At 36.1% G+C, this 68,043-nt stretch overlaps 1 protein-coding gene across 1 annotated transcript; it reads left to right on the top strand.

Moving 5' to 3' along the window:
- Positions 1–35,352: 35,352 nt before the first annotated feature.
- On the top strand, positions 35,353–42,683 carry LOC139852612 (kinesin-like protein KIN-12A). Its single transcript, XM_071841920.1, has 16 exons — positions 35,353–35,682; positions 35,788–35,925; positions 36,036–36,119; positions 36,243–36,368; positions 36,479–36,538; positions 36,620–36,766; positions 37,655–37,750; positions 37,879–38,021; positions 38,189–38,338; positions 38,427–38,556; positions 38,982–39,207; positions 39,320–39,840; positions 39,916–40,014; positions 40,372–40,524; positions 41,028–41,789; positions 42,387–42,683. The coding sequence occupies exons 1-16, from the start codon at positions 35,353–35,355 to the stop codon at positions 42,600–42,602; spliced, it is 3,381 nt and encodes a 1,126-aa protein (XP_071698021.1). The 3' UTR covers positions 42,603–42,683.
- The last annotated feature ends 25,360 nt before the right edge of the window (positions 42,684–68,043 follow it).

Consider the following 68,043-nt stretch of genomic DNA (forward strand, 5'->3'; position numbering starts at 1 on the left):
TCCAATTTAATGGACCATTCCTTCGGATTTGATCCTACGGTTTTCTCTAGAATACGTTTTAAAGCTCGGTTGGTATTTTCAACTTGTCCACTTGTTAGTGGATGATATGCGGTGGAGATTTTATGAGTTACTCCATATCTTTTAAGAACTTTCTCAAGTTGATTATTACAGAAATGAGTACCCCGATCACTTATTAAAGCTTTCGGTGTTCCAAACCTTGCAAAAAGACGTTTTAAAAAGTTGACTACAACTCGTGCATCGTTAGTTGGGAGAGCTTGTGCTTCCGCCCATTTAGATACATAATCAATGGCTACGAGTATATATAGATTATTATGAGATTTTGGAAATGGACCCATAAAGTCAATACCCCAAATGTCAAATACTTCACATACTTGGATGACATTTTGTGGCATTTCATCACGTTGACTTATTTTTCCGGCCCTTTGACATGCATCACAGGATTTGCAAAGAAGGTGTGCGTCTTTGTAAATTGTAGGCCAATAGAATCCAGCTTCATAAACTTTTCTTGCTGTTAGTTGAGGCCCATAATGCCCTCCTGTTGGTCCTGTGTGACAATGGTTTAAAATTTTACTAGCTTCATCTCCAAATACACATCGGCGTATTATTCCATCGGGACAACTTTTAAACAGATGTGGATCTTCCCAGAAATAGTGTTTTATATCACTGAAGAATTTCTTTCGTCTTTGGTACGATAATCCTTTTTCAAGGGATCCACATACTAAGTAGTTTGCATAGTCTGCAAACCATGGGATTTCTTTATAATCTATCTTCAATAGATATTCATCAGGAAAGTTGTCTTGTATGGCCGATTCATTTAGAACTTCTAACTCAGGATTTTCAAGACGAGAAAGATGATCAGCGGCGAGATTTTCTGCTCCTCTTTTATCTCGGATTTCAATATCAAACTCTTGTAAGAGTAAGATCCAACGGATTAATCTTGGTTTAGCATCTTGTTTTGAAAATAGGTATCTAAGAGCAGAATGGTCGGTATAGACCACCGTTTTTGCTAGAACGAGATATGATCGAAATTTGTCAAAAGCAAAGACAATAGCAAGGAGTTCTTTTTCAGTAGTTGTATAGTTCGTTTGTGCTCCTTGTAATGTCTTACTAGCATAATATATAGGTTGAAATCGTTTTTCAATCCTTTGTCCTAAAACGGCTCCCATTGCAAAATCGCTTGCATCGCACATTAGTTCAAATGGTAGATTCCAATTTGGTGTTATCATGATCGGTGCATTAGTGAGTTTCTCTTTAAGAATATTAAAAGATTTGATACACTCATCTGAAAAGATGAATGAAGCATCCTTTTCTAGGAGTTTATTCATAGGAGTGGCAATTTTTGAAAAATCTTTTATGAAACGTCGGTAAAAACCGGCATGCCCTAGAAAACTCCTAACTCCTCTAACATTGGTGGGATGTGGAAGTTTAGCAATTACATCTACTTTAGCTCTATCCATTTCAATTCCTTCTTTTGAAATTTTATGTCCAAGAACGATGCCTTCTTTAACCATGAAATGGCATTTCTCCCAATTAAGTACTAGATTTGATTGTTCGCATCTAATAAGCATTCGTTCCAGATTAACTAGACATGATTTAAATGTATCACCGAAGACTGAAAAGTCATCCATGAAAACTTCCATGCATTCTTCTATCATGTCATGAAAAATCGCCATCATACACCTTTGAAAGGTTGCAGGGGCGTTACAAAGTCCAAATGGCATGCGTTTGTAAGCAAAAGTACCATAAGGGCACGTGAATGTGGTTTTCTCTTGATCTTCGGGTGCTATTGGAATTTGAAAATATCCGGAAAATCCATCTAGAAAACAATAGTAACTATTTCCGGCTAATCTTTCCAACATTTGATCTATGAAAGGTAAGGGAAAGTGATCTTTTCTGGTGGCGTCATTTAATTTTCTATAATCAATACATACACGCCATCCTGTTACAGTCCTAGTAGGAATAAGCTCATTTTTCTCATTTGTAATGACAGTCATGCCACCCTTCTTAGGCACGCATTGAACTGGGCTTACCCATGGACTATCAGAAATTGGATATATTAAACCTGCATCTAGCAGTTTAATAATCTCTTTCTTAACTACATCTTGCATATTAGGATTTAGTCTTCGTTGGCGTTGCACATACGTTTTATGACCTTCTTCCATAAGGATTTTATGTGTGCAATACGAAGGACTTATTCCTTTAATATCATGAATCTTCCATGCAATGGCTGGTTTATGAGCTTTCAACACAGAAATGAGTTGTGATTTCTCATTTTCAGTAAGAGAAGATGATATTATTACAGGTAATTCAGATTCACCATGTAAATAAGCGTATTCCAAATGGTTTGGAAGTGGCTTTAACTCTAATTTCGGAGGTTCTTCTATCGATGATTTATATCGATATCTGTCTTCTTCTTTTAGCATTTGAATTTCTTCTGTTGTTGGTTCATATCCATTAGCTATAAGTGTAGCTAACATTTCAGCTTCATCAATTGGTTCATTACCTTCTCCTAAAGAACATTCTCCTGTTCCTTGTAATTCTGGAAATTCTTCTAATAATTCTGCATGTGCATCTATAGTTTGAATATAATAACATGTATCATCTGCAGATTGTGGTTGTTGCATTGCTCTATCAACTGAAAAGGTAACACTCTCATCCTCTATACTTAGGGTCAGTTTCTTACCGAACACGTCTATCATTGCTTTAGCCGTGTTTAAGAATGGTCTTCCTAATATGAGAGGAACTTGAGAATCTTCTTCCATGTCCAAAACAACAAAATCTACTGGAAATACTAAAGTACCAACTTTAACTAGCATGTTCTCCATTATCCCTCTAGGATATTTTATTGATCGGTCGGCTAGTTGTATACTTATTCTTGTTGGTTTCAATTCTCCAAGGTCTAGTTTAGCGTATAGTGAATACGGCATTAGATTTATACTAGCACCTAAGTCTGCCAATGCTTCTATTGAACTAAGACTACCCAGAAAACATGGAATTGTGAAACTTCCTGGATCAGATAGTTTTTCTGGTATCTTATTCAACAGCACTGCTGAACAATTTGCATTCATAGTAACAGCCGAGAGTTCTTCCATTTTCTTTCTATTTGAGATTAGATCTTTCAAGAATTTAGCATATCTTGGCATTCCTGAAATCACATCAATGAAAGGAAGATTTACATTTATCTGTTTAAACATATCCAAGAATTTGGATTGCTCGGCTTCAAGTTTTTCTTTCTTCATTTTACTCGGGTAAGGAAGTGGTGGTTGGTATGGTTTAACATAAGGTTTATCCTTAACTGTGTTATCTTCATTAACCTTTTCAACTACCGGTTCTTTTTCCTTATCTTGATCAGGTTGTGGTTCTTGTGGAGTAGGAATAGTTTCATCAGAAGTTACAGGTATTTCAGGTGATTTAAGTGTTGTACCACTTCTTGTGGTGATAGCTTTAGCTGTTTCATTTCGGGGGTTAGCGTTTGTATCACTAGGTAGACTTCCCGGTTTTCTTTCACCTATTAACCTTGCTAGGTTACTTACTTCTTGTTCCAGATTTTGAATAGAAGCTTGTTGATTTCTAAATGCTTGAGCATTTTGTTCATTGGTTTGTTTCTGAGATGTGAAAAACTGCGTTTGAGTTTCAACTAGCTTCGTCATCATATCTTCTAAATTCGGCTTTTTATCATCGGTTTGTTGTGGTGGTTTGTTTTGAAAATTAGGTCTTTGCTGATTGTAAGTATTATTGGATACTTGTTGATTGCTAGGACCTTGTTGGTTGTTGTATGGAATATTTCGGTTATAATTCTGGTTTTGATTGTAAATCGGTCTTGGCGGTTGATAATTATTCTGATAATTATTTCCAGGCCTTTGGTTTATGTATGAAATATTGATGTCAAAGCAGAGGGGTATAAAATACTATTAAATTTTAGCAGAAAATACTATTAAATACGATACAATTTTACACAAGATATTTATTTATTTATAGAATGGATATACTTAAACCTTGCTACAACACTTATAGGCAGTGTACCTAATCGTACAGTAGTGTAGTTTTTAGTAAGTCCGGTTCGTTCCACAGGGAAATCTTTAAACAAAGCTCAACGCTATATTAGTTTACTTTTATAAAAATACAAATATATATATAAGTGATATTATTATTATTATAAAGGGGGGTTTTTACCGTTTAATGACCGGTTTGTCGATTTTAAAACTTTAGTCGCAGTTAAAACCTAATGTAAAATATAAAATAAATATAAGACTTTAAATTAAAGCGTAAAGTAAATAACGATAATGAAATTGCGAATAATAAAAATGCGATAAAATTAAATTGCGATAATTAAAAGTACGATAATTAAAAGTGCGATTAAATAACAATAAAAGTGCGATAATTAGAAGTGCAATTAAATATAAAATAAAGGAAATAAAATATGAAATAAAAGAATTATGCTTATTTAAACTTCCGTAATCATGATGTTTGACGTGTTGATTTTAGTTTTATGCCCTTGGGTTAATTGTCCTTTGTCCTGGATTATTCAATATATCCGTCTGGTTTTTGTCCATAACAGTCCATCAGTCATAAATATAAATTGCAAGTGTCCTTGACAAATTATTATTATACCCGAAGTTAAATATTCCAACTAATTGGGGATTCGAATTTGTAACAAGGTTTTAATACTTTGTTTAATGAATACACCAGGTTATCGACTGCGTGTAAACCAAGGTTTTACTACTTTGTTAACAATTACACCAATTACCCTTGAATGTAATTTCACCCCTGTTTTAATTATTCTAGTGGCTATTAATCCATTCCCGTGTCTGGTTAAATGAACGATTATTCGTACATATAAATACCCCGCCCATCGTGTCCGATCGAGTGTATATGGTAATTTATAGGGACGCCCAATTGTAAATCTTTATATTAACATTAACAAACTTTCATTTAGTTAAACAAATATAAAGCCCATTAATAGCCCATAGTCTAGTTTCCACAAGTGTCGTTCTTTTGTCCAAACCCCAATTATGGTACAAAGCTCAATTACCCAATTTTAGTAATTAGCCCAACATCATGATTACTTCGTTTTAAATAAGCATAATAATAACTTAGCTACGAGACATTAATGTAAAAAGGTTGAACATAACTTACAATGATTAAAAATAGCGTAGCGTTACACGGACAGAATTTCGACTTACACCCTTACAACATTCGCTAACATACCCTTATTATTAGAATTATAATTAAAATTAAAATATAAATTATAAATATAAATATATTTACGTATGAAGAGGAAGAGAAAAAGATGATTAAAACTCGGCACAAAACTGGCTTTATATAGGACTTGACCAGCAATCTCACTCCATGCGACTCGCATGGATTTGTGCCTTTGGCCATGCGAGTCGCATGGCCACCCTGGATCCAGCCAAATTGCTTTGTTTTCTTCTTGCCGACGTAATATAATAATAATAATATATATAATATATAATTATATATAATTATATATATATTATATTATATTTTTGTGCATAGTAGACTAGATATTTTTGGTCCGTTGCGTCGGGCGTTTCTTCTTGGCTCAGGTCCCGGTTCCGGATTTTCGGACGTCCTCGCGTATTATTTTATATCGTGTACTTTGCGTCTTGTAACTTGTACTCTTGTCATTTTGAGACGTTCCTCATCAATATTTTGAACCTTTTTAATTGTATCTTGTACTTTTTAGCTCTTTGGACCTTTTTGTCTTCAATTTGTCGAATCTGCTTTTTATCTTCTCTTTTTAAAATTTAAACGAATATCGCTTGTAAATCGAACAATACCAACTTAAAATCTTGTCTTTCTTGAGGAATAATGCTATGAAATATATGTTCGTTTTTAGCATTATCAAATATTCCCACACTTGAGCGTTGCTTGTCCTCAAGCAATATTGTCTTGAAATACTAGAATCACTTCTTTATTCTTCATACTTTGTACATCAGTGATTTCTATACGGCGGTATAAACAATGGTAGTAACGATATGGTTTACAGTCCCACATGACTATAAAAATTTAGATCCATTAAGGAAATTGGATCTTTATGAAAACATTTGATCTTTCGAAATCTAGTTTTTACCCTAGATAAGTTTTCCGGAATAACCCTTTACCGGTGTTTGCAAAATATTTTTGTGGGTTTGGTGGGTTTCAGATTTGAAAATTTTAGCTCAAAACTTGCGGTTTTGTGTCACCCACTTGCTAACCTTGTGTTTGGAAAGCAACACGTCCAGTTTACTTGTTCCGTATATTACCTTTCGGTAAACTACCGTCCGGTTGTAAAGGAAAGCGTTGAACAAGCAACTGTTAAGGCAATGTCCCGTGTCATGCTTTTGATTATGGTCTATAACGTGTCGGACGCAATTACTATCCTTGGTAGGAGCAATAGTAAAGCTCACCCTTATAATTTTTCGGTCTGGCACAAGGTCCTGTATTTGACCATGCTATGCAACCACCGTTCTTACGGTTGACACCCGATTTAGTTCAGGTGACCTAATGAATTCCAGGTGAATTCCTAGGATTTTACGTTCAATGGTAATGAACGCATTGAAAATAGGGTTTTTAGAAAACAAATCGGTTTGTAATTTTGATCAAAATATTTTCTCGTTCAAGCTCGAGTTTAGATATCATTGAATTCCATGAGTTTGTAATTCTTAATCTTTAAGGTCAATCTCTAGGATTGAGTAATATCAGTCTTAAAAGCTGATTTTTAATCTTTAAGGAGATTATCCTTTCTGGGGATCTGATTCATTAGTCTTATCCAGCTAATTTGCATGGTGCCCCCCCATTGTACGAGATAAATCCTTCTCATGGTTAGGATAAATCTGACCACTTGGCGACCCTGTTTAATGCTGAGGTCCGTGGATTTCCAGCTGATTTTAGTGATGACTTTTCTAGATTTTTCGTCAACCTACAGCTGGTCTGGACGACAACTTCATGACCTAAATCAAGAAGCGCGTGTCTTTTTCGGAAGACTTTACTTCCTTTTAATGATGGAATTGATTCATCGTGTAGATCCATCTCTTCTTTTCTTTCATCGGGTAAAACAGTTTAGTTTAGTCCAAAGCAAAAGTATTTTCAGTTATTTGTTACAGATATATGTGACATATGTTTAAGATAACTTGGTAAATTTTCCCACACTTGGCTTTTTATTTTTCTTTTTATCGTCCTCTATTCCATTTTAAATGAATTTTAACATTTTAGTTTGTTTCTCAATTTATGTCCTTTCCGAGGTAACAATAATTTCGGTGTTAAAACCTAGTTTTATCGTTCATAAATATGTATAAACATGATTTTGAATTCATTTAATTGAAAATTTTGAAAAATTTTACTAGAATTGGGTAGTCAGTATATAAGACTAGGGCTGTTCTTTTTTATTAGAGAGCACTAGATTCTAATACAACTACTGCTTTACTAGTATTTTTAATGGTAACCAAGTGTTTAATATAAAAATTTTAAAATCCGAAAGAATTTAACCCCTTCCCACACTTAAGATCTTGCAATGCCCTCATTTGCAAGAAATCAGTAACAATTTAAATTATTGAGGGCGATTTGTGTGAAAATGATTAAATTTTTACCAAAGTTTCCAAATATATTGGCTTTTGTTTGCTGAATGATAAATGGTGCACATCATTTGTTCATTCCGTCTTGTTGTTATTTCACATACATTTTGCATCATTGTCGTCAAAATTACTTACTTTTGCTGAACTTAATGCCAGTCTTTGAAAATGCGTTGTTTTACCCTGTTTTGTGCATAAAATAGAATACATACAATACAAATATAATCATACATGCAATTTGAAATGGAACTTTGGCATCCCACTTTCAAACTATAAGAAAAATATTAGTACACAATAATTATAAAATATCAAACATTACATAAACGTAATAAAATGTTAAGTGTTTAAAATAAAAATAAAAATTACCAACTTATCTCTACTGATCAGGAGGTGGGTTATGAGGAAAATTAGGATATGGATCCCAATTCATGTTCGCGTCCGGGTTCCATGGCTGATTATAGGTGAACTGGTATGCTGCGTCATAATCATATGAATCATAGGGTGGTCTCATTTCTGGCTGATGTGCGGGATAGTATGCGGGTCGGGTCGGATAATACATCTCGCCAGGCTGCAACTGGCTTATAATTTGGCGCTGATGATAATCCCATCGGCCATGCTCTCGTTGCCGGGAATGCTCGTAGTCATTCCGGCGTTGCCATGCCTCGTACTGCATATGCCTATCATAGTTCGTCATGTATTCATCCTCCATACGAACGCCTAATTCAAGAGCAGTCTCCCGAACAACTCCTATAATGTTGTTCGCCTCCTCCATCTCGTCATCCGCACCTCTTTCTACCTGTCGCTGAGGTCCCTCATATCGATATACCCGACCACGTCTCATCAATAATACCCTTGCACCGTGATAAAGGTTTGAACTTATAGTTTCACCTCCGTCCTCTATTTCGTTCATTGGACCCCCTTGGTGCTTATCTACACCTAAATACTCTCCAATGAGAGTAATGAAAATACCACCACCTATAATACTCCCCGATTTCATCCCCGAAACTACATTAGCGAGATAATAACCAACACAATAGGGAATGTTAACGAAACTCCTCGGGTCTCTAATACACTTGAGGTAGAACAAATCGTTTACGGTCAATTTCTCCTTATTCCTACCCCTTTGTGTAATTGTGTTTGCTAAGAATCTATGAATCACCCGGAGTTCAGCTCTGTCTATATCTAAGTATGTATGATTTCCACTGGCGTGAAATTCATTAAAGTGGGACATACGCCTCCAGACAGCGTTAATATCAAATTCCCTATCTACCCTTTCTCCTTGGGCAATCAGGCTATTACAGTCGGGGCTCAAAAGTTCAGCAGGGGTGTAAATCTGTAAGGCCCTAGCTAAATCTATCATGGACATTCTGTACATGCGTCCACCTAACAGAAATCTAATAAAGCTTCTATCATCTATCCTCCTAACATCACTGTTTAACTTAATAGTACTAAGTAATTCTATACACCATTCCCTATATATGGTTCTACGAATGGAAAATAGGCGCATCCAATCGTTAAACTGAGAATTACCATACCTTTGCACCAATAATTCCCGAATCGGTTCGGCAAGGTCAACTGTTTCCAAAGGTACCCAGTCAATTGCCCTTGGCATTTCAACAACCTTAAAGTAGAGAATGTGCATGTTCTTTTGATAATCTGGATACTCTATCCAACATCGATCAAATCTCAGATTTGGGTGTAACTGATCTTCATTAATGTCTAAACTCAGAATCCTTTGATGTGGAGCGAATTGACGAAACTGATTCATGAATAATTGATCTTGATCGTGATATGGAATATGTTGCTCCTCCTGTTCTTCTTCTTCTTGTTGCATATGTTGTTCTTGTTCATGAAACATTTCCGGTTCGGGCTCTGGTTGCCTGGATGATGATGCTCCTGAACCTCCAGTATCGGCTCTCTGTAAAACACATTAAACACAAAAATTGTGCATCCAAATATGCATTAGTGTTAGCAAAATAATAACTTGAAACAATTATGATGACATGTTCAATTCATAACACATTTTATACACATTTTCTTAACAATAACAATTCTACACTTTTACATACGAAAATGTGTACAATGTTTTATCACATTTAAACTCTTAAACATGTCAACAATAATCATTATAGCAATTAAACACTTGTTACATGGCATTCAAATCAAACTAGTGCTCATTTTCATATTTTTGTCAAGTCTACACTTTGTCAAATAAGCATATACGAAAAATGTACATCAAGTTCATAAGCATTTATCTCAAATAATATGCCAAAATAATCACTACTAGCAATGAAACAAGTTTCAAATGGCCTTTATATCAAATTATCCAAGTTCATGAATTTTTAGACTTAAAAAGTCCACTTTAATTCTCAAAAACATGTTTAGGCTCAAAGTTTGGATCAATTAACTACCTAAACATGTTACACTACTTAATTTAGCAACAATTCATGACAAAAATCGGCCATAACCTGTTTATATCAAAAAACCCCAAATTGCTCAAGAACACAAACCCTAGATTCTTAAAAATTTGAAGTTTTTAGCTTCAATTCATGCTAAATAGCTTCTATCTAGGATATACATGCATAATATAACAACAATTTAGCTCTAATTACACCTAAATTTAACAAAATCAAAATATAAAATTTCTAGCTCAAGAACACAAAAATTCAAATTTAAAGAGATTAGGGGTGAAATCTTTACCTTTCTCCTGAAGGGGTTGAGACTACTGAACCTAGGCATGATTATTGTGAAATTTTTGCAAGAAATTTGGTGAAAATTGGTGAAAAATTGAGAGAGTTTGGGAGATTTTCGTGTATATGTGTGTGTATTGTGAGAAAGAGCAGCTCGGCTGGAATTTTGTATCTGACCAGTTTTTATTATCCATGCGAGTCGCATGGTTTCCTGCCCATCCCCATGTGACTCGCATGGGGTTAATTTCCAGATTTTTTTTTTTTTTTTTTTTTTTTTTTTTTTTTTTTTTACAAAATCTTATACTTTTAAAACATAAATAAATAAAATTTTAAAAATTTTGTTTCTTTTTAGGACGAGGTCGTTTCGGGACGATTCCCTAGTCCGTCCCTCGACAAAATTTTAAAATTTTGTCATTTTCAAGCGATTGTTTTAAAAGCTTAGATTTTTGGATTTTCTAATGTTTTTGGCATACTTTAAATCAATAAGATTAAAAATAATGATAATAAAAGTTCTCGTCCCTCCCTCGGGTAAAGCAATTTCGGTTCAAAGACCTAGTCTTCAACTTACGACGAATTTTTAAAAATCATATTCTTAACTTAATGAGATAAAGTAAATTTTTGTTTTTAAATTCACACAACTTAAATATAAAATTCAAAATTAATATTAAAAATTCACACCAAACTTAAAATTTGAAATGCATAAAATTGAAATTTTATATTTTAAAAATTAAAAATTCACACCAAACTTAATTTAAAAATTCATATTATAAATTCACACCAAACTTATATTAATTTTTCAAATATTTACAATTTTAAAAATATTGTTTATATAAAGTTTACAATATTAATTTAAGGTTTAAATATTAATTTTAAAAACATGGTAAAAATAAAATTAAAAATCTTTTTGTTTTTTTATCCCACTTTAATCAATCAAATATTATCAAAAATATGCGCCCCTCTTTTCGGTAAAGTAATTTCGGTTCCAAGGCCTAATTTAACTCATGACGAATTTTTGAAATATTTTGGGTTGATTGTTTAAAGATATTTATACCTTAAGAATAAACGTTAAATTTCGCAGTGATGTAATAAATTTTTGAATGATATCAATAATTTCGGTCGCCAAACCTAATTTTATTCAATACCAATTTAATACTTTTTAGCGAACAAATTAGCGTTTATTATCAAAAGGTTAAAAATAAAAATAAAAACTAAAAACTGTACAGACATACCTGTGAAATAGATTTCTTAGTTATATGATCTATTATATTCATAAGATAGTCGGTTTAATTGGTTTTCCATGGCTGCATAGGCGTAACCTCGAGCATTCATTGTCTTTTCTTCTAAACATATGAACGGTCCGTCTCTGCATAAAGTAACAAATTCGGTATTTGAATAGGTTTGATTATTTGAACATTTACCTCCATGTGACCATTTCCCGCATTTGTGACATCTTTCTAGGTGTCGTGCTCTTCTTTTCGCTGCGGATTTTGATTTTCCTTTACCAAATTGTAACTTATTATCTTCGCATCTGGATCCTTTTCTAACTCCGTCCATTCTTTCTCTGATTACTGATACTAATTCACTCGGTAGTATGTCATTATTACGTTTAGTGATCAAAGCGTGTAGCATTAGACCATGGTTTAGTTCACAGGCAGTCTTCATTTCGTAAAAACCTAAAAAAAATAAAAATTCAGAATGGGGGGAGAAGACTAGTTCTTTAGGGTCTGCTAGGGAAAGACCATACGTGTTCCATTTTCGAGAACTACACGAAAACAGACAATCTAACTCTAACAGAAATACATATTATCCTTTAAAGACTTGATTCTCCCCACACTTAGTTAGCTGTGGTGTCGAAATTGTGAGTAACTTCGTTGTCGACTTCCATCGGACCATGTATGTAATGTTTAACTCTGTGACCATTAACTTTAAATTCAATCCCATTTGAATTTATTAATTCTATCATTCCGTATGGGAAAACTCTTTTGACTATGAATGGTCCAGACCATCTTGATTTCAATTTTCCAGGAAATAGCTTGAATCGTGAATTGAAAAGAAGAACTCTGTCTCCTTCTTTAAATTCTTTTGAACTTCTGATTCTTTTATCATGCCATTTCTTCGTTCTTTCTTTATAGATTAACGAATTTTCGTATGCTTCATGTCTTAATTCTTCTAATTCGTTTAGTTGACTTAATCGTAGACGTCCGGCTTCATGTAAATCAAGATTACATGTCTTCAAAGCCCAAAATGCTTTGTGTTCAATTTCTACTGGAAGATGACATGCTTTTCCATAAACAAGTCTAAAAGGTGTGGTTCCAATTGGAGTTTTGTAGGCTGTTCTAAAAGCCCAGAGTGCATCCTCCAATTTAATGGACCATTCCTTCGGATTTGATCCTACGGTTTTCTCTAGAATACGTTTTAAAGCTCGGTTGGTATTTTCAACTTGTCCACTTGTTTGTGGATGATATGCGGTGGAGATTTTATGAGTTACTCCATATCTTTTAAGAACTTTCTCAAGTTGATTGTTACAGAAATGAGTACCCCGATCACTTATTAAAGCTTTCGGTGTTCCAAACCTTGCAAAAAGACGTTTTAAAAAGTTGACTACAACTCGTGCATCGTTAGTTGGGAGAGCTTGTGCTTCCGCCCATTTAGATACATAATCAATGGCTACGAGTATATATAGATTATTATGAGATTTTGGAAATGGACCCATAAAGTCAATACCCCAAATGTCAAATACTTCACATACTTGGATGACATTTTGTGGCATTTCATCGCGTTGACTTATTTTTCCGGCCCTTTGACATGCATCACAGGATTTGCAAAGAAGGTGTGAGTCTTTGTAAATTGTAGGCCAATAGAATCCAGCTTCATAAACTTTTCTTGCTGTTAGTTGAGGCCCATAATGCCCTCCTGTTGGTCCTGTGTGACAATGGTTTAAAATTTTACTAGCTTCATCTCCAAATACACATCGGCGTATTATTCCATCGGGACAACTTTTAAACAGATGTGGATCTTCCCAGAAATAGTGTTTTATATCACTGAAGAATTTCTTTCGTCTTTGGTACGATAATCCTTTTTCAAGGAATCCACAAACTAAGTAGTTTGCATAGTCTGCAAACCATGGGATTTCTTTATAATCTATCTTCAATAGATATTCATCAGGAAAGTTGTCTTGTATGGCCGATTCATTTAGAACTTCTAATTCGGGATTTTCAAGACGAGAAAGATGATCAGCGGCGAGATTTTCTGCTCCTCTTTTATCTCGGATTTCAATATCAAACTCTTGTAAGAGTAAGATCCAACGGATTAATCTTGGTTTAGCATCTTTTTTTTGAAAATAGGTATCTAAGAGCAGAATGGTCGGTATAGACCACCGTTTTTGCTAGAACGAGATATGATCGAAATTTGTCAAGAGCAAAGACAATAGCAAGGAGTTCTTTTTCAGTAGTTGTATAGTTCGTTTGTGCTCCTTGTAACGTCTTACTAGCATAATATATAGGTTGAAATCGTTTTTCAATCCTTTGTCCTAAAACGGCTCCCATTGCAAAATCACTTGCATCGCACATTAGTTCAAATGGTAGATTCCAATTTGGTGTTATCATGATTGGTGCATTAGTGAGTTTTTCTTTAAGAATATTAAAAGATTTGATACATTCATCTGAAAAGATGAATGGCGCATCCTTTTCTAGGAGTTTATTCATAGGAGTGGCAATTTTAGAAAAATCTTTTATGAAACGTCGGTAAAAACCGGCATGCCCTAGAAAACTCCTAACTCCTCTAACATTGGTGGGATGTGGAAGTTTAGCAATTACATCTACTTTAGCTCTATCCACTTCAATTCCTTCTTTTGAAATTTTATGTCCAAGAACGATGCCTTCTTTAACCATGAAATGGCATTTCTCCCAATTAAGTACTAGATTTGATTTTTCGCATCTAATTAGCATTCGTTCCAGATTAACTAGACATGATTTAAATGTATCACCGAAGACTGAAAAGTCATCCATGAATACTTCCATGCATTCTTCTATCATGTCGTGAAAAATCGCCATCATACACCTTTGAAAGGTTGCAGGGGCGTTACAAAGTCCAAATGGCATTCTTTTGTAAGCAAAAGTACCATAAGGGCACGTGAATGTGGTTTTCTCTTGATCTTCGGGTGCTATTGGAATTTGAAAATATCCGGAAAATCCATCTAGAAAACAATAGTAACTATTTCTGGCTAATCTTTCCAACATTTGATCTATGAAAGGTAAGGGAAAGTGATCTTTTCTGGTGGCGTCATTTAATTTTCTATAATCAATACATACACGCCATCCTGTTACAGTCCTAGTAGGAATAAGCTCATTTTTCTCATTTGTAATGACAGTCATGCCACCCTTCTTAGGCACGCATTGAACTGGGCTTACCCATGGACTATCAGAAATTGGATATATCAAACCTGCATCTAGCAGTTTAATAATCTCTTTCTTAACTACATCTTGCATATTAGGATTTAGTCTTCGTTGGCGTTGCACATACGTTTTATGACCTTCTTCCATAAGGATTTTATGTGTGCAATACGAAGGACTTATTCCTTTAATATCATGAATCTTCCATGCAATGGCTGGTTTATGAGCTTTCAACACAGAAATGAGTTGTGATTTCTCATTTTCAGTAAGAGAAGACGATATTATTACAGGTAATTCAGATTCACCATGTAAATAAGCGTATTCCAAATGGTTTGGAAGTGGCTTTAACTCTAATTTCGGAGGTTCTTCTATCGATGATTTATATCGATATCTGTCTTCTTCTTTTAGCATTTGAATTTCTTCTGTTGTTGGTTCATATCCATTAGCTATAAGTGTAGCTAACATTTCAGCTTCATCAATTGGTTCATTACCTTCTCCTAAAGAACATTCTCCTGTTCCTTGTAATTCTGGAAATTCTTCTAATAATTCTGCATGTGCATCTATAGTTTGAATATAATAACATGTATCATCTGCAGATTGTGGTTGTTGCATTGCTCTATCAACTGAAAAGGTAACACTCTCATCCTCTATACTTAGGGTCAGTTTCTTACCGAACACGTCTATCATTGCTTTAGCCGTGTTTAAGAATGGTCTTCCTAATATGAGAGGAACTTGAGAATCTTCTTCCATGTCCAAAACAACAAAATCTACTGGGAATACTAAAGTACCAACTTTAACTAGCATGTTCTCCATTATCCCTCTAGGATATTTTATTGATCTATCGGCTAGTTGTATGCTTATTCTGGTTGGTTTCAATTCTCCAAGGTCTAGTTTAGCGTATAGTGAATACGGCATTAGATTTATACTAGCACCTAAATCTGCTAATGCTTCTATTGAACTAAGACTACCCAGAAAACATGGAATTGTGAAACTTCCTGGATCAGATAGTTTTTCTGGTATCTTATTCAACAGCACTGCTGAACAATTTGCATTCATAGTGACAGCCGAGAGTTCTTCCATTTTCTTTCTATTCGTGATTAGATCTTTCAAGAATTTAGCATATCTTGGCATTCCTGAAATCACATCAATGAAAGGAAGATTTACATTTATCTGTTTAAACATATCTGTAACAACCCAAACCATAACCGACCAAACACGACGAAATTTCAAACAAAAAAAAAATTTCTGGTGCAGGCCATCTGCGCGGCGCGCCAGATGGCCGCGCGGCGCGCCAAATCACCTGGACAGCCCGCTGTCCCCGGAAGTCTATTTAACGAAAATGTTTGACTAGTTCCCGACATTTTTAGCCAAAACGCTTTTAACCATACATTCATATATGTAAAACTAGCACATAACTAAGGTTTGAGCGAGTTTTACAAAGTGGGGCCCACACGTGCCCAAAACGCCACTAAGTTTAAAATACAATGTTTAATACAAATTAGAGTTTCGACCACGAAAAGTTTAATTGCCAAACGATACAACGAGCATGGTGTTTGGGGTTAAACTACCCAAATCTCGGTCAAACTCCAAAATCATCACATCCCAAAAGCGTCACTAAACAAGACGGGATCTCTAATCCAACCGGATGCCCTTACCCTTGTCCACACCGGAACCTATAAAAATAGTGAACAACGAGAGGGTAAGCAAAGCTTAGTGAGTAAAACATATATATACATGCATATACAACTTACCCACACGCATCCACGATATCAAATAACACATAACAAATCTCGATAAGCAAGCTAGTATCACCAAACGTATCACTAGCAATAATCATAGCATAAATACTCATAACAATAATCAAATGCTAGTATGAACAACAATAAATCATGGTTAACCAATCTCTTCGCTAGGGAACGACTTCGCGAAACAAGTCATCGATGTTCATAACATTCGTTAGCTTCCAAAAACGGCTATGGCATGCTAACCCCCCGAGGTGTTCCAAAAACGGCTATGGCATCACCCCTCAAGTGTTCCAAAAACGGCTATGGCATCACTTGCTCAATGTGAGTAGAACACGGCTATTACTCACGCTTTCGTACACCAACACGGCTATGTGTACGGGTAACTCAAATAACAACGTGGGAGTAAAACACGGCTATTACTCGCCACTAAATGCACAAACACGGCTATGTGCCTTAGTACAAAACATGGACTAATACGGCTAAGTCCCACAACCTTGGTCACAAAACGGCTATGTGACACCATCAACACGGTACATAAATCATATACATACATATATAGATATTCCACTCACCTCAAAATCTCTTGTCGAAAGATAACCGAGCTCGAACACTTCAATGTAACGCACCTATTACATTTATCACAATATCAAAATCATAACTCAAGTTGGTCAACACTCTAAAGCTCACTCCTAGAGCCAATTTGACCTATGGTGCAAATCCGACCCATTTGCACCCTTAACCCTAAAATCGGGTTAACTCATCACAAAACCCTATCATTAACCAAAGTAGGTTCTTTACACATTTTAACATTAGTTTTAGGCTTCAACTACACATATAAATTAGCTTAAGTTCAATTTGACCCATTTGGCACTTTCAAAGTCAACCTACCCATTTTTGGGTCAACCACTAACCCTTTTACACCCATTTACATAAATCATGGTGTTCTAACCCTCTTACTAGCTAATTAGGGTTCTCTAACATCAATTAACACTTCCAAAACCCTAGGTAACTCAATATTGAGTCTATATGACCCAAATTACCCAAGAATACCCAAAATTAACCAAAAGTGGGTTTTATGTCCACCTTTGACTCAAACCCTAGCCCTAAATCGAATTAAACAAAGGAATTAAGATTAGAGCATACCACAACTACCAAAACGAAGATAATGACGAGATGAACAACTTTAGAACTTGGGCTTTAGCAAGAAACCCTCTTCTTCCTCTTCAAAGTGAGCTTTCCCTCTCTAAAACTCACTCTCTCACTAAAATAAATTGGGAGGTGATAAGGTTGGTGAACAAGGGAGTAAATGAGCTCCCAAACTACTGAACCAAGCATTAAACTCGGCCTTGATGTGAATTTACCAAAATACCCCCAAAATATCTAATTTACAAAGAGAAAGGGATCTGTCACAGACAGTTGGCGCGGCGCGCCACAAGGCCGCGCGGCGCGCAACCCTGCCAGTTCAGCTCCTTTTGTATTTTAAATACACGCAACAGAACCCCGTTTCCAGTACCGTACATTACACTTATATACACTATAAATAATCGGGTCTTACAACTCTTCCCCACTTATTCGGATTGCGACCTCGCAATCCATGCCGCATGACAAGCGGGAAGATAAACCAACACAAACTCTTCAGGTTCCCAAGTGAACTCGGAACCCTTATTCCGCCGCCATTGAACTTTAAAAGTCCTAACCTCCTTATGCCTCAACCTCTTGACCTTTTCATCAAGTATTGCAATTGGCTCTTCAACATACTCCAACTTATTGTTTAGCTCAATTTCCTCTAAAGGCATCCATGAAGAATCATCCGCAAGGCACTTACGGAGGTGAGAAACATGAAACGTGTTATGGATCCCCGCAAGCTCTTCGGGCAATTCCAATCGATATGCAACTTCACCAACACGAGCTAAGATTTTAAACGGCCCAATAAACCGAGGACCTAACTTTCCCCGTTTTCGAAATCGAATAATACCCTTCCATGGCGAAACCTTAAGCATTACCATGTCGCCCTCTTGGAATTCGATCGTTCGTCTACGTTTATCGGCATACGACTTTTGTCTATCTTGAGCCTTTTTCAAATGTTCGCGAATAATATCAATCTTGTTATTCGTCTCTAAAACCAAATCGGTACTTCCGATTTCTCTTTGACCCACTTCTCCCCAACAAATGGGAGTTCGACACCTTCGGCCATAAAGCATCTCGTAAGGTGGCATCCCGATACTAGTATGAAAACTATTATTGTATGAGAATTCCACCAAGGGTAAATGCTCATCCCAACTACCACCAAAATCAATGATGCACGCCCGTAGCATATCTTCCAAAGTTTGATTCGTACGCTCGGTTTGACCGTCCGTTTGAGGATGATACGCCGTGCTCAACTTTAATTGTGTACCCATATCTTCATGAAACTTTTCCCAAAATCGAGATGTAAAACGGGTATCTCGATCCGAAATAATAGATATAGGAACGCCATGTCGCGAGACCACTTCCTTGATAAACAACTTAGCCAAGGCCTCCGACGATATTGCTTCTTTAATGGGAAGAAACAAAGCGCTTTTCGTCAACCGATCCACTATAACCCAAATCGAATCATATTGAGTCCTCGCCGTCTTAGGCAACTTAGTGATGAAATCCATGGTAATGTGCTCCCATTTCCACTTCGGGATTTCTAACGGTTGCAACTTACCATACGGCTTTTGATGCTCGGATTTAACTTGCAAACAAGTAACACATCGTTCGACGTATTTTACAACATCGCGTTTCATGCCCGGCCACCAATAATCTTTCTTCAAGTCATGATACATTTTCGTCGCGCCCGGATGAATGGAATATTTCGACTTATGTGCTTCATCGAGTAGCACCCGTCGGTAATCACCCGTCTTAGGCACCCACACCCTTCCTTGAAAGGACAACAAACCCCGCGGACCCATAGTAATAAACTCCGATTGGCCCACAATTCGTTCCGTGTGCTTATCGTGAACATAAGCCTCTATTTGGTCTTCAACCATCTTTTCAAGAAAGTCGTTAGTGATAATCAAACGTAACGATGTTATACGTATCGCCGGATGTTGAGTCTTTCGACTTAACGCATCCGCGACCACATTCGCCTTACCCGGATGGTAAAGTATCTCACAATCATAATCTTTCACCACATCCATCCATCTACGTTGACGATAATTCAAATCCCTTTGAGTAAAAAGGTGTTTCAAATTCTTATGATCCGAATATATCGTACACTTGACACCATACAAGTAGTGGCGCCAAATTTTCAACGCATGCACAACCGCCGCCATTTCAAGATCATGAGTCGGGTACCTCGTTTCGTGTTCCTTTAATTGTCGAGAGGCATAAGCAATGACTTTACCCCTTTGCATAAGAACGCACCCGAGCCCATTTAAGGAAGCATCACAATAAACCACCATGTCTTCGACGCCTTCCGGTAACACTAACACCGGAGCTTGACACAACTTCTCTTTCAATAATTGAAAAGCAATTTCTTGCTCGTTTTCCCAATTGAACTTAGCACTCTTCCTCGTCAACTTTGTTAATGGAGAAGCAATCTTAGAAAAGTCTTGGATAAACCGACGATAATAACCGGCCAATCCGAGAAAACTCCGGATTTCCGTAGGCGTAGTCGGTCGTCCCCAACTCTTCACCGTCTCAATCTTCCCCGGATCCACTTGGATACCGCCTTCGTTCACAATGTGGCCAAGAAATTGGACCTCTCTTAGCCAAAATTCACATTTAGAGAATTTTGCATACAACTTCTCCTTTCTTAACGTCTTCAAAACTTCGCGCAAGTGACGTTCATGTTCGTGCATACTTTTCGAGTAGACTAGTATGTCGTCAATGAACACAATAACCGACTTGTCCAACATAGGTTGGCACACCCGGTTCATAAGATCCATGAATGCCGCCGGTGCATTCGTAAGACCAAAAGGCATAACCACAAACTCATAATGCCCATAACGCGTTCGGAAAGCCGTTTTCTCAATGTCTTCCTCACGGACCCGCATTTGATGATAGCCGGACCGTAGATCGATCTTGGAGAAATACGTCGCGCCTTGAAGTTGATCAAACAAATCGTCAATCCTAGGTAACGGATAACGATTCTTGATCGTCACTTTATTTAGCTCACGGTAATCGATGCACATGCGCATACTACCGTCTTTCTTTTTCACGAATAAGACCGGAGCGCCCCACGGCGAAGCACTCGGTCGGATAAAACCCTTCTCTAGCAACTCTTGAATTTGATTCAATAGCTCTTGCATTTCCGTTGGTGCTAAACGATAAGGAGTTTTAGCAATGAGAGTAGCCCCCGGAACCAACTCAATGCGAAACTCGACTTGTCTTTCCGCCGGAACACCCGGTAACTCATCCGGAAAAACGTCTTCAAACTCATTAACTACCGGAATTTCACGAATAAGTGGTGGCTCATTACGAGTATCAACAACATAAGCAAGGAAAGCCATGCCACCGGTAACAACGGAACGACGTGCCCGTGCAAAAGTGCATATCGGCACCGGTCTTCTTCTCTTATCGCCATGAATAATCATTTCTCCCCCACTTGGGGTCTTCACACGAATACACTTATCATGGCATGCAATATTGGCTCTATAACGATCGAGCCAATCCATACCAACAACGATATCAAAGTCGCCCAAGGTCATTGGAATAAGATCAATTTTAAAAGTTTCGGCACCAAAAACAACATCACAATTCTTACACACATCAACCACTAGCACCGTCTTGCCGTCCGCTATTTCGACTTCTACCGGACGACTTAACTTAGCTAGCGGACTATCAAGTTTAGGCACAAATTTAGGAGACACAAACGACAAATTTGCACCGCTATCAAAAAGAATCCTTGCCGGATTAGAATTAACCATGAAAGTACCTGAAACAACTTCGTTGGATTGTTTGGCTTCATCGTTCGTCATCAAGTAGTTTCGCCCTCTAGCCGACCCCGCCGCCTTCTCAATCTTCTTAACATGATCATTATTCAACTCGGGGCATTCCGGCCTCTTGTGCCCCACTTTACCGCAATTAAAACACGTAACCGTCTTGGCCGTGCATTCACGGGCGTAATGACCCGACTTCCCACAATTAAAACAAGTGGGCACAAAAGTACCCGTGCCACCTTTCTTCACACTATTAACGCTCTCGGTGCCTTTCTTAGACTTCTTGTTTGAAAAATTCGAATAGCTCGAACCTTCAAACTTCCTTTTCGAGAAAACAAAATCACTCTTCCTAGGCACCTCCGGCTCAAAACCCCGAGCCAACTCAAACAATTCATCGAAAGTCTTAGCCATACCCCGGCTAATCTTGCTCTTGTAGTCGGCATTCAAAGTACGATAAAAATCTTTCATAAGCTTATGATCATCACCCCCATACTCCGGGCAAAAACGAGTCTTTGCCAAGAATGTAGACTTGAGGGTAACTAAATCCATGGAACCTTGTTGCAAATGATGCAACTCGTCCCGAATTCGATCAAGATCGGATGAAGTTCGGTATTCCTTGAAAAACTCTTTCTTGAACTCCTCCCACGTCAAGCCCATGCATTGCTCCTCGCCATACAAATTGATTTTATCATCCCACCACAACTTGCCTTCTTCACGTAACATGCTAGACCCAAACCTCGCCTTCTTCTCGGGAGGACACTCCGCGGTATGGAAGGCCCCCTCGATGTCCGAAATCCAACAAGTACTTTTCAACGGATCCCTCACCCCATTAAACGTCGGAGGTTGAGTATCCTTAAAATTTTTGTAGTGGAAGTCTCTCTTTCCATCACCCCCTTCACCTCGAGGATAAACGTTTCTAGCATCAAGGGCCTCTTCAATAGTGGCCTTCAATCGTTCATTTATCATTTCGGTCACTTGCCCATCGACCGACTCTTGGAAGACCCTTCGGACATCCGCAAGAAAATCCGATTTCAACTTCTTAAAGACGGCCTCGACCTTGGTCGAGAACTCGGCGTCTTCACTTGTACTCCCGTTTTCATGATCAGGACCGTTTCTCGTCTTCATTCTATAAAACGAATTAGGTTAAACCATGAAACGAAAGGACAATTATACCCAATTACATACGTATACACCACACTACCCCATCTTGCTCAACAATCGTCGTACATTGCTTGTTTGACCCGATTTGCACCCGTAGTAATGGTAGCTAGTCATTACCACGCAAGCACGTCGCGCTAACTCGCTAGTACAACGTCCATCTCGCTTGATGATTGCTAAACACAACACAAACAAATAGCGCATGATTAGTTCACATAAACCTATGCACTAATCATACCGATCCGACCCAAAGTCCTACAAGTCCCGCATAAACACGCACACAAAGTCTAAGTCTAGGCGCCTATCTCAAGTCACCTAAATCCCTTAGACCATGCTCTGATACCACTTGTAACAACCCAAACCATAACCGACCAAACACGACGAAATTTCAAACAAAAAAAAAATTTCTGGTGCAGGCCATCTGCGCGGCGCGCCAGATGGCCGCGCGGCGCGCCAAATCACCTGGACAGCCCGCTGTCCCCGGAAGTCTATTTAACGAAAATGTTTGACTAGTTCCCGACATTTTTAGCCAAAACGCTTTTAACCATACATTCATATATGTAAAACTAGCACATAACTAAGGTTTGAGCGAGTTTTACAAAGTGGGGCCCACACGTGCCCAAAACGCCACTAAGTTTAAAATACAATGTTTAATACAAATTAGAGTTTCGACCACGAAAAGTTTAATTGCCAAACGATACAACGAGCATGGTGTTTGGGGTTAAACTACCCAAATCTCGGTCAAACTCCAAAATCATCACATCCCAAAAGCGTCACTAAACAAGACGGGATCTCTAATCCAACCGGATGCCCTTACCCTTGTCCACACCGGAACCTATAAAAATAGTGAACAACGAGAGGGTAAGCAAAGCTTAGTGAGTAAAACATATATATACATGCATATACAACTTACCCACACGCATCCACGATATCAAATAACACATAACAAATCTCGATAAGCAAGCTAGTATCACCAAACGTATCACTAGCAATAATCATAGCATAAATACTCATAACAATAATCAAATGCTAGTATGAACAACAATAAATCATGGTTAACCAATCTCTTCGCTAGGGAACGACTTCGCGAAACAAGTCATCGATGTTCATAACATTCGTTAGCTTCCAAAAACGGCTATGGCATGCTAACCCCCCGAGGTGTTCCAAAAACGGCTATGGCATCACCCCTCAAGTGTTCCAAAAACGGCTATGGCATCACTTGCTCAATGTGAGTAGAACACGGCTATTACTCACGCTTTCGTACACCAACACGGCTATGTGTACGGGTAACTCAAATAACAACGTGGGAGTAAAACACGGCTATTACTCGCCACTAAATGCACAAACACGGCTATGTGCCTTAGTACAAAACATGGACTAATACGGCTAAGTCCCACAACCTTGGTCACAAAACGGCTATGTGACACCATCAACACGGTACATAAATCATATACATACATATATAGATATTCCACTCACCTCAAAATCTCTTGTCGAAAGATAACCGAGCTCGAACACTTCAATGTAACGCACCTATTACATTTATCACAATATCAAAATCATAACTCAAGTTGGTCAACACTCTAAAGCTCACTCCTAGAGCCAATTTGACCTATGGTGCAAATCCGACCCATTTGCACCCTTAACCCTAAAATCGGGTTAACTCATCACAAAACCCTATCATTAACCAAAGTAGGTTCTTTACACATTTTAACATTAGTTTTAGGCTTCAACTACACATATAAATTAGCTTAAGTTCAATTTGACCCATTTGGCACTTTCAAAGTCAACCTACCCATTTTTGGGTCAACCACTAACCCTTTTACACCCATTTACATAAATCATGGTGTTCTAACCCTCTTACTAGCTAATTAGGGTTCTCTAACATCAATTAACACTTCCAAAACCCTAGGTAACTCAATATTGAGTCTATATGACCCAAATTACCCAAGAATACCCAAAATTAACCAAAAGTGGGTTTTATGTCCACCTTTGACTCAAACCCTAGCCCTAAATCGAATTAAACAAAGGAATTAAGATTAGAGCATACCACAACTACCAAAACGAAGATAATGACGAGATGAACAACTTTAGAACTTGGGCTTTAGCAAGAAACCCTCTTCTTCCTCTTCAAAGTGAGCTTTCCCTCTCTAAAACTCACTCTCTCACTAAAATAAATTGGGAGGTGATAAGGTTGGTGAACAAGGGAGTAAATGAGCTCCCAAACTACTGAACCAAGCATTAAACTCGGCCTTGATGTGAATTTACCAAAATACCCCCAAAATATCTAATTTACAAAGAGAAAGGGATCTGTCACAGACAGTTGGCGCGGCGCGCCACAAGGCCGCGCGGCGCGCAACCCTGCCAGTTCAGCTCCTTTTGTATTTTAAATACACGCAACAGAACCCCGTTTCCAGTACCGTACATTACACTTATATACACTATAAATAATCGGGTCTTACAATATCCAAGAATTTGGATTGCTCGGCTTCAAGTTTTTCTTTCTTCATTTTACTCGGGTAAGGAAGTGGTGGTTGGTATGGTTTAACATAAGGTTTATCCTTAACTGTGTTATCTTCATTAACCTTCTCAACTACTGGTTCTTTTTCCTTATCTTGATCAGGTTGTGGTTCTTGTGGAGTAGGAATAGTTTCATCAGAAGTTACAGGTATTTCAGGTGGTTTAAGTGTTGTACCACTTCTTGTGGTAATAGCTTTAGCTGTTTCATTCCGGGGGTTAGCATTTGTATCGCTAGGTAGACTTCCCGGTTTTCTTTCACCTATTAACCTTGCTAGGTTACTTACTTCTTGTTCCAGATTTTGAATAGAAGCTTGTTGATTTCTAAATGCTTGAGCATTTTGTTCATTGGTTTGTTTCTGAGATGTGAAAAACTGCGTTTGAGTTTCAACTAGCTTCGTCATCATATCTTCTAAATTCGGCTTTTTATCATCGGTTTGTTGCGGTGGTTTGTTTTGAAAATTAGGTCTTTGCTGATTGTAAGTATTGTTGGATACTTGTTGATTGCTAGGACCTTGTTGGTTGTTGTATGGAATATTTCGGTTATAATTCTGGTTTTGATTGTAAATCGGTCTTGGCGGTTGATAATTATTCTGATAATTATTTCCAGGCCTTTGGTTTATGTATGAAATATTCTCTCTTTGTTCCATTGTTAATTCAATACTGAGACAATCTTTTGTCAAATGTGGTCCTCCACACTGCTCACAACTAATTCGTATAGCATGAATATCTTTAGTCATCTTTTCCATTCGTCTCTCGAAAGCATCTATCTTTGCCGAAATGGAATCTAAGTCATGGCTAGAATCGGCTCTAGCTGCTTTAGATGATCTAATGATATCTTTTTCTTGGTGCCACTCATGTGAGTGGGAAGCAGTGTTATCAATAATTTTGTAAGCATCAGTTTCGGTTTTCTTCATAATAGAACCACCAGCTGCTATATCTATGTCTTTCCTTGTAGTGATGTCGCATCCTTGGTAGAATATTTGTACTATTTGACAGGTGTCTAAACCATGTTGCGGACATCCTCTTAACAACTTTCCATATCTTGTCCACGCCTCATATAGAGTTTCATTTGGCTTCTGTGTGAACGTATACTTTTTATAAAAAATATTATTTTTATATTATTTATATTAAAGTATTAAGTTTTAAATATAATAAAACTAATTAAAAGTAATTAATTAAACTAAAAACTTAATTAATAATAATAAAAATCAAATTAGGGTTTAATTATAATAATTAATAATAATATATTATACTCCGTAATAAATGCGTTATTAGGGTTTGTTTGTGGCCCTGTCAGACCCCTCATGCGAGTCGCATGACTTAAGAGGGTGGGTTATGCGAGTCGCATGACTGAACTGGACCGGTTCAATTGACAGGTTCAATTTGACAGGTCACGTAATATTTAATATTTATTTTCTTTTTTTTTCTGTTTTATATTTAAAATATAAATATATATATAATTAAAATAAAACTTAATTTTAAAAACTAAAAATAAACTTAAAATACTTTATAATTTTGTAAAAATAAAAGAAAAACTTAAAAAAAAAATATATTTAAAATACTTTTTTTTTTTTCGATTTTAAAAGCTTTTTTTTTTTTTATATATTTTTTTTATTTTTTAAAAATATAAATTTTACCAAAACTAATTATAATTTAAAAATTAAAAATATGGCGTTTCGCTTCGGCGTTCCCCGGCAGCGGCGCCAAAAATACTTGATGTCAAAGCAGAGGGGTATAAAATACTATTAAATTTTAGCAGAAAATACTATTAAATACGATACAATTTTACACAAGATATTTATTTATTTATAGAATGGATATACTTAAACCTTGCTACAACACTTATAGGCAGTGTACCTAATCGTACAGTAGTGTAGTTTTTAGTAAGTCCGGTTCGTTCCACAGGGAAATCTTTAAACAAAGCTCAACGCTATATTAGTTTACTTTTATAAAAATACAAATATATATATAAGTGATATTATTATTATAAAGGGGGGTTTTTACCGTTTAATGACCGGTTTGTCGATTTTAAAACTTTAGTCGCAGTTAAAACCTAATGTAAAATATAAAATAAATACAAGACTTTAAATTAAAGCGTAAAGTAAATAACGATAATGAAATTGCGAATAATAAAAATGCGATAAAATTAAATTGCGATAATTAAAAGTACGATAATTAAAAGTGCGATTAAATAACAATAAAAGTGCGATAATTAGAAGTGCAATTAAATATAAAATAAAGGAAATAAAATATGAAATAAAAGAATTATGCTTATTTAAACTTCCGTAATCATGATGTTTGACGTGTTGATTTTAGTTTTATGCCCTTGGGTTAATTGTCCTTTGTCCTGGATTATTCAATATGTCCGTCTGGTTTTTGTCCATAACAGTCCATCAGTCATAAATATAAATTGCAAGTGTCCTTGACAAATTATTATTATACCCGAAGTTAAATATTCCAACTAATTGGGGATTCGAATTTGTAACAAGGTTTTAATACTTTGTTTAATGAATACACCAGGTTATCGACTGCGTGTAAACCAAGGTTTTACTACTTTGTTAACAATTACACCAATTACCCTTGAATGTAATTTCACCCCTGTTTTAATTATTCTAGTGGCTATTAATCCATTCCCGTGTCTGGTTAAATGAACGATTATTCGTACATATAAATACCCCGCCCATCGTGTCTGATCGAGTGTATATGGTAATTTATAGGGACGCCCAATTGTAAATCTTTATATTAACATTAACAAACTTTCATTTAGTTAAACAAATATAAAGCCCATTAATAGCCCATAGTCTAGTTTCCACAAGTGTCGTTCTTTTGTCCAAACCCCAATTATGGTACAAAGCCCAATTACCCAATTTTAGTAATTAGCCCAACATCATGATTACTTCGTTTTAAATAAGCATAATAATAACTTAGCTACGAGACATTAATGTAAAAAGGTTGAACATAACTTACAATGATTAAAAATAGCGTAGCGTTACACGGACAGAATTTCGACTTACACCCTTACAACATTCGCTAACATACCCTTATTATTAGAATTATAATTAAAATTAAAATATAAATTATAAATATAAATATATTTACGTATGAAGAGGAAGAGAAAAAGATGATTAAAACTCGGCACAAAACTGGCTTTATATAGGACTTGACCAGCAATCTCACTCCATGCGACTCGCATGGATTTGTGCCTTTGGCCATGCGAGTCGCATGGCCACCCTGGATCCAGCCAAATTGCTTTGTTTTCTTCTTGCCGACGTAATATAATAATAATAATATATATAATATATAATTATATATAATTATATATATATTATATTATATTTTTGTGCATAGTAGACTAGATATTTTTGGTCCGTTGCGTCGGGCGTTTCTTCTTGGCTCAGGTCCCGGTTCCGGATTTTCGGACGTCCTCGCGTATTATTTTATATCGTGTACTTTGCGTCTTGTAACTTGTACTCTTGTCATTTTGAGACGTTCCTCATCAATATTTTGAACCTTTTTAATTGTATCTTGTACTTTTTAGCTCTTTGGACCTTTTTGTCTTCAATTTGTCGAATCTGCTTTTTATCTTCTCTTTTTAAAATTTAAACGAATATCGCTTGTAAATCGAACAATACCAACTTAAAATCTTGACTTTCTTGAGGAATAATGCTATGAAATATATGTTCGTTTTTAGCATTATCAAATATTCTCTCTTTGTTCCATTGTTAATTCAATACTGAGACAATCTTTTGTCAAATATGGTCCTCCACACTGCTCACAACTAATTCGTATTGAGTGAATATCCTTAGTCATCTTTTCCATTCGTCTCTCCACAGCATCTATCTTTGCGGAAATGGAATCTAAGTCATGGCTAGAATCGGCTCTAGCTGCTTTAGATGATCTAATGATATCTTTTTCTTGGTGCCACTCATGTGAGTGGGAAGCAGTGTTATCAATAATTTTGTAAGCATCAGTTTCGGTTTTCTTCATAATAGAACCACCAGCTGCTATATCTATATCTTTCCTTGTAGTGATGTCGCATCCTTGGTAGAATATTTGTACTATTTGACAGGTGTCTAAACCATGTTGCGGACATCCTCTTAACAACTTTCCATATCTTGTCCACGCCTCATATAGAGTTTCATTTGGCTTTTGTGTGAACGTAACAATTTCTGCTTGAAGTCTTACGGCTTTAGATGCAGGAAAGAATTGTTTAAGAAATTTGTCAACTAAAACATCCCATGTATCAATCGCCCCTTCAGGTAATGATTCCAACCAATCTTTGGCTTCTCCCTTTAAAGTCCAGGGAAATAACATGAGATATATCTGTTCATCCTCCACTTCTCGGATTTTAAATAGTGTGCAGATCTTATTAAAGGTACGTAGATGTTCATTTGGATCTTCCTTCGGTGCACCACTAAATTGGCATTGATTAGTCACCATGTGTAGAATTTGTCCTTTAATTTCATAATCTGGTGCATTAATGTCTGGATGAGTAATTGCGTGACCTTGGCCAGTGCGTTTAGCTCTCATTCGGTCTTCCATACTTAAAGGTTCCAGATTCTCCATAATTGAATTTGTTGAATCGGAATCACTAGATGATTCTGATTTAATGGTTCGTTCCTCAACAATCTCTGTTTGAATGATTGGTGGTTCCGGAGGAAAGTTTAGTGGTTCAGGATCTACGAACCGTTCCTGAATATTCTCCGGATTCTCAATTGTGAGGTCGGGTTCAAAAAATGGATTATCGGAAATTTGAACTGAAGTACTTGGTTGACTGGATGACGATTCTAAAGAAAAATCAACGGCGGTTATATTTGTTAAACGATGTCTTGATCGAGTTACAGGTGGTGAACGTACAAAAGGTGATGAACGTCTTGCTCGGTGCATTCACTGAATATCCTATTAGTTTTTAAAAAGGAAAGAAAAATTATAATAAGTTATCCAATCAATAGACTTTTCTGATTTTGCCCACGTTTCGAATAGCCAAAAGATGCAGCAGAGGGGCAGGATTCGTTTGGTCTCAATATAATTGAGGACTGTTTGGCTCCAATAACCCGGTCCACGTACAAATCCAACTATTACTACGAACCAGAAAATTTTGATGTCTATTAATTTAACCACTTAAAATAAATTTTCGTAATTTTAAGAAATTTAGATAAGAAGTAGAAAAAATTCTAAGTCCTAAAACTAGAATAGCGAGAAATAAGAAAGAAAAAGAGTTCGTTGCAAAAGGTAGAAAAAGAAAGAAAAAAAAAATGGTTGAAAAATAAAAGGTGACGGAAAAATAAAAGAAACTTATAAAAACTTAAAAATACTTAACTAATTTAACCTTATTACTACAACTAACTTAAAATTATAATCGCAAATTGATATTACTAATTGGAATGATAATTGATACATAGTAAAAGGTCTAAAAATATTAAAGCTTACAGGAAAAACTAAATCCCAAATAGAAATAACTTAAAAAGAAACTAAAACTTAAAAAGGCGTCGCAAAATTCTAAAGCACCTAAATCTTAGTCTAAAGAAAAAGCACTTAAGGAATTCTACGGCAAAGCCTAAAAATCTAGGAGTAAAAATAACTATAGCAAAAACTAAGTTTAAAATTAAATATGAGCTAAAAAATACAAATATTACGCTACAACGATTAAAAAGGGACAAAATATAAAAATATACAAAAAGTTGTAAAAAGTACAATTTTTATAAAAATATTATTTTTATATTATTTATTTAATAAAACTACTAATTTTACAAATTTAATAAAACTAATTTAACTAAAATATATAAATAAAAAGTAAAAGTAAAAATAAAACTAATAATAATAATAATAATAATTAGGTTTAAATAATAATAATAATAATTAATAACCCGTAATTAATGCAGGATTAGGGTTCTTTGTCGCCTGTCAGAAAGACTCCGCGAGTCGCGGCATTTATTGAAGAAAACCCCGCGAGTCGCGGGGTTCAGAATTTCAGCTGACAGGTTTGAGTTTTTACGCGTTTTCTTTATTTATTTTATTTTTTTATTTTCTGTTTTCTGTTTTTTTTTTCCTAAAAGATATTTAATAAAAGTTATATTTTTATAAATTAAAATAAAGATAAAGAAACTTATAAAACTTAAATATTTAACAAAATCTTAAAAATACTTATATTTTTGTTTTTCTTTTTATATTTTTGAATAATTAAAACATATTTTTACAAAAACGACTTTTAATAAAAGTAACTAAAAATCTTTTTTTTTTTTTATATTAGCGTTGCGCTTCCGGCTTTTAAGATAGTCCCCGGCAGCGGCGCCAAAAATACTTGATGTGCAGCGGGGTAGTATATAAAATAGTTATTAATTTTAGCAGGAAAAACTATTAAATACGATACAATTTTACACAAGATATTTATTTATTTATAGAATGGATATACTTAAACCTTGCTACAACACTTATAGGCAGTGTACCTAATCGTACAGTAGTGTAGTTTTTAGTAAGTCCGGTTCGTTCCACAGGGAAATCTTTAAACAAAGCTCAACGCTATATTAGTTTACTTTTATAAAAATACAAACATATATATAAGTAATATTATTATTATAAAGGGGGGTTTTTACCGTTTAATGACCGGTTTGTCGATTTTAAGATTTTAGTCGCAGTTAAAACCTAATGTAAAATATAAAATAAATACAAGACTTAAATTAAAGCGTAAAGTAAATAACGATAATGAAATTGCGAATAATAAAAATGCGATAAAATAAAATTGCGATAATTAAAAAGTACGATAATTAAAAGTGCGATTAAATAACAATAAATAAAAGTGCGATAATTAGAAGTGCAATTAAATATAAAATAAAGGAAATTAAATATGAAATAAAAGAATTATGCTTATTTAAACTTCCGTAATCATGATGTTTGACGTGTTGATTTTAGTTTTATGCCCATGGGTTAATTGTCCTTTGTCCTGGATTATTCAATATGTCCGTCTGGTTTTTGTCCATAACAGTCCATCAGTCATAAATATAAAGTGCGAGTGTCCTCATCAAATTATTCTTATACCCGAAGTTAAATATTCCAACTAATTGGGGATTCGAATTGTAACAAGGTTTTAATACTTTGTTTAATGAATACACCAGGTTATCGACTGCGTGTAAACCAAGGTTTTACTACTTTGTTAACAATTACACCAATTACCCTTGAATGTAATTTCACCCCTGTTTTAATTATTCTAGTGGCTATTAATCCATTCCCGTGTCCGGTTAAATGAACGATTATTCGTACATATAAATACCCCGCCCATCGTGTCCGATCGAGTGTATATGGTAATTTATAGGGACGCCCAATTGTAAATCTTTATATTAACATTAACAAACTTTCATTTAGTTAAACAAATATAAAGCCCATTAATAGCCCATAGTCTAATTTCCACAAGTGTCGTTCTTTTGTCCAAACCCCAATTATGGTACAAAGCCCAATTACCCAATTTTAGTAATTAGCCCAACATCATGATTACTTCGTTTTAAATAAGCATAATAATAACTTAGCTACGAGACATTAATGTAAAAAGGTTGAACATAACTTACAATGATTAAAAATAGCGTAGCGTTACACGGACAGAATTTTGACTTACACCCTTACAACATTCGCTAACATACCCTTATTATTAGAATTATAATTAAAATTAAAATTAAAATATAAATTATATATATATATATCGTATATATTGAGAGATGAGAGAAAATAGAATATGAAATTTGATCAGAATTCGATTTGCTTTATAGCCAGAGTTGAATTTTGGGGCTCCGCGACTCGCGGCAAAATCCCCTTCAAACTCCGCGAGTCGCGGAGATAGAAATTACAGCTCAGTCCTTGGAGTTTTCTCTGCCGACGGTTTTTAATATATATATATAATATATATATAATTAATATAATTAATTATATATTATATTATATTTATATATATAGTTAACTTGTAATTTTTAGTCCGTTGCGTCGAGCGTTAAGAGTTGACTCTGGTCCCGGTTCCGGATTTTCGAACGTCCTCGCGTACAATTTAATATCTTGTACTTTACGTTTTGAATCTTGTACTCTTGTGATTTCGAGACGTTTCTTATCAATAATTGGAACCTTTTTGATTGTCTTTTGTACTTTTGAGCTTTTTGGTCGTTTGCGTCTTTAATTCGTCGAATCTGTCTTTTGTCTTCACCTTTTATTATTTAAACGAATATCACTTGTAAATAGAACAATTGCAACTAAAAGCTTGTCTTTCTTGAGGAATAATGCTATGAAATATATGTTCGTTTTTAGCATTATCACAAGTCTTGTACCTTTCAAATGAATGCGACATAATTTTGGTCAAACGAGTCTCATATAGGGACTACGACCACGCAACGGGACCTAAGTTAACGGCGCCGTCAATAACGGTTTTGGTCGGGTCGTTACATTTTCTTCCTCTTCTTCATCTTCATCTTGATCTTCTCTGTCATTTTCTTCCTCCGAAGCACTAGACGCGACAACTGATTCAAAAGGGTGATCTGTTTTTTTTTTTTAATTTTACATACGTTCTCAACTCCATAGTTGAAGAAATCAAACTCTTCTGTGTTTGGAGGTGGTACTTCAGGTCGTGCTTCTTTCAAATTGGGTGTCTGAAGGTTGTGCTCTCCTCGTTTGTTGGTAGGTTTTGTTGGACATCGTGTGTTGGTAGGTTTTGATGGACATTGTGTATTGGTAGGATTTGCACTGACTGTAAGTTTTCTGGGAGTTGATGCATTGTAACTTTGTCGACAATGTAAATATTAATAGGAGCATTTGATATTGCATGTTGTAGAAAATCACGAAAGTCTTCATAATCATCAGTAATATCAAAAACAAGATTATCGACAACATATCTCATTGAAACAGGAGCATTAGGTGGCAAATTAATTTTTCTAAGAACATTTTTTAACAATATTCTTCGAGTAATTGGTTTTTGGGGAGCAACTGGGAGTTTTAATCTTGTTCTAAAACAATCTAGAGGCAAATACATAGGTAAGTTATTAATAAATTGAAAAGAACCACCACAACATATATGAATAACAAAGGTTTCATTATCACTAAAACTCATTATTTAAAACAAATAAAGTTACCTTAATGACGCTTGAAATTATATGATTTATGTGAAAATGAAGGAAATGAAGTGAAAATGGAGCTGGTAATATGTAGTTCCAGATATAATAACAAAGAAAGAAATAAAAAGTTATCCGTAATAGTACAAAAATCGTACAAAATCTTATCCACGAAATCATGGAAATCTTATCGGGATAAGACGCAAGACGCAAGACGCAAAGGCGCAAGGCGCAAGTCGCAAGACGCAATACGCAAGGATGCAAGGCTGTTTGTTGCGTTTGGAAGTAACGCAAGGTCGCAAGGTCGCAAAGACGCAAGGTCGCAAGGACGCAAGGAGTCTTGCGCCTTGCGAGGGCAAATTGTCAACTTTTTTTTTAAGGGCTGTCAGTCAACATGCTAAAAAAAAAAGGGCATTTTGATGATAATCCCTATTCTATTTCCTCCCATATATCTATCCATTTCCTATTTTCCCTATAAAAGGAAAAGTGGATGATTTTAACACACTCTTTTTTGATCCTCACACATCTATTTTAACCTTTTACTCTTCTAATAATACTACATTTCTTTAAATTAGTGTTTGGGGATCAAAAAAGTGTGTGTGAGAATCATCCCTCAAAGTAAAAAGTTAGTGGTGCAAAAAAGGTTACTGAGTACAACTTGTAAAGGATAAATAATAGAAAGGATAAGAAAAAAGGTTACGGAGTACAAGTAATAAGAAAAAATAAATAGAAAGGATAAATAATAAATAATAAATTAAATAGTAAATAAATAAATATGTAACTAATTAAAATATACTAAAATAATAAATAAATTAATTATTAATTAATTAATCATAAAAAAAACTGAAAAAATATTACTAACTCCGTCCCACTACAAGTGTCCACTTACTTTTTGCACACAGTTTTAAGAAATACCACTAACTCCATTCTCAACCAATTAGAAATCTTCTTTATCCAGAATAACCTCTTCTCATTGGTTGAAACACAAAGTAGACACTTGAAATGGGACATCCCAAAATGGAAATGTGGACACTTGTGGTGGGACGGAGGGAGTACTTACTATCGTAGATCACCAAATCCCCAATTTGATTTGAAATCAATATATATCCGCCCAAACCCCAATTACCAACGGCTACATCTCATCTTTTTCTCCTTTCATACACTCTCTTTATCTTTAATCTCTCATTATTTCTCGCTCATTTCCTAATCTGTATCGATCTATATCTATATCTATATCTGTAGTATATACTTCAAATTAGGGTTTCGGTAAACATGAAGCCGTTCAACGAACAACGAAACCCTATCTTAAGAGAGAATTCTGTCGATACTCCACCGTCAAACCCTAGGTCAATCAAACAAAACAAATCTGCCATTCGAAAGCAGAAATCGTCAAAAGAAAACGCACCGCCATCTGACGCAAACTCGATTTCCGATTTATCGCCATCGCCGTCTTTGAAAGGTAAAGCGTCTCCTGGTGGAAAACTGAAATCGCCACTTCCGCCACGACCTCCTCCGTCGTCGTCTACTCTTAAACGGAAGCTTAGTAATGATTTCACGATTGCAAGTGGTGTATCTGCCGGATCTTCCGATAACGGAGTTCAGGTAATTTTTAAAACCCTAATTTTTGTGATTTTTCACTGGAAGTTAGCTGGATTTATAATTTAAGTAATGAATGGAGTTAATGTAGTGTGATTTGGTAAAATTCAGGTTATTGTACGAATCAGACCACCGAATAAGAATGAAGAAGAGGGTGAAGTCATAGTCCAGAAGGCATCTGTGGATTCATTGTCGATAAATGGTCAGGGCTTTACCTTCGATTCTGTTGTGGATGCAGAATCTACTCAAGTGAGTTATTTACTTCTTTTTTTTTGTTGTGGAGATGACAATTAGATTTTAGATTCGTATATGAATGAAGTAGTTTTTGTAATTTTGCTGCATTTTATGTATCTGTTCAGGCTGATATATTTCATCTTGTGGGATCACCCCTTGTTGAAAATTGTCTGTCCGGGTTCAACAGTTCCGTATTTGCATACGGTCAGGTATTATTTGGGCTTCATATCTGGATATGTGATATTAAATGTAACTATGTATATAGTAAGTTTCTTTCTTGGTTTTTCATGTCTATCTATATTAACTACGATCAATTTATTAAATTTGAGTAGACTGGGAGTGGTAAAACGTACACTATATGGGGTCCAACCGATGCATTGCTGGAAGAGGAGTCATCTCGTGATCAACAAGGGTTGACACCCCGTGTGTTTGAACGACTTTTTTCCCGCATTAATGAGGTGACATTGCATGCCTTTTTCTTTAGTTCACATGTCAAGTCAATGTTGAATTACCTTACAATATGCTTGTCTTTTTACCTTTCTCATGAGTAAGTTGCTAATTTGAGCAGGAGCAAAATAAACATGCTGACAAGCAACTTGTGTATCAATGTCGTTGTTCTTTTCTCGAGGTAACACGATATTTTCTTTATCATGGACATAATTAACTTCTGCTGTTGCAGGTGGCTAACTCTGAAACATTGTATCTGTAGATTTATAATGAACAAATTACTGATTTGTTGGATCCAGCTCAAAGATTTCTTCATATAAGAGAAGATACCAAAACAGGTGTTTATGTAGAAAATTTGACCGAGGTGTCTGTTTTCAGTATAAAAGATGTGACACAGCTTCTGAAAAAGGTCTGGATATTCTGCCTTTGACTTTTTTCGGTAAAGGGGTTTTCCCCAGCAAATTGTATAAGTTATAGATAAGCAATTCTTCCTTTGACTTGGGAGTCAGTTTGCGGTAACAAGGATTGAGTCAATTTTCTGGTTTAGTGATTACTTTTATCTTTATAAATGACACAACATGAGTACATGACACAGGCATGCTAGTGAGAGGCAATTTGATTGTACTAGAGGTTTAAATCAACACAGTCCTAGGTTCTAATTCAGATAGCCTTAGTCCTAAGTATTTAAATGCTACGTAAATAGTTTGATAGTTACATAAACGATCGATGAACTTTAGAGGGTTTACCAAGATGATCATTAAGCTGTACTGTGTATGTTTTATTTTAGAGAAGTCCTTGCTAAAGTAAGACCTCTATCTATAGCATGGGTTAGTTGCTCTTTCAGTATCTTAGTGCTAACTTGTGATAGTATCCCTGTGCAAAATCACCAACTTAATGAACAATTTTGAAATCCCAAATTAGTTCCCCCCAACTTATGAAAATTTCACCATACTCTTTTGTCATAATCTGTTGCCTGTTGGTATTTATTATTTCTTTTCTATTATGTATAAACGAGTCCATGGAAAATATAAAATATATTTATTAGATTTGGTAGTAACTAAACTGAAGAATTTACTTGAATACTTTGGGCAGCTAATCTATCTACTTGAGTCTACTATTAATATTTTTGACTTGATTGGATAATAAAAACTATAGAAAGATTGACAACTCTTATTTTTATTTAGAACAGAGAAAGTGTCAATCAACTTTTTCCATTTCATCAGAAAATGTCCATTTACAATGTTTATTATGTCTCTGTAACATATCATATCGTACTTAGTATCATAGTTCTATACAGGGCTTATCAAATAGGAGGACGGGGGCTACTAGCATAAACATGGAGAGTTCCCGCTCACACAGTGTTTTTACTTGTGTTGTTGAATCACGTTGTAAGGTAATAAGGTTATTGATAAAGAGTGTTAACTTTCAAGTTATGTGTTACTATATGTTATCCATGACATAGACTTGTTATACTTATAGTATTATGTGTTCTGACTTCCAAAATTTTTAAATTCAATGTAGAGCATGGATGGCTTAAGCTCATTCAGAACGAGTCGAATAAATCTCGTTGACCTTGCGGGGTCAGAAAGACAGAAACTAACTGGTGCGGCTGGTGAGCGCTTAAAAGAAGCTGGGAATATTAATCGTTCACTTTCACAGCTTGGGTATGCCATTTCATATTTTTGTGCTATTTTATTAGTAGTATTTATTATCATCATTATCATTATATCATTATTATTATTAAATTATTAAGTATTGTTATTGTTATTATTTATTTATTTTTTTTATTATTTATTCCTAAGATTGAAATTCTTTGTTGTTTGATCTGCAGCAACCTGATAAATATTTTAGCTGAAGTTTCCCAAACCGGAAAGCAGCGGCATATCCCTTACAGAGACTCAAAGCTGACATTTTTGCTGCAGGAGTCGCTTGGTGGTAATGCTAAACTTGCTATGGTCTGTGCCATATCTCCTGCACAAAGGTAACATGCATTTCAAAGCTGTTTGTTCATTATGACAACTTAAATACTTCAATTTAGCATAAATAGATAGTTTTTTTTAATGGTGTAGCTGTAAGAGCGAGACTTTTAGTACTTTGAGATTTGCCCAACGTGCAAAGGCCATCAAGAACAAGGCAGTTGTCAATGAACAGATGCAGGATGATGTGAAATCACTCCGTGAAGTTATAAGGCAACTTAAGGTAGTTTTTAGTTACATTATTTGTTTTAAGAATTTCTTAAGTGGCGGTGGTATAAAAATTGGGCAGCCTGTCATATTGGGTTCCAGTAGAAAAGGTAAATTGGGTTTGAGTAGAAAAGGTAACTTCTGTTCTGGGTCAAAACGGGCTGGGAGTGAATAACCAGAACCCCTTTCTTCTTATAAGATACTCTGTATATTGTTATGCATAAATAGTGTGTTAGATATGTTTACAAGTCTTATACAATGATAATAATAATATAACTTTCTGAAGAAAAATGTTGACAAAATTATAGCTTTTGTGCATTAAAAGTACATGTTGAACAACTTTGACGCGCTTTTAATAGTCGTTTAAATGAGTTGAAGTTGCCACCTATCGTAATTGGCAGTTTTTTGATACTACTATTAACTGTAAATGACATGTAATAGGATGAACTGCTGCGTATGAAGTCAAATGGTAATCAATCTGATGCTGGTGGGGCCTATTCAACGGGTTGGAATGCTCGAAGAAGCTTAAATCTTCTGAAATTTAGCCTTAATCGTCCAATGGTGCTGCCACACATGGATGATATTGATGACGAAGAAATGGAAATGGTTGAGGAAGCCGAAGAAGTTATTTTAGCAGCCACTGAAGCATGCAACAATATGGATTCAGGTAAATTTAGAACCATCAAGCTTTATTATTGTTTGTAGGTTATTAGATATGTTTCCACTAGAGGTATCAGTATCAACAACACTTGTTCTAAATACATAATTTTCTGATGCAGTAAACACTTGTACTCAAACTGATCAAGATTCTTTATTGAAGCCCCATAATGCATTTGATTCAGATTCAGATAATGATGCAATTATGGATGATGCTACTCCTAACAAAACCATAGAACCATCTGAAGTAACTCAAGATCTTAAGTCTCCTACTCCGAGTATTTCACCAATAATTGTTAACAGCACCAGTAGAAGTATTGGTGCTTTTGCACAAACTGACCGTTTGGCTACCAGTCTAATGAATGGTCTTGAAGTAATTGATAAACAAAGAAAGAGTTCAGTTTTGGGGCGCTCATCGTTCAGATTTTCATATAAACCGCCTGTTACATATGAACCGAAATCAGCTAAAAAGGAGGTTGGTGTGCAAACGTCTCCTGAGAGCGAGTTCTTATGCAGGAATTGCAGGTGTAAATGCTCGGAAGATGAGAAAGAGGCAAATGCTGATGGTTTGAATCTTCAGTTGGTCCCTGTCAATTCATCACCATTGGTTGATACTACATCAAATCAGATTGTTGTTCCAAAAGTATGTTTTTTAACATAAACTTGGGTTGTGTTTTCTTTCATTACTGGACTGATTTTAAATGCAACATTTTTGTAGGCTGTTGAAAAGGTACTAGCTGGAGCAATAAGACGAGAAATGGCGATGGAAGAGTACTGTACCAGAAAAGATGCTGAAATCATTCAACTTAATCATCTGGTATGTTCGATTTTAGAGGGTGGGAAGGTGTGAGGGTTGGGTGGGAGTCAAATTTGGGGCTGGTTAAAACGGTTGTGGCATGCTAGATTATGGGCCGACTTTTTGTAAATAACTGATGTTTTAACTATGATTACTTACAAAAGTGAGTACAAATTTAGTTTGTTGTATGCAATGTTGGGCAACTTCCAATCCATGCGGTCCATTTGATTGTTTCTCTTTTAGCTATTTTTGTTTTCTTTTTGACCCATTAGATATTATGCACAACCAAAACAGTGGTGCTTGTTTCGATTGCTCAATGCCATTTTAAAACAAGTCAAATTACTCATTCAACTCCTAAATATATTCATGTGACCACAGGTGCAACAATATAAACACGAACGGGAATGCAATTCTATTATTGGGCAACTGCAAGAAGACAAAATTGCCCGTTTAGAGAATTTGATGGACGGTGTTTTATCGGCTGAGGAGTTTGCAAGTGAAGAATTGACATATCTAGCAGATAAGCATGAGGTATGCATTTCAGTTCTTACATTAGTTTTGTCTACCTTATACCGAATTCGCTTGGGTTTTGGGTCAATATGGTTGAAATGATTCTTTTACCATTGCTTGAAACAGTCCAGAAACGGATTGGGTTTACCAACAGACACTATTTTCTACTCCGTTGTATATACTTTATTATTTCGATAATTTGATTACTGGAAGTCAAGGACAACATCGTTTGAATAAGGGCAAAACAGAGTATGTCAATTGTCTATGGTCCATTTTTGTAATTAGTTTGTTTTTGATGATTATAAGTTTTAAAGCAGGCGAATTCGGTAAAACCTAAAACTTTTTAATGATATGACATTAGGATTAAAGTACTTGAATAAGTTGTATGCAATCAAAAAAAGACTCCGGCTGACTAAACAACACAATGGCCCCCATTCATAGAAAAAAATGGGTTGAAAATCAACACCTTTTCGACTATCAAGGCGTTTGAGTCTCCTAAACTTCTTTTCCTATATGCATAACAGATTCTGAAGGAGAAATATGAGAATCATCCAGAACTTCTTAAGAAAGAAATCGAGTTTCAAACTGCTTATGATGAACTCGAACGCTACAAAAGTTTCTTTGATATGGGGGAAAGAGATGTATTACTGGAAGAAATTCAAGATTTAAGAAGCCAACTTCAGTCTTACATGGATTGTTCACATAAGGAGGCCAAACAACCAACCCCTGTTTTGCAAATAACTAATGGAGAGTCAACTGTGGAAAGTGTTGACCAGAAATTCGAGTCAGAAAGAATGCGTTTCATCGAAGAAGAAAGTAAATTGATTTCTCTTGTTGATGAATTAAAACACAAACTAGAAGAAAGTCAGTTACTTGTTGAAAACCAAAGGCGGGAAATCGAGTCTGAAAGAAAATGTTCAGAAGAGCTTAAGGAAGCTATGCAAGTGGCCATGGAAGGCCATGCACGTATGCTTGAAAGCTATGCTGATTTGGAAGAAAAGCATATGCATATGCTTATAAGGCAACGGAGAGTTCAAGATGGTATAGAAGAAGTGAAACGAACAGCTAGTCGAGCTGGCGTAAGGGGGGCCGAGTCCCGATTTATTAACGCTTTGGCTTCGGAGATTTCAACGTTAAAAGTAGAAAGAGAAAAGGAGAGAACGCGTTTTAAGGATGAAATTAAAGGGCTTCAGGAACAGCTGAGTGATACTGTTGAAGCTGTGCAAGCTGCTGGTGAGTTGGTTGTGAGACTCAAAGATGCAGAAGAAGCTGTTGCGGCTGCACAGGTGAGTTTTTTCTTTTTTATGTGCTTTGATTTTAGAGGTAGTAAAATGGGTTGGGGTCAAAACGGGCGAGCATACCTTTGTGGGTAAAAGAGAGGGGTCAACAATATCTAGTGTTTCAAATATCTAGTGTTTCAAATATATAGCTAAGTTGACCACAATATATATCGAATTCCATCAATGGTTTGGTGGTTTAAGCTCTGCTTATTTGTTTGACTCATTAGAGATGGAATGTAAACCAATCGACCCATTCTTAAATTTATGGGTCAAAATTGCCACTTGTAGTTTCATTGTACATTCTCCTTGAGTTGTTCGACTCGATAGAGATGAACCATTAATGAATCAAGCTGTTATTTTTGGATATTTTGTTGAATGTTTTTGTAAATCCAACTGAATTTTCACCTTACTTAGAATGAAGGATATAATACTTGTTTCTTCACTTTACCTAAATGAAGTTCCACTGTTTTAAAAAACTTACAACTTCTAACCTTGTAAACTATGTTATGACTATATAGCTAGTTATACAAATAAATCATAGTAGTCTACTATTAGATTTTGCAACCATATTCTTTATGTACGCTAATGCATTTTAATACTCAGGCACGTGCTATAGAGGCTGAACAAGAAAAGGAAAACGCATTCGAACGTATTGCAAAACTGAAGAAAAAGCAAAAGATCGAGACATCATCACCCCCCGTTTATGATATGCCAATATTTGATACAGAGGAGCGACACACGATTAACGTGGACAGTGACAAATTGACCACAATACCAGAACCTTCGTGGTTCTCTGGATACGATAGCTGTAATATATAGGTATGAGTTGGTGTCAAAATTTGTACTTACTATTAATAGAAATTATTATTATTTTATTGTTGTATACAAAGAGAAATATGATATTTTTTCATAAGAAGAATGAATCATATCCCAGTTCCATCTTCACAACAATCACTAGTACATTGCTATGTTGTGCAATTGATCATCTGTATGATAACTTCATGTTATAAACTTAGATAATTCAATTTGCTTTGCCTTGGTGTCAATTAGATCATGTCTATTGCTTCTTTATATATATTTATAATTATAATTTATAAGTTTTGTACATATATAGTGGTATTTCACAACAATTACTCCTAGGGCTTCACCAAGATGTCTATTTTGAGTCTTAGGAGAATGAAGCAGCCCCTGTCATCGTGTCTGACCATTTTACTATCCATCTCAAGGTATATTATTAATGATTTTGAATCATAAACATCTTAGGACGATATCAAAACACCACCGCTAGAGATGAGCGTGCTACTGTACCATTTGAAACCGCTTTTCATTTTGACTCTAATTTTGAGTACCGAATACCGTACCCATAAAATCGGTTTCGTAACGTACATATGGGAATATGGGATACCAATAAAGTAAACAGTGGTACGATACCCCTTTGGCCCATTGGTGCCGAAATAAATAACAAAAGAATATAATAATTAATAAATAGTGCAAACTTAAATAGAATCACAAACAAACTCGACTCATAAAAAAATATTAAAATCTATAAAATGACAAACACATTCAACATTTAAAAAAACTCATTACCGAAATTCTAAGAATAGGATCTCAGAAAGAATATGACATCCTTCTTGAATATCCACGATGCAACAAAAGATTGTTTTGAAAATTACCCAGGGAAGATAATCCGATTGTTCTCATCACATGACAAATCTGATGAAAAATCGTGTGTATTTTTAATTAATCAGATTAACGCAGCGGATAGTTAAAATAATAATTTTTTATTATTTCATAATACTTTTACAAGATTAAATAATCACTTATTTAATGAAACATGCACACGATTATCTATCCCAATTAGATCCAGTTACACCATAATAATTGTAATGAATATAAAACAAAAGAAGAGTTAACGATATACCTTTCTTGAAGAAACTGATGAACGAAGAGAAACCTACGATCAAAAGTATGATCGTCTCTTTGGATAGTCCACACTACACTTCAAACAACGTCAATTGATGCTAGTCCAAACCCAAGTAATAATTAATCAACCTTTGATTAATATTATGAACCAAAATATGTAATATGTGTTTTTGTTCAGTTCACCGAAAAAATGAGAGATGAATTGTATTGTTATTGATTGATATAAATCCTTGTGTGTTTTTCTAACCAAGAATCTCTCATGATATATATATATTAATGTGTATCTCACATGCCAACAAAATGACTACGATCCTTTTATTTAAACAAATCTACTTTTAAGATTTTCAAAATCAATCCAAGATCCTTTTATTTAAACAAATCTACTTTTAAGATTTCCAAAATCAATCCAAATCTCCTTTTCATATTCATGAATATGATTTATTACATTAATTAATCATTAATTAATTAATTACTTTTATTTAATTACTAGAATAATATATATCAAATATATATTATTAATTGACATCTAGGTGTATATGTGTGTGACCCCGAAGGCTCAAATGAATTTAGCCATATAGTTATATGTTGTACCTTGCACATTAATCCTTCAGACTCCCACTTGTGCATGACACAACACCAAGTAACTATACAAACAATGGTAAGCGTCTAGCAACACGTCATTGTCCCCAAATTCACGTGAGGGTAGTTTCTCGAAACTGTTTATGGTAAGTTTTAAATATCATTCGTCCTTTTGTTTCAGATACTTTAGTTAAACTTGAGATATGGATCATCGGTCATTCTCATTTGTTTAACAATTTTATTTCTTGATCTTAGAACTGAATTAGATCACCAAATTAATTAAGTATCATCTTAATTACATCTGGGTGCGGCCACACAAATATCTTATTCATTTATCGAGGAGCTCAAAAGTATCTAACTCCAAACATTTCGGAGGAACAAATCCTATATTGCATACACGTGTCTATCACGAGCTTTACATTATACCCAATAATGGCCTTTATAACAGCCTTATTCAGGACAGCGTTTAACCATATCAAAGTACAATGATACACTCATCAAGACGGGCGTGCATCTCAAGTCTAAGGACACAAAGACATAATTACTAAAAGATTCACTACTGACTACGATCCATGTAGTGACATCTCATGATTAGGTCATTCCAATATTCATCATCAATGAATACATATGAAATTTGGTCTCAACAAGTTAACTATTTATCATCAATAAATATAACCAAAACTTCATATTAATCTTAATTCATGTTATTCCCATAACATGATTGATTATGGAGATTTTGAATAATCAACAATTACTCATGGATTAAACATGCTAATATAGAACACAGTGATATATATGAAAACGATCATACCATCAATATATCAATTCATTATGATAAAACTGTTTAATGTTCCAAAAATATCCAAATACTAAATTACAAATTAAAAATATCAGCAGCATAACGAAGTCCAATACTACTAGCATGATCATCATGCTTGTTGTGTGTCATGGGCTTCGTGAACGGGTCAGCCACATTATCATGTAACATCCCAACCAGTAATACAAACGATCACGCGGAAATATCAATTAATTTTTTTTTTTGCTGGAACAGCATATGGCGCGGCGCGCCAAACTGGCCTGTCCAAAAAGTCATGAAATGCGAAAATGTTTGACCACTTCCCGACGTATTTAGACAAAACGCTTTTAACCATACATTAATATATGTAGAACTAACACGTTCCATTAATAAAATTAGTTTTACGAAGACCGGGCCCACATCGGCAGTTTTACGACTTTCGTACGAAAATACAAGTTTTCAACCACATGATTTGTAATACAAAATAAAGGCCGAGCATGTCGATTGAGGATACGCTACCCAATCCTAATCAATCCAAAAGCAAGCCTTCTAAAGCAACTACGCAAGTCCACTAGTTCCCGCTTACCCGAGCCTCCGCATCCATGCAATCTATAAAAAAGTCAACAACGAGAGGGTAAGCTAATGCTTAGTGAGTGATAACATACTACATACATATATATGCATAAAATGGACACGCCACACAAAACCAAATACCGCATACCGGAGCATCCAAGCATAAAGGCAAGCTAGTCTAAGCATACCGTAAGATCACTAAGCAACGAGCTAAAGATACATCAACAAAATATAAGTTCACCAACAACGATGTGAACAATGCCAATAAGCTACACCCGGAGGGTTAGCTACATCACGACAATACAACATTATATGTATACAATATATATATATATATATATATATATATATATATATATATATATATATCTCGAATAACATAATTTGCTTATGCTTACAACATAATAACCATGGTTAACCAATCGCACAAGGGAATGGCGCTCGCGAAAACGCCATCGGTGTTCATAACATCCGTTAGGGTACTTAACACCTCGTATCACTAACCCCTAGGGTGGCACCTTAACACCTTGGCACTTCACCCCGAGTGGCATCTTAACACCTCGATGCTTCACTCATTATTTTACGGAGTGGTGTCTTAACACCTCGACACTACACCCCTAGGTGGCATCTTAACACCTCGATGCTTCACCCCGAGTGGCATCTTAACACCTCGATGCTTCACTCATCACGTGAAACGTGGTGTCTTAGCACATCGACACTACACATTTCACGCCACAACAAATAGATACATTATATACCTACACATATAATTATTCCACTCACTATATTAACCCTTCGTCATTGGGGTTATATAAGTCCACATCACACGCCCATGTGATAACGTACACACAAAGTGTGCACCTCGCCAAAGTGGTCAACCAAAACGCACAACCGTGCCAATTGGACCTATACACAAGTCCAACAATTCCACCTATACGAGAAGCGAGCTCTATAAGCGAGAACCCCTTCTCCCGACCCGCACCCATCCTACACATACATATGCATATAGGATATTAACACTCACCTTGTCGCCTTGAAGAATGCTACCGAATAATCCGCAATCGCCGATGGAATGTACCTAATCCATTTATCACATAACAAGTAACACAATTAGGGTGGATATACAAATCAACCCTAATTGACAACTAGTGCAATTTCGACCCAAATGCACTTCCAAGCACAAACCGCGCCCAAACTAACCAATAATCACTAACACAAGTGAGAATGGTCCTAATATGCCAATCAAACCCAATCATAGGTGTTAAACACCTATCTTGCCTAAAATGACACTTAAACCCTAATTTGACCCATAAGAAGTCAATATCAAGCCATTAGCAAGTTTTGACACCAAGACATATTTAACTCGGTTCTATGCTTCAACTTAATCCATTTTAAGTTTATAAACCTTATTAAATCGGCAATTGAGTCATAATCATCAACAAACCCTAATTTTGACTCTAGTCAAAGTTAGTCAACCATAAGAACCCTAATGGTTTCCAAAACACCAATAATCACTAACACTAGTGATTATACACCATTTACAAGTCTTAAACATGGTTAAATCATTAACCAACCCAAAACCCGCCAAATATCAAAATAGCAAGTTTCCATAAACCCTCTTCATCAACCAAATGGGTTTTACAACTAACAATTTCAAACCCTAACATTGAATCTCAAATCAAACAATGAAATTCGGAGTTTAAACTTACCAATACCGCCAAAATGATGCCGTTGACGAGATGAACAACTTTAAAACCCGAGCTTTGGTGAGAATGCAACTCCTTCTTCTCCAATTCAAGCTCTCTCATTCTAGAACCCTTCCTCTCTCTCTAGATATGGATGAGAGTGTTTGTGTGGGTGAGAAATGAGCTCCAATGGAGTTCTAGATCAGTTTTGGTGACCCTAAACCGACCCTAAATGAAAAGACCAAAGTACCCCTTATTTAAGCCTTTTAAAAAGGCTAAAAATTGCATCAGACGGGATCAGCGCGCCGCGCCAAAAGGTGGAGCTCCGCTCCAACCTACAGGTCAGTTTTCAGAAACTTGTTTTGGCCATAACTTTTTGACCGTAGCTCCGTTTTCGATTAATCAAATATTGTTGAAAACGTAATAAGATTTCCATTCCAATGGTAAGGCTTTGAAACATCAACACAAACTTTATTTGGGGTTGAAAAGATATGTACACACCTTGTCACTTCAGACAACGTCCAGTTTCCTTCGGCGTTCGAGCAAGCAACACGTACACTTCATACACGCATCGTACAGCATAAATACATTATGTACAATAAATATTTGGGTCTTACAACTCTCCCCCACTTAAACTCGATCACGTCCTCGTGATCTTCTCCACTTAACCAATCCGGAACTACTCGACGGCCCTCAATCATAAGTTCTAATCCGAACTTTCCTAGACAATTCTTCCCAATGAATCACCTTTAACAACTAAAATCGTCACCCGCGATATCAAAACCACCATCCGAGCACTAAAACCTGATCAATTCTCCATATCGGGAAAAACTCAACCAATCTCGTACCGAGATATCAGTTCCTTAGCGTACCTTTACCAAGGACAACGCTAAAAGTGACCAAGACTCAACCTAAAGTCAACAATCCGAACGTTGAAGATCGAACCGCATGAATCCTTATGGATTACACTTACTACTAAACATCCTTTGTAGTACGCAATATAACCAATACGCCACTATCCTGACATCATAAGCAACGACTAAAAACAAAAACGCCCAAAACGACTATGGCAACGCTAATCCTAAGGTGTACAAAATCGACTATTGTCACACCTGTAACAACATGTGAGCGAAACACGGCTATCGCATCACTAATCACACAACATGGTCCTCACTATCCCACCATCGGTGCATAAAACAGCCGATAGATCACACCACACGGTCCTTACGACCCCACCATCGGTGTATAAAACAACCGATAGATCCCTCCACCGGATGAAGTCAGCGGACCCCGTCAACGGTCATGCTTCACCGATATAACACTACACCCATGATGAAGTCAGCGGACCCCGAAGGTCATGCTTCACCAATCAACGATCCCATGATGAAGTCAGCGGACCCTGAAGGTCATGCTTCATCAATCACCAATACCATGATGAAGTCAGCGGACCCCGAAGGTCATGCTTCATCAATCAACGCCCTTTTGGCCTCGAACGACGAGTAGCGTAACATCACGCTCTGCTACGCCATAGTGAATCCTAACGGATACCACTAACCATTCACACAATCGAGCAAGAACCACCTATATCAAACATAGGCACAAAACATTAATTCTCTAAAAGAGGATCCGATACGCACATCCCTTAACCGAGAGATTTCACCTTGCTCGCCATACCCGTCCATTATCTCTCAAAGAGATTTACCACATTACCACCTTGGTGATAATTCAAATCCAAAATCATAGGTACAATTTAACCGAAATTGTACTCTACCACAAATCGACTAAATCTAGGTCTCGACACAAATTTCAGATCTACCAAAAGCATTGTCCGAAATCTCACACTAAAACCTCCGCGTGCAGGAGTGTAACTTCCCCACTTGGAACTATGTTCCATAACCGCATCTCGTACACCCGCACAATGCTACCAAAGGTAGACTTTACCAATAATTGAGTTCACACTGCCCATCACCATGTCTTGCTTCAACTTTGAGCATACCAAGGATCCTAACCTAATCCTTAAACACTTCAAACGAAAAGTGTACCACAAATTACACGAACTATACACTCGCAATCATCCAATTGCTTTAGTTTGTCGAATTCCACCTAGTCACTCATGTACCTAAGGGTTTCTCCTCGGTACCCTAAGTACAATGTAACCGCAACACAATCGGAGTCGAACACCACGCTAGTAGGTATAAAAGAGGCACCTAATGTCGCGTCACGTAGACTCCTTTACCAACATACATCGAGATCAACACTCGATTTCTCGGGTTTCATCCCACCCGTCGAACCTGTCGAACCTCATGGTTCATCAAATTCAACATAAAAGCGAACACGCGCTTAACAACCGAACACCAAAACTCATTTCCATGGCTTGGTAGAAACATTTCCCAAATACTAAGGAATGCTTGGTTGCACCAAGTCTTACGCCCTTCGCTCAACAATCAAACACCACCATAGGGTACTTCCATTAGGAACGTCACCCTTAACACCAACATGCACAACACCATGCATTTAACAACCAAACTCAACGACACTTAATAAATAATCAAAGGACATATTTATTAAAATGAAACGTACCTTAACGTCTCCTTGTCGCACCCGTCCCCGCTAACTTGGGACATTCCGACTTACGATGTCCTTCTTTTTGGCAAATGAAGCACCCCATGCCATCACCCTTTGGTACCGAACATTCCCAAGACTTGTGACCCCTCACGCCACAATTGTAACACTTAGACGCACTAGAATCCGATATACCCATCCGTGTACCATCCATGCTCACGCTCGGACCCTTAGTCCTCTTACTTGGAGCACCATAAGAAACAATCCTTCTCTCACTGGAAGGTTCACCAACCTTCGATCGCGAATACGACTCGAAACCTCTAGCCGCGGCGAATAACTCCGCAAACGATTTCCCCTGAACGCTGCTAATCTTACTCTTCAAGTCATCATTCAAGGTTCGATAGAAATCCTGCATCAACAAATGATCATTCCCCAAATAATCCGGGCAAAAATGAGCCTTCGCCATAAATGTCCTCTTGAGAGTATTTAAATCCATAGAACCTTGTTGCAAATTTCGCAACTCATTACGCATTTCCGACAAATCGGCTAAAGTTCGGAACTCCTCGAAGAATTCCTTTTTAAACTCGTCCCACGATAAAGCCATAAACGTTTCACCACCGACAAGATCAATCTTACCATCCAACCAATCCCTCGCCCTACCCCGCAACAAACTAGTAGCGAGTCTTATCCTCTTCTCGGGAGGGCAATCAATAGTACGAAAACACCCTTCGACATCCGAGATCCAAGTTGTGCTTTGATAGTGCTCCAAATGAACATATATTTAGTAACAATATCCTCCCAATATGTAAATTATTTAGTTGTAATTGTCCTATTTTAAGTTGTAATCGTTTATATTAAATAAGTGCGAAGACAAAAGGCGAAAATGACGATTTGAAGACGCAAATGACCAAAAAGCTCAATTGTACAAGATATCATCCAAGTGGTTCAAATTATTGATAAGAAACGTCTAAAAATGACAAGAGCACAAGTTTCGGAACGCAAAGTACAAGATATTAAATTATACGAAAGGACGTTCGAAAATTCGGAACCGGGACCTGAGCCAACTATCAATGCCCGACGCAACGGACCAAAAATTATGAGTCTACTATGCACAAGAATATAATATAATATATATATAATTATATAAAATTATATATATTATATTATATAATTAAATATAACGTCGACAAGCTTGCAAACAAAGCAATTGGGCATGGCCAGACAGGCCATGCGATCGCATGAGATTAACACTGAGAACTCATGCGATCGCACGAGCCTCAGGATCAGACCACATCTATAAAAGGCAACGAGTTTTGGCCAGAAAATAATAATAATAATACTCCTCTAATAATAATAATAAATATATATATATATATATATATATATATATATATATATATATACATACATATATATATATATATATATATATATATATATTATAGTATAGGGTAGTTTTATATTAGATTAGTTTGGGTTATGTAAAGGTTATTTTACGGGTTTTAAAGTCGGAGCTCTGTCCGTGTAACACTACGCGATAAATAATCAATGTAAGCTATGTTCTCCTTTTTAAATTAATGTCTCGTACTTAAGTTATTATTATGCTTATTTAAGACGAAGTAATCATGATGTTGGGCTAAAAATATTAAAATTGGGTGATTGGGCTTTGTACCATAATTGGGGTTTGGACAAAAGAACGACACTTGTGGAAATTAGACTATGGGCTATTAATGGGCTTTATATTTGTTTAACTAAATGATAGTTTGTTAATTTTAATATAAAGATTTACAATTGGACGTACCTATAAATAACCATATATACTCGATCGGACACGATGGGCGGGATATTTATATGTACGAATAATCGTTCATTTAACCGGACACGGGAATGGATTAATAGTCTATGGAATTATTAAAACAGGGGTGAAATTATGTACAAGGACACTTGGCGTAATTGTTAACAAAGGATTAAAACCTTGGGTTACACGCAGTCGATATCCTGGTGTAATTATTAAACAAAGTATTAAAACCTTGTTACAGTTTAAGTCCCCAATTAGTTGGAATATTTGACTTCGGGTATAAGGATAATTTGATGAGGACACTCGCACTTTAAATTTATGACCGATGGACTGTTATGGACAAAAACCAGACGGACATATTAAATAATCCAGGACAAAGGACAATTAACCCAGGGTAATAAATAATCAAAACGTCAAACATCATGGTTACGGAAGCTTAAATAAGCATAATATATTTTATTTCATTTTTTCTCGTACTTTTATTTATTGTCATTTTAATTATTGTTATTTATGTTATATTGTTATTTAAATATCGTCATTTACTATACGTTTCGCTTAAAATATAAATCGACAAACCGGTCATTAAACGGTAAACCCCCTTTTATATATTATTATATATAATTATATATATTTTGTACAAATATAGTTGTTTAAAAATATAGTGTGCAATAAGCCCGCTCCATGTGGAACGAACCGGACTTACTAAAAACTATACTACTCTACGATTAGGTACACTGCCTATAGTGTTGTAGCAAGGTTTAGGTATATCCCATTTGTAAATAAATAATTAAAACTTGTGTAAAATTGTAGCATATTTAGTAGTATTTCCTAGTAAAAATATAAACTATTTCGTACCCCCACGCTACGACATCAAGTTTTTGGCGCCGCTGCCGGGGACTCGGCGAAACGCTATATTTTTAATATATATTTGTATACATATATTTATATATCCTTAAAAAAAAAAAAAAAAAAAAAAACCTGGAACCCAGACCGATGCGATCGCATGAGCCGGGTGTTGTAAAACCATGCGATCGCATGGCCTGATCTGACACGCCAGAAACCCTATTTCAGCATTTATTACGGGGTATTATTTATTATTATTATTATTTAGGGTTATTTATAATAATATTTAGTTTTAGTTTTAATTTAATTTGTAATTTAAGTTTTAATTAGTTTTATAATTATAAAAAATTAATACTTTTATAAAATATATAATATAAAAATAATATTTTTATAAAATTTATATTTTTATCATTTTAATTACAATTTGTATTTTTATCGTTTATTCGTAATATTTGTATTTTTATCGTTCGTAATTAGTTTTAAGACTAGTATTTTGCCGTAACTTATTTTATATTTCTAGATTTTTAGGTCTTGCCGTAAAATCCCTTAAGTGCCTTTTCTTTAGATTAAGATTTAGGTGTTTTAGAATTTTGCGACGCTGTTTATAAATTTTAGTACCTTTTAAGTTTCGACGTTTTTCTTTCTTATTTTTATTTTTCGACGTTTTTCGACGCGCTCTTTTTCTTTCTTATTTCTCGACGATCTAGTTTTTAGGACATAGAATTTTCTATTTCTTTTCTAAAATTTCAAAAACGAAAAATTATTTTAAGCGGTTAAATTGATAGACATCCAAATTTTCTGCTTCGTAGTAATAGTTGGATTTGTTAGTGGCTGAGTTGTGAGCTTCCGATTTAAAGGGTTCTGGCTCCCTGCTACATCTATTGGCTATTCGAAACGTAGGCAAAAGCAGAAAAGTTTATTAATTTGATAACTTATATAATTTTTATTTTTATAACTAATAGGATAATTAAGTAAATGCACCACATTGTAGCTAAAATTTGGTAATAAGCGCATTATGGAAAATCTCGAGAATATTTTGGAAACTCTTTATGACATCCGAAATCAATTTAATCAATACTCTCAAACGGGTGTTGATGAAAATTCGTTCGGTCAATCTTGGATCACGAATGGCGAAACAATAACTGGTTGTGAAATCTGTGGAGATTATCACTCAACATGGGAATGTTATTATTACGTTCCTATGGAAAATTATGAACCCATGGAACCTGAAGGGTGTAGCGACCCCAACAAATCGTCAAGTGACGGCGTCGACTACGTAGGTCCCATTACATGGTCATAAGTCTTTAAGACAACGTTTGACCAAAATATGTCGCATTCATTTCAATGTAAAAGGGTGTTTCAAGTTTACAAAAAGAAGTTCGACGGCTAGTTACATTACAATGTTAAACGTACAATTGAAACCTATGCGACACAATTTAAAAGTAGCCAAAAAGATGCTCCAAATATGCATGTATACTCGACATCCAAGCAAGTATCAAAAGAGTGCGGAAGCATGTATCACTTAAGCATTCAAAACCTGAGAAAAACATAGAAGAATCTGTCAACGAAAACGTTGGTGAAATCATAGGTTTAGTAAATGAGTATGTAAGTAAAATAAGTTGAACCACAAGTTATAGTATAAGTCGATTTTCCGAATCGTTTGAATTACATAAGTATTGTTGTTTACCGAGCACCCAATTATCAAAGCTTAACCGTATCATTTACCTCAACATAAAAGTGTTAGAACATACACCGTACCAGAATATATTTCATTCGTTTAACGGTAGCGAACCGTCCGAATGAGGGTTAGTCAAACCCGTATGGATCCACACAACATAGTCTCGCTTACACCATCTGATGTAATTAATGATAATTGAATTGAGGATTTTCGTTCAAACTCGTCCGTATCTTTGTATTCGTATTCGTGTTCGATGTATAAAAGTATGAAAGGTATATATACATATGAAATGTATATAAGTATGTAACGTATAAGTTTCTCAGCCCACGATTTAAAAATATAAAAGTTGTTGAAAAAGTGGGACTATGATCTCACCTCGAGTGCACGAGTATAAAAGTACTTCACAAGGTAAACGTGTGCATGAAAGTTGCTTAGCCTTGACCTAAACAAGTAAGTTGTATCAATTTACCGGTTACGACACAAGGTCGGGTGAAATGTGCTCAATTAGTCCTATGGCTCGTTACGACTCGAAAAGTATAGCATGTGAATCACGTTGTCAAGTTTCATGCAAGAATCAAGTATAAAATAAAGACTAGAACGATTGCATAAGTGTTTAGTTAAGTTTGACTAAAAGTCAAACTTGGTCAAAGTCAAAGTCAACGGGGTCGGGTCGGGTATCCGACAATTTTTCTAAGTTATATAATCATATATGAGTATGTTGGCCAAGTTTCATGTTAATCGGAGGTCCGTAGCATATCAAACATTTTACGTCAAATGACCAATCAAAACAGCCCATTTTAGTGTATCAGGACGGTGTCCCAAAATCAGGACGGTGTCCCAATATGAAGAGTGGGATGGCGTCCCAAAATCAGGACAGCGTCCCAAATTGAAGAGTGGGACGGCGTCCCAAAAATCAGGACGGCGTCCCAATGGGCATTCAGGTCCTGTTTGCAGAAAAACACAAGTGCACGACCCAAACTTCAAACAATCACAATTTATGATCCGCAAACAATTAGAACATGTATTTTATATCACCGGAAAGCTCTTTCGACAAGGAACGCAACTAAGCACTTTTCATCAAGCAAAAACATCATATACAATAACCGAAATCCCGTCAAGTGATCAATAGAGGTTTATTTTCAAGTTTCAAGTTCATCAATTGCAATTTAAGTTTCGGGAATCCAATTTATACATATGATATGCCGTTTTGAAGGTAATGAAACATGTAATACAACTAAACACTTATCAATAACATTAACAAGCATTCAACGCATCAAAATTTCGTTTTAAGAGTCGTCAAACCCTAACCAAAACCTCAAAATCACTAATCATGTTAATGTAAGGTTTTCATGTCAATCAACACACCAAAACGAAGCTATTGAAGTAACTAACACTTTGAACACACAAACATTAACATCTAAACACATTTCATCATCCAAAATCAAAGATTAAGCATACACTTTTCATTTTCAAGCTAGTTACACCAAAACATCAAGATCGAGCATACAAATCATATATTCATGTTATACACGAGCCATAGACACTAACTAACAACATATCAAGTCAAAAACATGAATTTGAGAAATCTAGAGCTTTAGAAATGTTACCCAAAATCGGTGTAGTTAGTATCAAATCGTAGAGGATGACGAGAGGATTAAGAATATGTAGTCGGATTTGTTGTGAGCTTCCAAGATCAAAATTAGATGATGAATTTTGTGTTTGTGTTCTTGAGAGAAAAGGAAGAATGAAAAAGAGGAAGAAGATGGTGAAATGAAGTGTGTGGTGGTGAGGAGTCACTAATTAGCCAAGTTTACCCGAGTGGCGAGATTAGTCCCTCAAGTTTGTTGTCGGGTGCGGGAAATAACCAAACGAATATTTTTAAAACGCAAGTTAACGAGAGATGTTATAATCGAGTAACGGGATTATCATGAACACTAGTTAACGAAGTGCACGAGTATAGGTGACGAGGGATGTTATTAAAAAAAAAGACGGTGTTAAAATAATTTAACGGAAAAACGCGGGATGTTACATTATCCACACCTTAAAAGAAATTTCGTCCCGAAATTTAGTTGGAAGTAATAGTCGATGTCTCTTCCTTGAGACCTTGCATTGTCAATGCTATGAATAAGTGAAGATACGTCCTCGGACATTCCCACAAATTTTGACAGTCGAGATCTCAGTTTGTATTAAGACTTGGTTTTACGATCCACAATTTCAACCAGTTTTTCTACGAAGAGGAGTTGTCATCAATAGTAAGTTTATCTAGAAGGATAGCACGTTCCTGTTCCGCAGGACACGTATCTAAGTTTGTTACATGGAACGTAAGGTAAACGAAAACTTAATTGAGTCGGAGGTTCTAAACGGTAGGAAGCGGTTCCAAGACGCCCCAAGATTTCAAAAGGATCAATATTGCGGATATAAATTTCCCCGATTTCCCGAAACGGATTACACCTTTCCAAGGTGTGGTTTTCAATATTACACGGTTACTGACTTAGGATTCGAGAGGTTTACGTCGAATATCGGTATAGCCCTTTTGGCGACTACGAGTCATCTTGATTCCTTCTCGGACTTGTACGATCTCAACTGTTATTTCTTGAATGAGTTCGGATCCGGTGATTTGCTTGCCACATGCTTTGGTCCAACGAATAGGGGTATGACATTTGCGGTCATATAGGGTTTCGAAAGTGCGGCGTTAATACACGAATGGTAACTGTTGTGTGAGAGGAGACAACTAAAGGCAACAATACATGTTTGTAACATGTCTTTCCAAGATGTGAAACGTACGTTTGTTTGGTCCGTTGGTTGTGGATGATACATGGTACTCATGTTTAAACGTGTCTCTAAGGCTTCTTGTAACACTAGAAGTGAAACGAGTATTGTGATCCGAGATAGTCGACAATGGTACACCGTGTTGGAATAGAATTAAGATATGTTTGAACAAGCTAGTTAGGGTTTGAAAACGTTCGTTGGAACAAGTTCCTTACCGGCTACAGAGAACATTTTTTTTTTTTTAGGGCTATTCACCCTCGTGGTGAATACTAGTAATACATGATGAGTCTCTCTCTCCATTGAGAAAGTATATAAAAGGTTTCCTTATACAAAAGTACAAGCAAAAGGACAGGAGTGGAATGAGAACTTAGAATAGGATGAGCTCACATTCTGAGGTAGCCATATCGCGCATCTAGTGGTCAAATGTTGAGACCTGGTGGGAAAACGAGATAGAACACATAGTTGTATAGTTCGGGGTTGAGTAGTAGTTGTCCGTATCAGGAGCATGAGGACGATAAGTCAAAGAGAAAGGAAGTATCCTTGGATTGTGTGTTATCTTGGGTCCCAGTAATATCAGACGGTCATAGTGAAATAACAGTGTTATGTAACGTGGTACGTGGTGATGAGAAGATTGATCGGATCCATAATTAAGTATTCCAATCGTTCGTGCAAAAATAACGAATTTCAGTTACGTCGATTTTTGAGTCGAAAGAGTATGCCTTTCGGCGTTCAAGTAGAAATATTTCCATATTTAAGTTCCATCTGGCGCTATACGAATTTAGCTAGTAATGTTGGTGTGAAAAATCACGCTTAAGGTCCGGGCACGGAGAGGTTTAAATTTCCAACTTAATGAGTTATCGAGGGTAAAGGACGAGCATCACGAGAAAAAAAGTCAGAAATGAACTTTCGGTAAGGATCTAAGATTTTACGAACACAAGTCAGAGTTGTGAGGGTTTCCCGATTACGTGTGGCTTCGATTGTGGGATTTATTGTAATACCCTGACCACTAACAACATGGTCTAGAAATTGGACTTTGTTTAACCAAAGTTCACACTTGGAGATTTTGGTATAGAGTTGCTCTTTCCTCAAGAGTTCGAGCGTAAGACAAAGATGTTGTTCGTTTTCTTCTTTGCTTGAATTGAATAGGTTAGAACATCACATATGAATATGATGACAGATCTGTCTACCCATCAGGCCCATCAGGCCCATGAATACGGAGGAAGCCTTTGTTAAACTGAACGACACTATAAGAAATTCATAACTATCGTAACGAATTTTGAAAACCGTTTTGGAGATAACCGGAATGGGGGTCGATTTTGGAATACACACGGAATTCTTGTGATTGATCAAGAGGTCATCGGTACGGGAAAGAGAATATCGGTTCTTAACCGAAAATTATTTAGTTCACGATAATCTATACACATGTAAGGGATCATTTTCTTCTTAACGAATAGGTTTTGAGTCCCCTAGTTCTATAGGTGTCAAGTCAAAATTCAAATTCTCCACCCAGAAAGTTTAACGTAATAGTTTTCCGTCAGTCACCTGCATGACATAGGTAGTGTCTAGGGGATATGGTGGTGTGCAAAGAGTACGAGTCAAGGCCTTGGTTATAAAACGTCTAATGGTACCCGAATTGAATAAACATGAAATATAAGGTTGTTGAGAAGAAACGTACCCGTGACTAGTTGTCATCTCGGGCTCCCTCGGTGTTAATGTTGAAATTTCGGCCGCGTGCATTGGGGTTGGTCTCCTTCTCTGGGCACGCATTCTTAAAATGACCCGGTTGGCCACATTCGAAACAAACGCCCGACCGGTGTGCATTGGGCGCCTTTTGGGCGATGGGGGCGACGCTCCTACAATCGTTGGCCGTATGACCACTTCCTTGGCACCGGTGGCAAGTTAACTTACCACATTCACCATAATGACGGTTGCGGCATTTGTTGCAAAATGGTTTGCTACATTCGCCATAATGATGTTTGTGGCACTTGTTGCAAGATGGTAGACTTCCGGCATAGCCTTTCTTGTCGTTGGAGGTGAAAGGCTTCTTGGCGGGGTTGTTGTTGTAGTTGCTCAATTCGGGGGCTTCCCATTTTCTTTTGTTGCCACCCGACTTATCCTCGGCTTTATATGCCGACACCTCAATTTCGTCCACCGTTTCGATCAATTGGCGGGCCATATTCAAAGCCTCTTGGTGATTAGCGGGTTTGGATGACATTACTCCTTGTTTGATGCTCTTAGGAAGACCATCCATGTACAGCTCAACCCTTAGAGACTCGGTACTCACGAGATTTAGGCACATCAAGGCTAGCTCAGAAAATCGTTGATTATAGGCCTTTAGGTCATTCCTGACCGCTTTTAAAGTTCTTAGCTCGTGTTCAAGCTTGCGGGTCTCTTCGCGCGGGAAGTATTCGGTGATCATCTTTCCTCTTAAGTCGACCCAAGAGAGAGCGTGGGCTTCGTGGATACCCACCGATTGTACATACGTATTCCACCATGTGAGAGCGATACCGGCGAAGGTGTGAGTGGAAAATCTGACCTTGTCTTGGTCCCGACAACCGCTTATGCTAAAGACGGCTTCTGTTTGCTCAAACCATCGGGTGAGCACGACCGGTCCCCCGGTTCCATCAAAAGTGTGAGGTTTGCACCCCATGAAGTTCTTATAGGAGCACCCTTCGTTTGAATTACCGGCTCCATTGTTGTTGTTGTTGTGATTGTTGTTATTGTTATTGTTATTGGAAGAGTGACCGGCCATGGCCGCATCCATGGCGGTGGCTATCATTCGTTGTATAGCTTGTTCGGGAGTTTCGGGAGGAGCGCGTCGACGAGCCATTGTTCCTTCAAAACACAAGAATATCGTTGGTTAGTATTCTCAATAATACTAACCGTGATATGGAATAAGGATAGAGAGACAATTTTTTCTTGACTCGCCTTAAATTCTTTATGTCATAACGTCAGAACGTCCATGTGAATCACCGTAATATAATCCCGGAAATTATATTACCCTGATTTACATGTGCATTTAGCATTACATCATAAAGACAAGGTGGCGCGTCAACAAAATTTATCAACGTAAGATCAAGATCGAATACGAGTTAGATATGATGGAAGAGTTCGAGTATAATGCACAAATAGTCAAGTAATTCCTACTCCAGTCTATATGCCGGTTGTAGTCTAGATTCACCTATGTACCCTATGACTCGGGGTGGACACAAATGAACTCTAAATCCCTACAACCAATGCTCTGATACCACTTGTAGCGACCCCAACAAATCGTCAAGTGACGGCGTCGACTACGTAGGTCCCATTACATGGTCATAAGTCTTTAAGACAACGTTTGACCAAAATATGTCGCATTCATTTCAATGTAAAAGGGTGTTTCAAGTTTATAAAAAGAAGTTCGACGGCTAGTTACATTACAATGTTAAACGTAAAATTGAAACCTATGCGACACAATTTAAAAGTAGCCAAAAAGATGCTCCAAATATGCATGTATACTCGACATCCAAGCAAGTATCAAAAGAGTGCGGAAGCATGTATCACTTAAGCATTCAAAACCTGAGAAAAACATAGAAGAATCTGTCAACGAAAACGTTGGTGAAATCATAGGTTTAGTAAATGAGTATGTAAGTAAAATAAGTTGAACCACAAGTTATAGTATAAGTCGATTTTCCGAATCGTTTGAATTACATAAGTATTGTTGTTTACCGAGCACCCAATTATCAAAGCTTAACCGTATCATTTACCTCAGCATAAAAGTGTTAGAACATACACCGTACCAGAATATATTTCATTCGCTTAACGGTAGCGAACCGTCCGAATGAGGGTTAGTCAAACCCGTATGGATCCACACAACATAGTCTCGCTTACACCATCTGATGTAATTAATGATAATTGAATTGAGGATTTTCGTTCAAACTCGTCCGTATCTTTGTATTCGTATTCGTGTTCGATGTATAAAAGTATGAAAGGTATATATACATATGAAATGTATATAAGTATGTAACGTATAAGTTTCTCAGCCCACGATTTAAAAATATAAAAGTTGTTGAAAAAGTGGGACTATGATCTCACCTCGAGTGCACGAGTATAAAAGTACTTCACAAGGTAAACGTGTGCATGAAAGTTGCTTAGCCTTGACCTAAACAAGTAAGTTGTATCAATTTACCGGTTACGACACAAGGTCGGGTGAAATGTGCTCAATTAGTCCTATGGCTCGTTACGACTCGAAAAGTATAGCATGTGAATCACGTTGTCAAGTTTCATGCAAGAATCAAGTATAAAATAAAGACTAGAACGATTGCATAAGTGTTTAGTTAGGTTTGACTAAACGTCAAACTTGGTCAAAGTCAAAGTCAACGGGGTCGGGTCGGGTATCCGACAATTTTTCTAAGTTATATAATCATATATGAGCATGTTGGCCAAGTTTCATGTTAATCGGAGGTCCGTAGCATATCAAACATTTTACGTCAAATGACCAATTAAAACAGCCCATTTTAGTGTATCAGGACGGTGTCCCAAAATCAGGACGGTGTCCCAATATGAAGAGTGGGACGGCGTCCCAAAATCAGGACGGCGTCCCAAATTGAAGAGTGGGACGGCGTCCCAAAAATCAGGACGGCGTCCCAATGGGCATTCAGGTCCTGTTTGCAGAAAAACACAAGTGCACGACCCAAACTTCAAACAATCACAATTTATGATCCGCAAACAATTAGAACATGTATTTTATATCACCGGAAAGCTCTTTCGACAAGGAACGCAACTAAGCAATTTTCATCAAGCAAAAACATCATATACAATAACCGAAATCCCGTCAAGTGATCAATAGAGGTTTATTTTCAAGTTTCAAGTTCATCAATTGCAATTTAAGTTTCGGGAATCCAATTTATACATATGATATGCCGTTTTGAAGGTAATGAAACATGTAAATTAACTAAACACTTATCAATAACATTAACAAGCATTCAACGCATCAAAAGTTCGTTTTAAGAGTCGTCAAACCCTAACCAAAACCTCAAAATCACTAATCATGTTAATGTAAGGTTTTCATGTCAATCAACACACCAAAACGAAGCTATTGAAGTAACTAACACTTTGAACACACAAACATTAACATCTAAACACATTTCATCATCCAAAATCAAAGATTAAGCATACACTTTTCATTTTCAAGCTAGTTACACCAAAACATCAAGATCGAGCATACAAATCATATATTCATGTTATACACGAGCCATAGACACTAACTAACAACATATCAAGTCAAAAACATGAATTTGAGAAATCTAGAGTTTCAGAAATGTTATCCAAAATCGGTGTAGTTAGTATCAAATCGTAGAGGATGACGAGAGGATTAAGAATATGTAGTCGGATTTGTTGTGAGCTTCCAAGATCAAAATTAGATGATGAATTTTGTGTTTGTGTTCTTGAGAGAAAAGGAAGAAAGAAAAAGAGGAAGAAGATGGTGAAATGAAGTGTGTGGTGGTGAGGAGTCACTAGTTAGCCATGTTTACCCCAGTGGCGAGATTAGTCCCTCAAGTTTGTTGTCGGGTGCGGGAAATAACCAAACGAATATTTTTAAAACGCAAGTTAACGAGAGATGTTATAATCGAGTAACGGGATTATCATGAACACTAGTTAACGAAGCGCACGAGTATAGGTGACGAGGGATGTTATTAAAAAAAAAAGACGGTGTTAAAATAATTTAACGAAAAAACGCGGGATGTTACAAAGGGAACGATTATGAAGAATACAATTCAAATTGGGATTATTCCCAAGAATATTTCCAAACTCCACAACCAGAAGATGAGGAAAATTATGTGTCTGAAAATTCTTTAGATTATATGAAAATCAAACTCGAAGAACTTGATGCTCAAAATGAACAAATGAGAGAGTTTGTAAATAGACAAGCTGAAACTCTATCAGATTACGCACCTGCTGATCTGAGGAGTCATGTACAAGAAAATCTCATATCATCGAATTTTGATGAATTCGAGAGCTCCGAAATCACCAATTATCCCGATGATACTTTTTATTCAGTTTTACCAATTTCACAACATATCGACACATTAGCCTCTGCCGACAAAATCATCGATCCATCAATGAATGAAGAAGAAGTACGGGTGACAAATTGGTACTCTTGAGAAAACGATAACGTTGAAAATTTTACCCCCGAGACCAAAATGGTGAGACCGATAAGGACCGTTAATGAAGAAGAATTTGCTTCAATCCAGCCACAACCTTCCAACCCAATATTCTCAATAGACGAGTCATCTACCGAAGATGAACTACGAGCTGTAATCGATAATGACACCTCGAATTTCACCCAATTGGGTAATAGAGGTGAAAACTTTGATCCCGAGAATAAAAGGAAGGAAATGTTAGGAATTGTCCACCCTATAATATGTATGTCGGTGTATATCGATCCATTTGACCAAGAACCAGAAAAGAGACATATCCATTTACTAAAAGCTACACTTAAAAAAGAATTATGTAGTGACGATCGGGTGGGTCTAAACTTTAAACCCATTGATATATTTTATACCACCCGAGATGTAAATAACTGGCTCACTATTTTAATTCGTGGAATTTATTCTACCGACTTCACATGTCGTCAGCTAAGTATGGGGAAGTCTAACCCTATTTAACGTTAAATTCGGGGTTCGGGTTAGTGCATAACTCGTTAATAAACATGCATAATAAATTAGGGTAAAAGACGCATTTTTAAAGATTAGCAAACAATTCAGAAAAGCAACCGTTTTTGAAGAAAAATATGTGTGATAAAACAAGAAGGAATGAACAATGAGGCGCGCCATCTATCATTCGACGAGCTTTGTAATTACAAACTGGGTATTTTCAATCACTTTTCTACACTAATCACCCTCATGAATTTATAATTAGTGTCTGATTTCATGCAAATGAGGGCATTGCATGATCTCAAGTGTGGGGAAGGGTTATAAATTCTCTCAGGTTTATACTTGGCTTATTTTCTAAATATTGTGAAAATTTTAAAATTTTTCAACTAAATGAATTCAAAATCATGTTTATACATATTTACGAACGATAAAACTAGGTGTTAATGCCGAAATTATAATTACCTCGGAAAGGACATAAATTGAGAAACAACTAAAACGCTTGAATTTATTTATTAAGATAAAAAAAGACGCATGAAAAAGCCAAGTGTGGGGAGAATGTACCAAGCTATTCAATTAAAAACTATCTATCACATGTTTTTGTAAAGTTATTGCAGGTGCTTTTATTTTGGACTAAATTAACTGGTTTACCCGATTTACTGTAAAGAAAAGATGGATCTACACGATGAATCAATTCCATCATTAAAAGGAAGTAAAGTCTTCCGAAAAAGACACACGCTTCTTGATTTAGGTCAAGAAGTTGTCGTCCAGACCAGCTGTAGGTTGACGAAAAATCTAGAAAAGTCATCTCTAAAATCAGCAGGAAATCCACGGACCTCAGCAAAAAACAGGGTCACCATGTGGTCAGACTTATCCTAACCATGAGAGGATCTGTCTCGTAAAATGGGGAGGACGCCGTGCAAATTAGCTTGATAAGACTAATGAATCAGACCCCCAGAAAGGATAATCTCCTTAAAGATTAAAAATCAGCTTTTAAGACTGATATTACTCAATCCTTGAGATTGACTTTAAAGATTGAGAATTACAAACTCATGGAATTCAATGATATCTAAACTCGAGCTTGAACAAGAAAATATTTTGATCAAAATTAAAACCGATTTGTTTTCTGAAAACCCATTTTCAATGCGTTCATTACCATTGAACGTAAAATCCTAGGAATTCACCTGGAATTCATTAGGTCACCTGAACCAAATCGGGTGTCAACCGTAAGAACGGTGGTTGCATAGCATGGTCGGAGACAGGACCTTGTGCCAGACCGAAAAACTATAGGGTGATCTTTACTATTGCTCCTACAAAGGATAGTAACTGCATCCGACACGTTTTTGACCATAATTATCTGCATGTCATGGGACATTGCCTTAACAGTTGCTTGTTCAACGCTTTCCTTTACAACCGGACGGTAGTTTGCCGAAAGGTAATATACGGGACAAGTAAACTGGACGTGTTGCTTTCCTAATACAAGGTTAGCAAGTGGGTGACACAAAACCGCAAATGTTGAGCTAAAATTTTCAAATATGAAACCCACAAAACCCACAAAAATATTTTGCAACACCGGTGAAGGGTTATTCCGGAAAACTTATCTAGGGTAAAAGCTAGAATGAATTTTCAAAAGATCAAATGTTTTCATAAAGATCCAATTTCCTTAAGGATCTAATTTTTTATAGTCATGTGGGACTGTAAACCACACCGTTACTATCATTGTTTATACCGCCGTATCAAAATCACTGATGTATAAAGTGTGAGAATAAAGAAGTGATTCGAGTGAAGTGTGATTTAATTTCAAGTTCTGTATTGCTTGAGGACAAGCAACGCTCAAGTGTGGGGATATTTGATAGTGCTCCAAATGAACATATATTTAGTAGCAATATCCTCCCAATATGTAAATTATTTAGTTGTAATTGTCCTATTTTAAGTTGTAATCGTTTATATTAAATAAGTGCGAAGACAAAAGGCGAAAACGACGATTTGAAGACGCAAATGACCAAAAAGCTCAATAGTACAAGATATCATCCAAGTGGTTCAAATTATTGATAAGAAACGTCTAAAAATGACAAGAGTACAAGTTTCGGAACGCAAAGTACAAGATATTAAATTATACGAAAGGACGTTCGAAAATCCGAAACCGGGACCTGAGCCAACTATCAATGCCCGACGCAACGGACCAAAAATTACGAGTCTACTATGCACAAGAATATAATATAATATATATATAATTATATAAAATTATATATATTATATTATATAATTAAATATAACGTCGACAAGCTAGCAAACAAAGCAATTGGGCATCGCCAGACAGGCCATGCGATCGCATGAGATTAACACTGAGAACTCATGCGATCGCATGAGCCTCAGGATCAGACCACATCTATAAAAGGCAACGAGTTTTGGCCAGAAAATAATAATAATAATACTCCTCTAATAATATATATATATATATATATATATATATATATATATATATATATATATATATATATATATATATATATATATATATATATATATATATATATATATATATTATAGTATAGGGTAGTTTTATATTAGATTAGTTTGGGTTATGTAAAGGTTATTTTACGGGTTTTAAAGTCGGAGCTCTGTCCGTGTAACACTACGCGATAAATAATCAATGTAAGCTATGTTCTCCTTTTTAAATTAATGTCTCGTACTTAAGTTATTATTATGCTTATTTAAGACGAAGTAATCATGATGTTGGGCTAAAAATATTAAAATTGGGTAATTGGGCTTTGTACCATAATTGGGGTTTGGACAAAAGAACGACACTTGTGGAAATTAGACTATGGGCTATTAATGGGCTTTATATTTGTTTAACTAAATGATAGTTTGTTAATTTTAATATAAAGATTTACAATTGTACGTACCTATAAATAACCATATACACTCGATCGGACAGGATGGGCGGGATATTTATATGTACGAATAATCGTTCATTTAACCGGACACGGGAATGGATTAATAGTCTATGGAATTATTAAAACAGGGGTGAAATTATGTACAAGGACACTTGGCGTAATTGTTAACAAAGAATTAAAACCTTGGGTTACACGCAGTCGATATCCTGGTGTAATTATTAAACAAAGTATTAAAACCTTGTTACAGTTTAAGTCCCCAATTAGTTAGAATATTTGACTTCGGGTATAAGGATAATTTGACGAGGACACTCGCACTTTAAATTTATGACCGATGGACTGTTATGGACAAAAACCAGACGGACATATTAAATAATCCAGGACAAAGGACAATTAACCCAGGGTAATAAATAATCAAAACGTCAAACATCATGGTTACGGAAGCTTAAATAAGCATAATATATTTTATTTCATTTTTCCTCGTACTTTTATTTATTGTCATTTTATTTATTGTTATTTATATTATATTGTTATTTAAATATCGTCATTTACTATACGCTTCGCTTAAAATATAAATCGACAAACCGGTCACTAAACGGTAAACCCGATTTTATATATTATTATATATAATTATATATATTTTGTACAAATATAGTTGTTTAAAAATATAGTGTGCAATAAGCCCGCTCCCTGTGGAACGAACCGGACTTACTAAAAACTATACTACTCTACGATTAGGTACACTGCCTATAGTGTTGTAGCAAGGTTTAGGTATATCCCATTTGTAAATAAATAATTAAAACTTGTGTAAAATTATAGCATATTTAATAGTATTTCCTAGTAAAAATATAAACTATTTCGTACCCCCACGCTACGACATCATGCTTATCAAAGGATCCGGTTTCCCGTCATACATCGGGGGTTTAGTCCTCATGAAGCTCTTAAGACAACGCTCCATTTCACCACTACTTTGATGTTCGAAATACTTCCTATCCATTTCTTCTCTAAACGCACTCATTTGCTCTGCAATGGCGGCCGCAACTCTAGCGTTAAACTCAGCGTCGTTCGTCTTGATCCCATTTCCTGTCGCCATTCTAAGGAATGCAAAGCGATTAGACCACGAACGTATAAAACACACACAATACCGCCCCCATCTTGCTAAACACTCATCGTACATCACTTGCTAGAGACGATTTGCACCCGTAATAAGGTTTGCAAGTCCTTATTACGCACACATGCCGTATCAACTCGTTAGTACAACGACCGCCTCGCTCGATGATATAAACAAACACAAACAAAATTCTACGCGATATGCACATACGCGAGAATTATTATCACAACACAATTAATATATTAATAATATCCGCATTACTAATATAAACGTTAATCCACCTACAAACAAGGCACTAACTATAACCTATTCCGACCCGTAATCCTACAAGTCCCGCAACAATTAAGCACACACAAAAGTCTAAGTCTAGGCACCTATCTCAAGTCACCTAAATCACTTAGACCATGCTCTGATACCACT

This window comes from Rutidosis leptorrhynchoides, chromosome 6 (assembly GCF_046630445.1).
Source record: "Rutidosis leptorrhynchoides isolate AG116_Rl617_1_P2 chromosome 6, CSIRO_AGI_Rlap_v1, whole genome shotgun sequence".
Taxonomy (NCBI): Eukaryota; Viridiplantae; Streptophyta; class Magnoliopsida; order Asterales; family Asteraceae; genus Rutidosis; species Rutidosis leptorrhynchoides.

Coding starts and splice junctions, on each gene's coding strand:
- LOC139852612 (XM_071841920.1), top strand. CDS start 35,353: ATGAAGCCGTTCAACGAACAACGAAACCCTATCTTAAGAGAGAATTCT. Junction 35,683..35,787: donor CTTCCGATAACGGAGTTCAG/GTAATTTTTAAA, acceptor GGTAAAATTCAG/GTTATTGTACGAATCAGACC. Junction 36,120..36,242: donor CCGTATTTGCATACGGTCAG/GTATTATTTGGG, acceptor AAATTTGAGTAG/ACTGGGAGTGGTAAAACGTA.